The sequence below is a fragment of the Rosa rugosa genome, chromosome 7, assembly GCF_958449725.1.
Source record: "Rosa rugosa chromosome 7, drRosRugo1.1, whole genome shotgun sequence".
NCBI lineage: Eukaryota > Viridiplantae > Streptophyta > Magnoliopsida > Rosales > Rosaceae > Rosa > Rosa rugosa.
The window spans coordinates 32,726,748-32,797,249 of record NC_084826.1 but is presented as its reverse complement, the minus strand read 5'-3'; the positions used below and the strand labels follow the sequence as shown (position 1 = coordinate 32,797,249).

Genomic DNA, 70,502 nt, shown 5'->3' with positions numbered 1-70,502 from the left:
TTGTTAAGCTTTTCATCCAAAAGATCATAAGTACTTACCTCACTTACCCTCTGCGTTGAATTACCAAGGCCTTCATATTGTTGAGCATTTATAGCACGGTTGGTAATCAATTTCATTCCCTCTGATGGTGTTTTTTCTACAAAAGCCCCACCACTAGAAGCATCTAGCATTTGTCTATCCAACTGGGTGAGTCCTTCATAGAAGAATTGGAGGAGATTCTCGTTCTTGAAGATATGTTGTGGACATTGTGATAACAAGGCCTTGAACCTCTCATAATAAGCTGGATAAGTCTCATGCACATCTTGAGTAATTCCTGTGATTTTCTTCCTAAGCATGATCACACGTGAAGTGGGAAAATACTTTTCCAAAAATGCTTTCCTTAATCCTGTCCAAGATGTAATATGTCCTTCAGGCAGCTCATATAACCAATCCTTAGCACGCTCTTCCAGAGAAAATGGAAATGTCTTTAACTTGAAAATTTCTTCATCAACCTCTTGGGGCGTCATACTTGAGCAAACAAAAAGAAATTCCTTCAAGTGCTTGTTAGGATCTCCAACGTTGAGGCCATGGAAAATGGGCAGTGCTTGGAGTAATCCAGATTTCATTTCAAAATGAGCAGACTTCCCATTTTCAGCAGCAGGGTACACAATTACATTAGGGAGCCCACCAGGTACATTGGAGGACACAAGGTCCTTAATAGACTGAGTTCCTTCAGCCATTTGATTTTCCTGGAATTCAAAGAATAAGTTAGTCAAATAGAATTAAAGAAAAAACACAAGTATAAGGTTTAACTATACATGTCACACGAAATTTACAAGTATTTTGTAGGGTATAACTTTACAATTTTTACAAATGCATTTTTCTCTTCTTCCAATGTTTAATAAAAACAAAAATTCGATTATAAATCCAAAATCAAGGTTGGAACGTGCGGCCCAAGTATAGTCGCCTAGACACAAACTTCCCTTCAAATCCTTTGGGCAACCTTACTGAAATGGCTAGGTGGGGGAGGACGAACACAAGAGGTAGAATTCATTTTGGCTTGGGCTACTCCCACATAGTGGTTTACGCCCAATTGTATGCACTTCTGAATTCAAAACCCATTATGGACGTTGTCCCCTTTCTAGACACCATTTCACATAGGCTATACTTACTTAGATAAGAAAAGTCATAAGTGTGAAGACAATTCAACAAGTGTTAATAAAGGCCGCCCTCAACCTTAAGGGACCTGAACTAGGTGCCCTTAAAGGGTTTAGGCCAACATTAACAAAAGAGACTTCACCTATTTCCAAAATTAATTTCAAACTTATAATAAAATTCTTATTTCTACCAAATATCATCATAAACGAAAAACACAAAACAAATTAAATTTTTTTTTTCACATATATATACACAATATTGACGCAACAAATGCAAAAAGACTTTTCAATCCCCGGCAACGGCACCAAAAATTGATGAGCTCGAAATGAGTTCTCAAAATTAACCCTGTTGTCAATTGTTAGTATATAGCAAATAGGGATCGTTCTGTCCGGGGATTGAGGGTGCTCCTGTCATTTAAGCATCAAAGAAATAATATTAATATATTTACACAATATTTACGAAAATAAACAAGGAATAAGGGGGATTTCGAAAGTTGTTTTTATTTCTAAACTAATTATCTAACTAACTAATTACAATGACCAATCAACCAAGAATCAATATAAGATGGACGGATGAAAATGTATGATGCAATTAACAACCTTTAACACAAGTCCAAGGATACAAATCATAACTTTCGAATCAAACACATACTTGAACAAAATCAATCAAGAACAAACCATGAACGCATGCATAAGTCCTTTTTACTTTCCTTAGTTAAATTAACAAGATGAATGCACCATAGTTAACCCTATTAAACATGTTATGCTAATGAGTGACCAATCCAATAACAAACACATTCAACGCATTAAACACTTAGAAAGTTTGATTGATTTAAGAAAAACACACAAGTTAGAACGCTAATCGAGCATGCAATTCTCTTTGTTGATTTACCTAAGTGATTTTAGGTTTTCCACTTTAATTAACAAGACCTAGGACGCTAGCATCTTATTATGAATTCAATCATGCAACTCGAAACCTAAGTTGGTCAACAAAGACATCAAAACATGAAAGATGGGATTGAAGAACAAAACCAACAAACATTCAAGAACATATAAAGAATTCGAAAACTATAAATCTGAAAATCCTAAAACTAAATCATGCTTCAAGGTTATTGGAAATTAATCATCAACACATATACTTTAATCTAACATGAAATCGCATCATCCAAGAAAACCAAAAACAAAGAACGCTTAAGAATCTGATTTTTAAGTGACAAAGTAATAAAACCGAAAACAAAGTTCTAAGGTTCATGGTTACACTTTTAAGGGAGCTTCAAGAACACAAGAAGATCTTCAAAGGTGGTGGTCGGCAAGGATGATCACGGCAAGGATGGAGGATGGAGGAAGAACTTGCTTCACGGCTTCAAAACCTTAAACACTTGGAGAGGCCGAAACTTTGGGAGAGTAAAGGGGAGGTATTGCGATTTTGATTCAGGGTTTCATGATATCTTTCACGACAATTTATCCCCTCCTTTATATAGTGCACGGCCTAGGGTTTACTTCCCTAAGAAATCTCTCTTGTGTGACATCATTCAACCAATGAGAAAATTCCATTTGAATTAGAGAACAAGTCACCTTCTCTTTGGCCGAATTCTCAATGTATCTAGTCTCTATTTCGACTTCCTTGTATATAGAATCATCTTTCAATTCTTCTTCCTCTATTTTCTCTCCAAGAATTCCAAAGTAATCGAAATAATCCCTACTTGGACTCTTGCCGAAATCTTCATGAATCTTCTATTAATTTTCGGCAAAAACCAATAATAATTGATTTAGGGTTCTCCCAAAATGTCAAGAAGGATCTAGAAACTCATGTGCAAGTCACATGCTTCAATCTTTGGGTCAGGCTTCTTAATTGGACAACTTCAAAGCCCATTCCTTTGTTGCCGAAATTCCTTGTGCATTCTAGAACATTCTTGAACTATCTTGAGTCATCTTGAAGCCACAACATCTCCTAGCACCACCAGGACTCCTAGTGTCATCAGGTTTCCTAGTCCAACTAGGACTCTGTCATTTCTCATTTCCGAACACCATTTTTCCAAGCTCACTCCTAGTTGCATTAGGATTCCTACTTCAATTAGGATTTCCTGTTTTGGATTAGGAAAGTTTCAATTTCTCCATTTCTTTCCCATTTCTGCGCTTCATTTCCTCATTGCCTTCATTTCTTTCATTTTCAACTCTCCTTAGCTCATTTCTTGCGTATGAAGCTCATTTCTACCTAAATACAACAAACTAAGTTAGAAATGATATTGTTAAGAGAATAACTACGTAAAATGTAGGGAAAATGATATTAAAAACATAGAAAATATTACTCCGATCACCGGCGATCAGTGACCGGAGTCTGGCGAAGTCTCCTATGATTTCTCTCTCTTCCATTTTCCCTATGTATAGCAAAGGAGTGAGGGCTAAAATAGTTTCACAAATAAATTGGGTATTAAGGAAGTTCTTATAGGTAAGTCAAAAAAAAAAAATAAGTGAGAGGTGTAAGGGGAAAAAAATCCCTAGAATTATTAATACTGATTAGCAAATATATGAAATTCTTTAGGGTCAAATGTTTAACACAGATTTCCATGTAAGGGTCATCATTTCGCCCTAGGGCCTTAAGCCCAAGGTTTCCCCAAATTTCCATGTAGGGGTCATCATTTGGCCCTTGGGCCTTAAGCCCATTTCATGCCTGCTCAACCCTTGCATTGGAGGGGGGTCGGCCCAGCCTTTTCTCAAATAGAGTAGGGTATAGGCAATGCAAATGAAGCCCAGCCTAGTTCTCCGGCCTGGTCATTTGAGCCCTTAAGGGTCAAGCCTAGTCTGGCCCTTTTAGCCCGCTAAACCGAGCCATAATAGTTTTCTATTTTTTCCATGTTTATCTTTTTTTTTTATCCATAAATAAGGGGAGTGTTCAAGTAAATCCAGAATGTGTGTCTAGCCCGAACTCTAGGTTACTTGACCTAGTGGGAATAGGGTTAGAATTAGAGATAATATCGGAGAATCTTGGAGATATCCAATCAATGTAATATTATTACATTTCCTTGTACAACTCTGATTCTATGCCTTATAATCCTCTATATAAAGATGTCCTTATTATCAATTAAAGCATGACTAAATTCTCTCCCAATTCAGTTTTCCTAAAACACGTTATCAGCACGAAGCCCTAACCCTGAAATCCTAAAAACCAAAACCCAAAAACTCTAGCCACTGTCGACGCCTCTGTTGCCCGTAGCCCGTGCTAGCCTCGCCACCACCCTTGCACCCTCTCTGCCCTCGAGCATCAAGCACCCCTCCTCAGTCCCTCAACCCTCAGCAGCAGCTCTGCACGCAATCTGCTTCGGCATATGCGGCAACCAGGATTGAAGCAGCCTCTGCAATCCCGTAACCAGGATTGAAGTTCGACTGCACATAACCAGGATTAAAGCAGCCTCTGAAATCCTGTAACCAAGATTGAAGTTCGACTGCACATAACCAGGATTAAAGCAGCCTCTGAAATCCTGTAACCAAGATTGAAGTTCGACTGCACGTAACCAAGATTGAAGTTCGACTGCACGTAACTAGGATTGAAGCAGCTTCTGCAATCCCGTAAGTCCGTAACCAAGATTGAAGTTCAACTGCACGTAACCAGGATTGAAGTAGCCTCTGAAATCCCGTAACCATGATTAAAGTTCGACTGCACGAAACCAGGATTAAAGTTCGACTGCATGTAACAAGGATTGAAGCAGCTTCTGCAATCCCGTAACCAAGATTGAAGTTCGACTGCATGTAATCATAATTGAAGCAACCTCTGCAATCCTGACCAAGGAACGAAAGCACACTACAATCCTGCAAGTCCGTCTGCCTGTACATAACTAGGACTGAAGCTCGTCTCCAATCCTACAACAAGGATCAAAGGCACTCTACAACCCTAAGAGGTATGTTTTACTAAAAGTTTCCGTTTTTGAGTTTTTTCGATTTCTCTTCTTTTTCTCGGGGACTTGCAACCTCTTTTCTTCTACCCCCCCCCCCCTCTCTCTTCTCTCTTCTTCATAGGGGAAACCAAAATCCGAACTGTGGGGGTTCGTGCTCACTCCAAGCTCCAGTGTCCTCCAAACTTAGAGTTTGTTGAGAAGTTATGATCAACCACAAACACATCATTGTTTCGATCTAATCCAATACCTCTTGGAAGCAACTAAGCTCAGAAATCCCTAATTTCTTTGAAGCGATTACGCTCGAAAATTCATAATTTCTTGGGAGCGACTACTCTCATAAATTTTATATGTTTTTCGTGGTAGTCTTTTACGCTCCGAAACTAAGCCTAATTTCTTGTTCACTTTTAGGATGAGTAACCTGAACAAACTGGACTTCGCTCCATTGGGAACAACTAGCTCTGGATATCACAAGTGGGTTCGTGATATTCGCTAGCATCTCAAGGCCTATGGAATCCTGGATACGATTCTCGAGCCTAGCGAGGACGTGCTAACTGTTGAGCAAGCTCAAGCTTTGGAAGCAAATAGAGTAGCCTTGGAGGAAAATAAGGAGAAAGTCATCATCCTAATGACTCGTCATATGGATGATTCGCTCCAGTATGAGTATATGAACGAAGAAAACCCCAGAAGGTTGTGGGTCTCACTCGAAGAAAGATTTGGCAACGTTCATGACTCCCTGCTTCCTGACCTAGAAGTGAGATGGCATAGCCTCTGCTTCTGTGATTTCAAGTCAGTTCTCGACTATAACTCGGAAGCACTTCGCATTAAATCGTTAATGGAATTTTGTGGTAAAGAGATCACAGATGCGATGTTGATTGAGAAGACTCTCTCTACCTTCCCTGTCTCTGCTTTGATGGTTGCAAAGAACTATCTAATCGATGTTATTGCAAGATGAATCACAAGGTTTCATGAGCGCATTGGAGCTATGAATGTGGCTAAAAAGAATGACAACATCCTTGTGAAGAACTATAATTCGAGATCTGTGGGAACATAGCATATTCTGGAGGCCAATTATAGTGGCGCCCCTAAGAGAGGGCGCAATGAGCGAAACCCTAAACCTAGGGACAGTTCTGGACGTTTTGGTGATTTTGTGGACTGATTCAACCAACTTGCGGACGTTTAAATATTTTATGATGTTGGTTGACAAGCAAACATGTTGGTCACGTGGTATGTCATTATCCACCTGTAAATGATGCTTATCCTACACTCTTAGCGCCTATCATATGACAACGGGCTCACTCCCTGGATCATCCTATTCAATCAATTGGAGTTGACAATGCTAGAGAGTTTACATCAAAGACTTTTAATGGTTATTGCAATGAGATTGATGTTGGACATCATATTCCCATGTACACACCCAAATGGTCTTGTGGAAACGACTATGATGATAGTTTGGACATTGGTAATGCTCACCAATCTCCTTATACCCGCTTGGGGTGATGCAATATCGCATGCAGCTATGCTAACTTGTCTACGACCCACCGCTACTCAATCTACCTCTGCGTTACAACTAGTGACTGGGTACCAGTATCGTACTTACACATATTTGAGTGTTTCATTTATGTGCCAACTGCGCCGCCACAGCGCACTATGATGGGTCCTTATAGACGAATGGGCAACTAAGTTGAATTTGAGACTCCAACAATCGTCCGCCACTTAATGCCCTTGCTAGACGATCTCTTTACCGCTAGATTTGCGGATTGTCACTTTGATGAGACTGTCTTCTGTCATTAGGGGGAGATAAGAACACGAATAATCAGCAGGAACGACAGGAATTGTCGTGGTCTATCCCTACTATGTCTCATCTCGATCCCCGCTAAAGTGATGAGATCACACATATCTGCTGCAAACATGCCTGCAAGGTTGGACGTCCCTACGAGAGGACGTAGCGCCACCCTACACGAAGGTAGGAATTACGCCAACTCCATAGAGAGTGGCACTCATGCGTTTTAGGCCATGGCCCCAGCTAGATGAGTGGGAGGCCCGTAAGTTCGAAGGATACTTTGGTACAACCCAATCCTTGGATCATCAACACTCAAAATCCGTCTCATGAGAATATTCTGGATTATGGTTATCGTTGGGGGACGCCTCAACGTTAGAACCTATTCCTGAGAATATAGAGCTCTTTGAAAATTACACTAGTGTACATGAGACATGAGATAGAAACTCCATCATGATTGATGATGTATTTGCACATTTCACAGCGCATGAGTTTGTTGAGTCAGATGATATCGAACCATGCTCCGTTGATGAATGAATACCAACGTAGAGAGATTTGGCCTAAAGAAAAAGATGCGATCCAGGTTAAGTTGGATTCTTTAACGAAGAGGAAGGTTTTTGGGCCAATGATGCCAACACCTCCTAACATAAAACCTATTGACTAATGGGTCTTCGTTAGAAAGTGAGATGAGAAAAAAGATATGGTAATCTCGCCTTAAGGTGCAAGGCTTCTCACAAAACGCCTTGGAATTGACTACGATAAGACATATTCTCTTATAATGGATATCATTGAACTCCACTACCTTGTCAGTTTAGTAGTTTCCAAATAACTGAACATGCAGCTTACAAATGTGGTCACTACGTATCTCTGTGGGGATCTAGATACGGAATATACATGAATGTTCATGGTGAACTTCATTTACCAAAGTCAAGTGGCTCTAGACCACGAAGCGCGTTTGCAATGAGGTTGAAACGCTCACTAAAGTGACTACTTGATTGGGAAGGGATATGTAAATGCCCGCGCATTTCCATAACAAGTTCCAGATTCTATCGCGGTTCATGTTGGACATGATCTTCATTGGAAGCCCTTACAGAGTTAAGGTAAACTGCTGAACACTTGAAATCCGAGTTTGACATGAAAGATCTTGGGAGAACACGATTATGTCTTGGTTTGGAACTTGAGCTTCGTGTTGATCGATGCTTAGGCATTTTGACAAGGTCAAGCCTACAAGCATCCTCATGATCGTCCGTAGTCTTGATCCTCAAAAGGATCCACTTTGTCCGAAGGATGATGACGAAGATGTGCTAGAGGCAAAGGTGCTATGCTAGAGTGCAATAGGCGCATTATTGTACTTAGTTCAATGCACAAGATTGGATATCTCATTTGCAGTGAACTTGTTAACTAGGTATAGCTCTGCGCCAACGCGACGCCATTAGATTGGTGTAAAAGATATCTTGCAGTACTTGAGATATACGATTGATATGGGCTTGTTCTATCCCTATAGAGAAACGATGGATTCAGATCCATCACACACCAGGAATGCCGCCAACACTAGCCTGTGTCCTCTATCCCTATCCCAAAAAAAAACATGTGTTTTGGAAGGTTTTGCTGATGTTAGGTATCTTTTAACCCACACAAATGTCATTCCCAAACTGGTTATGTGTTCACCATGGGTAAAGACTGTGATATCTTGGAGGTCTACAGGACAGACCCAAGTCGCTACTTCTTCGAACCATGCTGAGATTATTGCTCTTCACGAAGCAATTTGTGAATGTAAATGGATTGGATCCATAATTACGCATGTTCGAAGTAATTGTGGTTTGAAGTCTACCACAGATGAGTCTACGAGCAATTATGAGGATAATGTTGCTTGCTTTGGACAAATGAAGCGAGGCTACATCAAAAGCGATGACACCAAGCATAATCAGCGACAACAGACTCTCCTTAAGATCAAAGTGGACTAGGTTCAATCTGAGGACAGTGTGGCAGACTTGCTCACTAAGTCATTGCCTAAATTCCACTTTCGGGAAACATGTTGGTAGCATCATTTGTGGAAGTCGTCCGAACTCCCATGACCGTTGTCATCAGGGGGAGATGTCTACATGTATGATCTCGAAACGTGAAGGGTGTGTTATGCTCTTTTTCCCCTTCAACCGAGGTTATTTTTGTCCCACAGGGTTTTTGTTACTCAGCAAAGTTTTTAATGAGGCAATGAGAGGAGCACCATGTTTGGGCGACACAAGAGGGAGTGTTCAAGTGAATCCAGAATATATGTTTGGCTCAAACTCTAGGTTACTTGACCTAGTGGTAATAGGGTTAGAATTAGAGATAATATCGGAGAATCTTGGAGATATCCAATCAATGTAATATTACGGGGGGTGTAATGTATATGGAATTAGTGCAACTTTTTAAGAAATCTATGGAATTTAAAAATCCGGGTGTATTCAATATAGACTTTCAGCAGTCCATGAAAGTCCTGGGGTATTCAATTAGGATTTTAAAGACTTTATGAATTCCATCAAAATGTTGGGGTATTCAATTAGGACTTTTAAAAATGAATAAAAGTTCAGAGGTATTCAAAATTTCATTCATACTTATGGAATTAAAAAATCAAGGATAATCATGGACTTTATAGTGTTAACTATACATACCAAATTCCAATAATTTTCTAGCCACCAGACTAAATATTTTAAAAAGTCTATCAAAGATTTTTTTTATTTTTTTATTTTTTTTAAATCTATCAAAGTTTTCTCTTTGCGCACAAAGAGGTTGGTTATCTATCATCTCTCTTTCTTGTTTCTTCTTATCTTTTCTCTAATCTTTCATGATATCAATATTTTTTGATACCCAACATGTTCATTGTAGTTGTTGAATGTGATTTTTTTTTTTGTTCAATTGTGATACTTGGAACTCTAATAGCAATAAAAAATGATTTATGAAACCCTAGGACCCAAATATTGTGGTCTACCCCTAAAATCTTGAATAGTGTTGCTATGAAATACTGGGTTTTGTCTTATTAATTATTCTCATCGTTTTGAATTTATATCATGCTTCAAGGAAAGCTTGAACAATTGAATTTCGATTGATTGATTATAGATCAAGACATTGATCAATATTTTTATGATATATGTTAATAGGTAAAAACAAAATTGATGAGAACAATTAACCATAAACATCAAGTGATCTATATTATATCTTTAAGTTGATTGGGAGATTAAAAATGAGAACAAACTAGCTAGACAGAGTAATAATCATTCATTTCAGTCAAGTTCTACTAGAAGATACTTGACCATTGAAGAGACAACGAGTAATTATCTTGTTTTGCATTTGGACTGCATTGGTTCTGTTTTTTGTTTTTATTTACTAGAAAATCTATAAAAGTCATTCATAATAAAGTATATATATTTTCAAGAAACAATAAAAAGTCTGTTGCTAAAATCAATGGTTTTAAGAAATCCATAGCAGTCTATCAACTTTTTAAAGAGTCTATGGACTTTTCAAAAAGTCTGTCATTTAAAAAAAGGGTCCTTGACCAAAAGCACCAAAATAAGCCAAAATTATCCCACTTACCCCAGCAACAGATTTTTATTCCCCACTACCCAATTTAACTTAAAAAGACAATTTTACCCTCAGCCAAATTAATAAATTATACCATATGCCATCGAGCTCTCTCTCCTCTCTGATCTGACTCTCCCCTCTCTCTCTCTCCACCCTCTCTGATCTGACTCTCTCTCTCTCTCTTTCTCTCTTTCTCCCAGCCGGCGATGGTCGTGTAGCCCAGAAGCCGACGCTCGTGCAGCCGGCGGCCTGTTTGTGCAGCCCAGAAGACGGCGGCGAGTTCGTGCAGCTGGCGCCTCTCTCTCGCTGAGTTACTCCAAGGTCAGACTCGAGCCTCTCTTCTTTTTCTTCTCTTTCTCTTTGCTCAGATCTTCATTTTCATTTTGCGTTTTCGATTTGATACTTTTTCTCTCACCTGGTACTGTTCGTTTTCCGATCTGATACTTTTTCTCTCTCTTTGTCCAAGTTTCAATGTTTATGCCCAGCTTCTCATAATTAAGCGAATAAAATAGTCTACTCAGACAACGGAGCTCCAACATCAATAATATGACTTGTGGCAAATGTTTGCATGCAGTAGCAAGTGCTTGGAATTTAGATTCTTATATTGTTGATTTGGTTTAGTGCGCTTTGATCTTTGTGTAATAGAATTAATGTAATGCAAAAAGTCCAATCATGTTTCTAGCTTTCCATGTAAAGTTTTGTTGTTAAGCTCATCTTTGTAGCATTTGTAAAACAACAAGTGCCAAACCTCATCTCTGTTTGTTTGTTTTTTTTTTTTTTGGTAAAATGGGGCAGAAGGCTTAGAAGGAATGAAAAAAGAAAAAAAAAAGTTTTATCGAAGGGCAATAGTCGTCTATTGGGGGCAATACAGGTCTGTTAAAGGTCTATTGGGGGGCAATAGACGTTTTGAATTGATGTAATATTCTCATTTTTTTTCTTTAATCAAAGTTTTATTTGTCTAAATCTAGGAAGATTAGTTCTTATTCTGGCGACTGAAAGTTCTATTGGGGGGCAATAGACGTCTATTGGGGGGCAATACATGGCTGATAGTCGTCTATTAGCCCCCAATAGACGTCTATTGGGGGGCAATACATGGCTGATAGTCGTCTATTGGCCCCCAATAGACGTCTATTGGGGGGCAATACATGGCTGATAGTCGTCTATTGGCCCCCAATAGACGTCTATTAGGGGGCAATAGACGTCTATTGCCCCTCTATTAGGGGGCAATAGATGTCTATTGGGGGCAAAAAAACTTTCCGATGAGATTTTCAACAAATTCCGGTGGGCGGCAGCCGGTGACCGGATTCCGGTGAAAGTTGGCCGGAATCCGGCGAAAGTTGGCCGGATTCCGGCGGCCGGTGACCGGATTCCGGCGGCCGGTGACCGGGCTCCGGCGAAGTTTCCTATAGTTTCTCTCTCTTCTATTTTCTCTCTCTCTCTCTCTCTCTCTCTCTCTCTCTCTCTAAGTAAATAAGGGGTGAGGGGTAAAATGGTATTAAAAAAAAATTAAAAACAAAAAAAAAATCTTAATGGGGTATTAGGGAATACTCCCTTAGAGTGTATTGGGTAAGAGAGAATTAAAAAAACTCAATGGGGTTAGTGGGAAAAAAATCCCTAGAAATGGGGTAAATGGACAAAAACCCTTAAAAAAAAGTCTGCACAAATCCAAATACAATACACCCCCCCTACATTTCTTTGTACAACTCTGATTCTATGCCTTGTAATCCTCTATATAAAGAGGTCTCTATTATCATTGAAAGCACAACTCAATTCTCTCCCAATTTCAGTTTTCCTAAAACACTTATCTCTTTCTTGTAATTGATTTAGTAATTTTCATTTTACTTAAGGGAAAATTTCACAAACAGTACACCAAGTAAAGGTCACTAATAATTTTTATACATAAAGTTTCAAACCAATCATTTCGGTACACGAAATCTGAAACTCGACTCACTATCAGTACACGACGTCAATGACGCCGTTAATTTGACACCAAAATGTCTATTATGCCCTCAATTCTATTTTTTTTTAATAATTTTTTTTCTGTTCTTTTTTTTTCCTTCGTTTTTATCTCTTTCTTCTTCCTTCTTCCTTCTTCCTTCTTCCGGCTCCACGAAACCCACCTCTGTTTTCACTAGGCTAGTCTCTTCAATTTCAGAATCCCTCTTCATCTTTCTCTTTCTAGACTTTGAACTTGAGATGGAAGTTTTATCAGCACTGCCCCCACCAAAAAGCTGTTCTAAGCTTTGAGAGAGAAAGGAGAGGTAGAAACCCTGAGCTGAGAGACATAAAGGGGAAAGTGTGATCGAAAACGAATGGTGGCACAGACCCCGGAAGCTTACTGGTTTTGCTTCCCATAGCAACACCAGATCTGAGCTCCGACCGCGCAGCTCTCTCCACTCCGCCATCGGCGGCCGGACCCTCCTCTGGGATGTAACCCGCCTCAGCCCATGTTCCTGTGCTGGAATCAACGCCCGCGATACTCTTCAATTTGGGGTTACTTGTAGAGGAACTTGTTCTCCGACGAAATCCCAGAGTTTCTGTACAGGTTGCATGATTTGGTCCGGCTCAACTTGGCCTCCACCAACTTTTTCGGCTCGATCTCACCGTTGTTCAAAAAATCTCACTCGGATAAGGACACTGTACCTCGAAAACAATAAGCTTTCGGGGTCTGTTCTGGTGTTGCACCTCCCCAACTCCAGCAGTTCAACATGTCGAACAATTTGCTAAATGTGGTTGTTTCTTTCAATTTAGGTTCTGGTGGTTTTTTTGTTTGTTTGTTGCTGTTTAGATCTAGCGTTATTTGGCACTGATTTGGGGTTGTGATTTTCTGATTGGTTTGGGTTTTATGCATCTTTCGGAGTTCGAATTGAGCCGGATACTTTGCACATCAATCGATTTTTTGTGATTCTTTACTGCTGGTTATGGACGATTTGTTTGGGTAAGTGTATTTTTTTGGGGTTAATTAGATAGGCTTTCATAAGTGTAGTTAGATCTGCGAATTTGGGGGATCTAAGATTGAGTGATATGTAGTTTTTTTACTTTTGATTCTGGTCATGGGTATGCATTCTCGATCCAACGAGAAGATGCTGGAGGGTGCTTCTGGATAATAGTGGATCTTATTGAAGAGAAATGGAATTGCTTGAATTGATTGTTGTAATTGATTACTATGTATCCTGCTCTTCTCTTGCACTCTCGCTGCTCCGTCTTCTGTAGAGGTTCCAGTTGTGGTCGCCGTTTGCTTCTTCGACCTTCATTCATCAATCAAGATGGTTCTTCAAAATGATATCGATTTGCTTCATCCACCAGCTGATCTGGAGAAAAGGAAGCACAAGCTCAAGCGGTTTGTGCAGACCCCAAATTCTTTCTTCATGGATGTCAAATGCCAAGGATGTTTCAATATAACTACTGTGTTCAGTCACTCGCAAACCGTTGTGGTGTGTGGGAACTGCCAGACAGTGTTGTGCCAGCCTACTGGTGGGCGTGCCAGGCTCACTGAGGGTTGTTCCTTCAGGAGGAAAGGGGACTGATTCTCCAGCTTAATACACTTTTCGGTCTTGTTCATTTATGCAGAAGAGTGCTTTTGAGCCTTGATTCAATGATGAAAGAAAAGAAATGGGTGAATGTTATTGTGTTACTATCTAGAATTGCTTTTTGATATTTAATTTTGTTAAAATGGCTTAAATGAACTAATCCAAGCTATTTCATTTTTCTTCACTTATAACCAGACGAAGATAAACAGAGGAGAGAGAGCAGGAGGAGGAGGAGGAAAAAGAAAAAAGAAAAATAAAAAGAGAAAAAAAAAATTTTTAAAAGAATTGAGGGCATAATAGACATTTTGGTGTCAAATTAACGGTGTCATTGACGTCGTGTACTGATAGTGGGTCGAGTTTCAGATTTCGTGTACCGAAATGATTAGTTTGAAATTTTATGTATAAAAATTATTAGTGGCCTTTACTTGATGTATTGTTTGCAAAATTTTCCCTTTACTTAATTTTAGAGATTTGGAGAGATAATTAATTGAATAGCTAATATTTATAAATGTTATCAAGGTAATTTCAAAAATATATACATATACAAATTAAAAAAAAAAAATAGAAATGTGTCTTGGATTACCCACCCATGCAATCATTGAGTCACATTTTGAAAAAAGAAAAAGTTAAACAAAGTAAGGCCCTTTTAGACCCTATTCGGAAGGCCCAACCCTAAATTTTGTTGACTTTGACTAGACCCAGCGCCACCCGACCCTAAGCTTTAAAATTTAGGGTAGGGCCGGCTATGGCTCGGCCCATGATGACCCCTAATTCCATGCCTCTAAAGATCTAAGGGATCTTAGTTTTCTGGGTTTTTCTGAATTCCATGCATCTCTCCTATGTCTTTCTACGTTTCCCTCTTTTCTCTGCAACTACACAATGAACCTCCACTACTATGCACCTCGATCCTTAGTCTCGGATATGGTCACTATCTGCTACATTCAGTTTTGCAAATAAATTCCAAGGTAAATAATAGGGTAGAGTTTTGAGGTTTTTTTTTATAAAAAGACTGCTGTATGCATAGATGCTAAAAAAGGAAAGCCAAAAAGGAGGGTGATGATAATGAGAAAATAAAGCAAATCAAATGGAAATTTTGAACCATATTTTGTCGTTCAGTGCCTGCACTAAAACAGCTTTCTATATACCCAACGGGATTGGTCTAGTGGAAGCATGCTAGGCTGCAAGTGGGGCGGAAGCTGCAGAGCTTCTCCCGGTAATAGGAGGTCTCTGATTCGAACCCAAACTTGTGAGAAACATCCCTTGGGGAGGGACCATACCCATGTTGCTCTCAGCCCCAGAGTCGGCCACCATTTTTGTAAAAAAATAAAATATAAAAAATAAAACAACTTCTATATTCCTATAATAAAAAAAAACTTTTGATAATAACCGTCTATTTTATTACAAAAGACCTCGATGTAATATAAACCTTAGTAGAGCCATGAGCCATGAGCAATGACGTACTAGCAAATCAAGACTTTCAACTCGATCGCGTGAAGTAATGTTCAGGGTATCCAACTTCAGCTCTCATTCAGCAATGATGCAAAAGAACTAACTACACCTGAAAAGAATCAAGCATGGCTTTTAGAATCTTCTGAGATGATTGCCACTGCTTGTCATTTGCGCTAACCACAAATAAGACAACAGTGTTTCCCTTAGCTGTGGCCTTTGCAAGATTGTGGGAACCCGTCAGTGCAAATGGAGTCTCCAGCACATAGTTGTAGTACTGCAACACATAATTGCATTTGAATTATAGAGAAACAAAGGAATACATAGCTAGGTAGCTTATATAGATGAAGGAAACAAAGCAACTTGTAACACAGTGGGCACTGATACATACCGTGAGATCGCCTCGTTTTTCAACTTTGGTCTCAAGGAGCTCATCAGGATCATAGGTGTTCCCAGTCACAAAAGGTCCAAGAGAAGCAATCAGCTTCTCAGGGTTGCCAATATCTTCAATAGATGCGTTTGGCTTATTGGTCAGGCGTATCAAAGGTGAAGCCACAACCTGAAGCTTTCCTTGTTTTTCATCTTCAAATTTCACCTCCACCCATGGCTCTGCACATTTTGGCTGGCAGTAATTACCAGATAATATGTTTGCTACACGTGTCTGTTTCCATGTCGGGGGAAGGATGAACTGGTAAGGCTGCACGTTTCCTGCAAATTAAACAACTGAGTTTCGAGTATATATCATCAGTTCAGTATATTACAATATACCTATACCATTCAAAACAACAAAAATTAACTTACAGAAAGAAAATGAATGCTAGATCTCTGCAATGCGAGAAAAATATAGGCAATGCATAACATGTGTAATTTCATTCCTTATGCGACTCGGAAGATAATATGCATGCTGCAAGTTACGGCAGCCAATAATTTTTGACATTTTTCTAGTATTATGCTAATACATAAAATTTCAAGAAAATTTGAAGGTTTGTTTGTGTATATATGTGTAACCGAATTGAACAGTTCAAGTTACCAACCATAACATAGGGATGGAAAATCCTAAACCAGGGGCCACTCCTCATGTAGATTTCTGGTTTCAATAGAAGTAAGCAATTTCTCAAATTATTAAGAGATAACGTTGGATTGTCACCAAAAAAAAAAAAAAAAAGAGGATGTTACTCCTTTACATTCGTATCCTCGTAGGTAAATCCAGATATATGTAATGCGAAGAAAGATCATCACAACTCAAAATCCCCAAATCGATACTAGTAAAGCACTCTATGGAGGCGAAAATGAAAATATGAACAGAGCTTATGTAATTTACCAACAAATTACGCTTATATGGAAAACCAAACATATTCCGACTCCAGCTTTGTTTCTCTGAGTTTAGTTTATATTGAATTCATCCAAGCTATGAAAGTAACGAGTAGGAGGAGGTACCTGCGCGAAGAGCGGGAGTGTCTTTAGCAGAGGCTTGGAAGAGAACGAATGAAGGGTCGGAAGTTGAGGGTGGGAGATAGGAGCCCACAACGACCTCCCTGGCTTCTGAAGGCAGCGCCTCGATTGCAATGGCTGGAACCATACTCAAACCCAACATCAACTCTCTTCTCTTCACCATCATACTCTTCTCCTGAGGGGCTCCTAATGTGGGAAGACAATGCTGTTTTGAACTACACTGACCCGAACACAACTTGTATTTTGAATTGGGGATCATGATCGGAGGTCTCTGAGGAGCACTGGTCGCCATTAATATAAACTCTTAGGATTCAGACTTGTAATTCAGGGTGAGAGAGTGAGACTAACTGGATATATCCAACTCACTCTTATCCGGCCATGTCATATTATGAGACTTGTAATTCAGATAGAGCCACGTCCACGTCTCCCTGAGAGGATTTGCACCTAAAAGGCTAAATGGCTACCATTTGATTTGCCAAACGTCAATTTACCCGACCTAAAATATTTTAGTTCAATCTTACCAAATTAAATGGCAGGGTTTTTACCTTAGTTTTTTTTTTTGAAATAATGGTAATTCCATTGATAATAGTGCATGCCAAGAAGGCCATTACATACTCATCCGCTGACACATAACAATGGCCAGACAAGACTTCGTGGAGGAGCCACAGTAGTACATAGGACCAACTATATTTGAACTTATCGCTCACTGATTCAGAACAAGCCTATTAAACTATGACACATAAACATAGTATATAGACTTATTGCAAACATAGAGAATAGAAGTGTAATTTGCTGGATTACGCCTCCTGGATCCCAAATACAAAATCCTAGAGAGCCCAAGTCCGTTAGCTTAGTCCATACGTGAGGCCCAGACCAATTCCAAGTAGCATCGCACACCCAAAACAATTTAGGCCTTCCCCTAAATTTGGGCCTCCACATTAGTTTGGACACCCAAAACAGATTGGGCACCCAACGAGGTTTGGGCCTCCAACATACTATGGGCACCCAACAAGTACTGGACACCACCTTTTTTCCGTCGCCGGCACATGTGCGCAATGCCGTATCAGCAGCCCTTTGCTTCAGAAACTTGGCCGTCCCATCTGGAAGCTCACCCCAGCGCATCACCGCTCCTGCAAATCTGAGCGCCGCAATCTTCATCGCCCTACTTTGGGCACAGGACCTGAACCACTGCCCTGTTTGATCCCTCTGTGCAACCAACCGTAACCAGCCCGCCTTGACCACCATCTACTCCAGCCATCTCCGCCGATCTTCAGAAACTTTTAGACGGCCTCTGCGTGGTCGGGTCCGACCCCCCTCATTCAAAACTTCCAGCCCTTCTAGCTTGCCCAGGAGAGCCATACTGCCCACCGCCACCAACCAACGCTGGAGGCCGGCCTTCCCTTGAGGTTTCAATGCTCCCAGATTGGAGCGCATAATCATTCGGGTCAAGTCACAACGCTCCTCCTCTACTTCGGGAAGTGGAGAGACAACGCCGTCGGGGGATTGGCACACGAGTCTCGCTCTTGAAGGCCGGCCTTTGCAGCTAATAGGGCAGCGCTCTTCTTCCCCTCTCCAGGCAAGAAAACGTCACCAATTAGAGTTGTGATTGGCGAAAGAAATCGCCATTGAAATCCTTGCCGACGGCGGCTAGGGTTGAGAGAAAACATATATAGATATTTTGATGGGGTTTTTACCTTAGTAAATCGTCGTTTGGTCAAGAAATCAGAAAATATTGGAAAATTTTAATTTGGTTTTGGTTTTTTTTTTTTTGGGTAAACGTTATAAACGGTTCTCGTGATTTGAAATCATGACTGCGTTTGCCCATGTAGTTTAAAAGTATTTAATTTTAGTCATGTGGTTTAATATATCAACTAATCTTAGTCCAACTGATTGGATCAGAAAGTAGGGAGGCCCAACTGATTGGATCATAAAGTGGGGAGGCCCACGTCATGTGATACAGCTTGCATACATATGTGAGTGTATTTTCAAATTTTTAAATCAATGGTCTATATTGATTACATCTTATAATCTGACAGCTATAAATGGCTAGATGACGTCAGCAACGGCAAGTTGTGCTGACGTTAGCAACGACTAGTTATGTTGACGTCATCTAGCCTTTGTGTGTGTGTTATTTATAAATACTAGTATTTCTCCACACATGCTCTGCATGTGTAAATTTTTTTTTTTTTTTTGCAGAAAATAATAAAGAAAACGGTTATTGCAGACATAAGATCATGAAAGAGAAAAGTGGATTGTGGCTTTTTTTTGTTTATTTTTTAATAAAAATATATTTTGTAAATGTCATAATTGTCCTTGTAATTTAATTAACTCTCAAAGTTTTTTAATCTTTTACGGTCATTTCTGTCAAAAATTTTGATTTTGGCTAACAAACTTTCTTCTTTTAATAATAGTACTAGCATTGCCCACCCACTATGTGTGTGGAGAGAAGTTAATGGTAGTAGGGAAGTTTTTCATATAACTACCATGTTTTCTACTTTTTTTTTTTATTTTTTTCTATTTTGCAATTTACTATATTATCCCTATTGATTAATTATATATCAGAGTTTTTTTTATATATAAAGGTTAAATTGGTAAATAATTTCAGTTTTAAAAAGCAAACTCTCTTCTCGTAATAATAACTAGCATGTGCCCATACTCTGTGTGTGGGTATTTTTTTTTTTTTTTGGTAAGGAAGTGGGTAGTTTTTTAACCAAAGCAGTTTTCTACAACAATAACTACTATTTATTTTATTTTAAAGAATTTAATGACATTATTGCCCCTGTTGGTTATTTCAGTTTCTAAAGTTTTTTAATATTAGAGGGTTATATTCGTCAAATTTTTCAGTTTTGGAGAGCAAGCCCTCTTCTCTTTTTTTTTTTTTTTTTTGAACAAAGAAAAGTTTGTATTATTGATTCATACGAGTACAATCGTAAATGATGGCATCCAGAACAAATTCTGGAGCAATTGTGAACCATTCTTCCTGAACATTGAAATCAAATCCATGGCTAGCTAACCTGTGAGCTACATTGTTGGCACTTCTATAGGTGTGTTGAATACCGACAGTAGGCAACTCATGCAACAACTCTTTAATATCCTCTACCAAGATGCCAAGCTGGGAGAGATCCTCCCCTGGTTCACCAATGGCCTTAGTAGCCACCATACAATCACTAAGTACAATGACGTTAGTCAAGGCCAATGCTTGGATTAATTCCAATCCATGCTTAATTGTCAACAACTCAGCATGCAACGCTGAAATCACATGGCTTTTTCTAGAAGCAAACCCAGCTATAAACTCTCCCTTTTCATTTCGAATAACACCACCCACACCATCATAATTTAGAGAAGGAACAAAGGCCCCATCAATGTTCAAGTGCAGCATTCCAGCAAGTGGAGGACGCCAAGATGGCCTGCCTTTCATTTTCACTGAAGAAGGTTGATCAATGGATTTGCTGGCTTGTATGAACTCTTCATACCACCCCAAAGTGTGTGCCACAATTGCAGAAGCAGGTCTAGACAAGTTGTTCCAGAGCTTGTCGTTTCTATTTTTCCATAGGCCCCAAAGAAGCATCATCAGTGTAGCAAAAAGATTGGCAGAAAGATTGGAGGCTTGCTCCAACAACCATTCCTTGAAACTGAAGGAGGGCGTGACCACAGTTTGAAAGGCAAAAGGAGGGGCATTGAGTATAGCCCTTGTTGTTGGGCATTCACAGAAAACATGTCCAATGGACTCAACCTTATGTGCACATAAAAGACACCCCAACTCACCAATGTAACCTTTCCTGCTTAAGCCTTCCCTTGTTGGGAGCAGATTATGACAAGCACGCCAAATACATATGGCAACTTTGCCAGGTACATTAGCTTTCCACAGTGTTTTCCAAAGATGGCTAAAGGGGTCCCCAGTAGATGAGGATGCCAGCACAGAACCCAACACCATATCACGAGCAATCCAGTATGCAGTTTTAGTAGAGAACGTACCTTTCTTATCAAGCTTCCAGGTGAGCCGATCTTTATTACGCCGAAAGCTCAAAGGAATACTCATAATGGCAGCTACAATGTCTTCTGGAAAAATAGCTTGCAACAACCCTAAGTTCCAGGTCTTATTACCATGGTTTATAAGGGAAGTTACTGAAGAAAGACTACAATGAGCAGGTTTATGAATACGATAGCTTGGAATATTAGGAATCCAGTCGTCATGCCAAATGTTGATGTCCACCCCGGAACCAACTTGCCAAAATAATCCAGCCTGGAGCACCGGACGGGCTTCCATATGCTCCTCCAAGAATAAGAAGGAGAGTCTCCCATATCCGCTTCTAGAAAAGAACGATCTGGAAAGTACACTGCTTTATAGAGTTTTGCAATTAACGAGTTTGGTTTCGAAAGCAATCTCCACCCCTGCTTTGCCAACAACGCTAAATTATGTGCATGCAGGTTCTTGAAGCCCATTCCACCTTCACTCTTGGTCAAACACATACGATCCCAAGATCGCCAATGAATTTTCCGATGTTCATCAGTACCACCCCAAAAGAACTGTGCACAGAGTTGATGTAAATCATCACATAGAGCCTTTGGCAGCTTGTAACAATTCATGGCATACGATGGAACAACTTGAGCTACAGCTTTAATAAGAATTTCTTTGCCTGAAGCACTTAAGATCTTTGTACGCCAACTAACTAATTTCTTTGTCAACCTTTCCTTCAAGTAGGCAAAGATAGCAGATTTAGACTTACCAACATGAAGCGGAAGACCAAGATACTTGCCGTGATCCTCAACACATTGCACCCCTAAAATGGAAGCCAAATAGGACTTATCAGCTGGAGGCACATTCTTACTGAAAACCACACTGCTCTTCTCCAAATTGATTTTTTGTCCAGAAGCACGCTCGTAGACATTTAATAAATTCTTGAATTGAAGACATTCTACTTCTGTAGCCTCCCCAAAGAGAAAACTGTCATCAGCGAATAAAAGGTGATGGAGAACTGGTGCTCCCGGACACAAAGACAAGCCTTTCAAAGAGCCATGAGAAATTGCATCTGAAATCATCGCTGAAAAACCTTCAGCACAAAGAATAAACAAGTAGGGAGAGAGGGGGTCTCCCTGCCTGATACCCCTAGAAGGAATGATATAACCCACCGGAGATCCTTGCATTAAAATGGAGTAACTAACTGACTTTATAGAACAAAGAACAACATCGATCCATTTTCTAGTAAAACCCATTCTAGTCAAAATAGCAGTGAGAAAATTCCATTCCAATCTGTCGTAAGCCTTACTGATATCAAGTTTGAGAGAGAAGAAACCTTCACTTTGGCGACGTAACTTATGCATGAAATGTGCAGCTTCTGTGGCAACCAAGGTATTATCCGAGATCAAGCGACCCGGAACATAGGCACTTTGGAGCGGAGAAACTATATCAGGTCAAATAAGTTTAAGCCTATTCGCTAACACTTTTGAAGCAATCTTATAGACTACATTGCATAAAGCAATTGGTCTAAAGTCTGAAGGGGCAGTAGGCTCTTTAATCTTGGGAATCAGTGTCAGATGGGTGAAATTGCTTTGTGCATCTAACTGCCCCGTCAACAAGAAGGTCTTCACTGCTAAGCACACATCGGAATGCACTATATGCCAATATTTCTGAAAAAAGGCAGGAGACATCCCGTCTGGGCCTGGCGATTTTGAAGGGTGCATTTGAAATAATGCCTTCTTGATTTCACCATCTGTATACTCAGCCAGGAGAGACAAATTCATATCCTCTGTTACAGAAGGCCGTATCTTGTCAAGCACTAGGTTGATAGCCTCCACATCACAACCTTCAGACCTGAAAATAGTCTCATAATATCAATGAACATATTGGAAATCAACTCCGGGTTAGTTTGCCAGTTACCCTGTGCATCCATGATGCCTTTGATCCTATTCCGACTACGTCGATTAGATGCCTTCTTGTGAAAAAAAGCAGAATTCCGGTCCCCATCTTTTAGCCAAAGAACTTTAGACCGTTGTCGCCAGTAAGTTTCTTCCATTGAGAGCAGCTCATTGTATCGAAACTATAATACTTTCTGTTGTTCAAACTGCAAGGGATCGAAAGCCTGACGCATCATATTGTTCATCTTATCTTGCAACAACTTCATTTCAGATTGTCGTTGCCTGAAAGTGCCTACATCCCAAGTCCTCAATAACTGACCAGTTGCATTGATCTTCAAACCAATCTGTTTCATCGGATTACCAGTAGAAGGAGTTGCCCAACCTTTTTGAATGATTGAGGGACATTCAACGTGCTGCATCCACATCTCCTCAAACCTGAACCTCCTCTCTCTTGAAACATGGACAACAGGCTCAGAACTAATCTCTATCATTATGGGGTTGTGATCTGATTTGTTAGGGGGAAGAGTTACAACCCTAGTACAAGGGTACATATTAGCCCAGGTATCTGAACAACACGCTCTGTCAAGTCTCTCCTTTGTGAACCTGTTGTACCACGTAAAGCGTGATCCAATGAATCCCATATCGGATAGGTTGCAATCCACCAGCGTCTGCTGGAATCGGGCCATTGGAGCCGCGCCTCTTGGCGGGCCTCCAGACTTGTCATAATTGCTCAGTATCTCATTGTAATCTCCTGCCACCAGCCATGGCAAGGATGTATGAGCAGCCAGAGTACGGATCAAATCCCAAGTCCGCACGCGATCTCCATGAGACGCAAATCCATATATTCCGGTAAACCTCCAGATGTCCGATGAACCCAAAAGCCAAGCCCTCTTCTCTTAATATATATATATATATATATTTAACTATAAATACATATCACCTCAACCTTATTTTTTCACATCTTCCTTCTACTTCCTCATATATATCTCTTTATTCTCAATCTTTTATTTTCTCCCAATCATTAACTCTTATTTATTTTTTCTTTATCGAAGAATGGTTGGTTCGTTGAAAAGAAGTGTGAATTGGGCACTGTTGGAAGATCTAACACTCGCCATTGCTTACGTGAAAGTATCCTAAAATTTTGTCAATGGTACAAGTCAATCGGAAGATGGTCTTTGGACCCAGTCCAACAAAAATTCATGGAGATCCAAGACATAATTTTGGTAGAAAGGACGTGGGAGAGTTCAAATCTCAGAAGTAAAGATATGTTTTTCCTCAAATGAACAAATGGCACTCTTGCATCAAACGTGCCGAGATGATGAACCAAAATGGAGCCAATCTTCAAGTTGAAGTGAGTAACAAATGGCACTCTTCATCTTCTTCATCATCTTCCTCGTCCGTGCGTAATCTTTTCTGCCACTTATCGAACCAATTATAACTCATTGCAAAAGTTTTTTTTTTTTAAGAAAAAGTATGAAGCTGATGAATGTAATTAGAGAGAAGTAGGTTATTTTGGGAGTTATGCTAGTTCAAGCACTCAGTTTATAAAGTTATTTTTGCTGAAGATCACGAGTGCCATATAGACATCATATCCACTTCAAAATTTGATAATCTAATGAAGATGGAACGCGTGTCATTCAAGAATCTTATCCGAAAATTTGATAAGATGCGATCAAGCCAAAAATTGCCTTATATCCATTTCGAAATTTCACAAACGAATCACAACGAAAAACGTGGCCTCGAAATCATATCTGAGAATTTAAAAATATTCCATCAAGATAACATATGCCACACATATAAAATCGAATAAGAAATCTACAACATTGATTGTGAAGCAATACATGGAATTTGAAAAGTACAACTGGAAAAATATTTTTTTATCATAAAAATGATTTCAATTACTATAAATAAGAATTTGATAAAAAAGAAGAACACACACAGAGTGTGTGTGTGTGTGTGTAAAACATATTCAAAATTCAAAATATATTTTAGGACTATAATTTAGCCTTGATGGGTTGGAGACAGTTGATGTCACATCGATGAATATAACACACACACACACACATATATATGTATGTATACTCTCTCTATATATGTGTGTGTGTGTGTGTGTCTGTATATATAATACATATTCAAAATTTTAAAATATATTTTAAGACTATAATTTAGCCTTGATGGGTTGAAGACAGTTGATGTCACCTCGATGAATAGTAAAAAAAATCATGGCTAAAATTTAGCCCCCAGGGCTATTTTTAGCCTTGTGGGTTAAAGATGGCCTTAGTTTTCTAGTATGAAATATGGTAAGATTGACATACTGGATGCCATGTCTTCAACAACCGCCACATGTCGACCTTTCTGGAACCAGATTAAGTTACTTTTCTTTACATCCAAGTTATCAGAATCTTTTCCTCTGGGAAAAAATAAAAATTGTAAATTGTTGTTTGCATATGTAGCTACCTCTGGCAAATTGCTGTTTGCATATGCTATTTTGTTCATATTCCCCTTATCAGTTCCATTGTGGCAATTTCACAATTATTTCTCAAGGTGATAATTGCATACTCTAATTAGTAATATAGGAAACCAATAATTACATCTTGTTTCTTTGCTTGACAAGATTTGAAACCTAGGACATCTAAGATATATTTCCCGTCCTTAACTCCTAAATCTCGTTGAAACTCCATTATTTACCTAATTTGAATTGTAATAATTTACAGATTGTGGATTATATCTTGATATATAATGCGGCAGAAGGAGCAAAATCTAGTCCGAGCGAGAAACCCTTTCTCCTCGTCCTCCCTTTGTAGCCGCAAGGCCGATCTTGCTCTATTCCTCCTTGTTATCAGATCTCTGATCCACTTCCCTGAATTCAGACTAATTCCTCAGTTTGGATTCATTCTTCGCATTCTGTTTTGCCTTCCTTGTTTCCCTCGATTCCCCCAATCCTTTGTTAGGTTTCAATCCGGTTTTCTTGATGTTGTTGGTGGCCATGGCTAGCTGTGGTGCTGCGGGCCAGTGTGTGTCGATGGCGGGGCTCCTCCCGGCGTCTAATCCAGCGACGGTGGTCTCAGTGCTTCAAGACCCTCTCTTTCAAGGAAGCTCTACGGTTTGGCTCATTGATTTGGGTGGCGAGTTTGTGGTTGGCAGCGGAGATGGAAAGACCGACGATGCAGACGGCAGGGTTGCTGGTGGTGGAGTTGTCGCTGGCTTCGGACCTATGGCTGCTGGCGGCTTGGGTCCACGGTGGCTAGGGTTTGTCATGGGCCATGGGCTTTTGGTTGGCTATTGGGCTAGGGAGCTTGATAGTTAGTTTTCTTTAATTTCTTTTTTAGTTTTCTTTTATATTCTTTTCGTTGTACTGTTAATAATGAAACGGAGCTCGGTAGGGGAGGTTTAGGGTCCATATGAGGCATTCTTTTGAGTACTGCCCTTCTCTCTCTCCCTACAGTTAGAGCGTGCTGTGTTTGTCAGTACAGGGTTACGTTTAGGTTCTCATTTTAACGGGGCCACACACGTGATGGGTTCCTTTGTAACTTTGTTGGCCGAAGTAATGAAAGTGTTCACGAAAATAAACCATTTGCGGCAACCAGAGTAGCGGCGGATCGAGTATTACAACCTTGGTGGGGCTTGAACTTTTTAACATATATATATATATATATATATATATATATATATATATATATATATATATATATACAGGGCCCTTCTAGTGAGGGATCCCTTTTTTTATCTTTTCTAGGGATAGGGCATTTGACCAACTTTTCGATCATATTTTCACATCTCAACCGTTCAGTTTTTAGGTCCTAATATGTAAATCATTTCTGCAAATTTTCAGCCAAATTGATTATAATTAAGGCATTCAAAATGACAATTTAAGATTATAAGTATGAACGGTTTAAGTTTGACAGATTTGGTTCGTCCATTGATTTAATCTAGTTTGATATCTTAACGATCACCATATATATATATATATATATATATATATATATATATATATATAGTGGGAGAATCTCGACGGTGAGCGAAATTTTTATTAATTGAAAAAAAAAAAAGATACACCTGGTCAAGTGGGGACGTAATGAGCCCCTCAAATGGATATACAAAATCAAAGAACAAACTCAACAATAAAATTAACATGCAATGCAATATAATACAAGAGCATAAACTAACTAAATCTAACTCTACGAGTACATGAAGCTGCAAACTCTTTAGTCACTGACTCATTGTTGATCGATTCAGCATACTCTTTCTCAATGTGAATGACCATACAATCACCAAGAAACTCATCTTCCATCTTGCTTCTAAGTTTATTCTTAACAATGTTCATAGCTGAAAATACTCTTTCAATGATTGCCGTAGAAACAGGAATAGTCAAAATCAGTCAAATCAATCTATAGAACATAGGAAATTTTTTTGACTTCCTTGTTTGAACCAAGGTGCGGCACAAATTTTCCAAATTCTGGAATTTTGGTCAAGAGTCTTAGTTCGGGTGGGCTTGAGAAAGAGAAAGAGCTTTCCGAAAAAAAAAAACAGAAAAAAAGAAAGGGGTGTATATACCTAGACTTTTTTTTTTTTTTTTTTTTTCCGGCCCAACGTGTTTGATGGGACTTAAGCCCAGCTACCTATCTATCTGAATCCGCCCTTGAACCAGAGGAAGGCAAACAAGAAAATCTCTGTGCAACTCCTTCATCAACTGAATCATATTTAGGTTCATGAACAAGTGATTGTGGTTTAAGGGTAAAAAACGAAATTACCCCAGCACGTGACGCGCACGTGAGGGCCTCACTAACGGTGTTATACATTATGTTATAGTTGGACCAAGATTAGTTGATATATCAAACCACAAGACTAAAATTAGATATTTTTAAACAAAGAGATAAACACAAGTCATGACCCCAAACTAAGAGAACCACTTACCACTTATAACATATACCCAAAAAAAAAAAAAAAAAAAATCATGAATTGCAATTTTAGTAAATAAAAGAATCCAATGTAATTTTTCCAACGGAAAAACCCGGTCATTCTCGTCGTTTAGGCTTAAAACGCGCCAAAAAAGGCATCGAGTAGCAGTCAACTCAACTGTCAATTTCATCTAATAAAAAAAGCAAGAAACGAAGAGAAACAAAAATATCCTGAAACCGGAGTCAGGTAGTGGAATCCACAAAATTAATGGCGGGGGCGAACGGTGGAGGAGTCGACGTGGAGGTTAGCGAAGGCGCGGTCAAACTGATCCAGCGAGAGGACGAGACTCTGTTGGGTGTCGTCAACCGTTTGATTGGTGCCATTTTGTTTCCGGACCCCAGCAGTGGTGCTCCGCTGTTTCACCGGATCAAGACCTCTCTCGCCGAGAATGGTCCGCTCTTTCGGGAAGCTTCTAGAAACACCGGACGCAGCGTTCGTATCTGGACTCGTCAGGGAAGTCCTCTCCGAGCACTCCTCGTCATCTCTGTGAGCTCTTCGATCAACTAGTTTAATTTGCTTCTGCTGGAATTTATTGATCTTCATTTTTAGTTCAGATTTTGTTGCTCTCATGGTTAGATTTCTCTAACATAACAAATCGATCAGATTTTGGATCTCTAATTGTTTCTGGCTTTTCTTGTTTTTCCTCCTTGACTCCTATACACTTTTATGTATGATTGTCCAGTATATGATCCTTGATTCATATTTACTATTATTATGCCAAAAGAGACAAGGGTCACAAGGTGAACAAGTTCCACAGTATTTTTGATAGCTGTATCACCTGATCATAGCTCAATTTGCTTTTAGTTAGTTACATACGGCTGCCGAGCAACTGTGCTTGTTAATGAGACTATCTTCCATTCATGAGAAAATACTGTGGTAAGAGAATCAAGCCAAGCCCTTGGAGAGATATGGAATGAGGGGACACTATCTGTAATCTTTTTATTTAGGTTATACAGACTTTCCCGATTTCATTATCTTTCCACTAGCTTGGGTATGGGCCTCTGGCTTGGAATTTTGGGTTTGAAGGAATCCAAGTGCTCAAAAGGTGGGAGTTGACTGATATACTAGTTACCTTTGAAACACTAGTTTTGGTTCTATATAGGCTGGATGGTACAGTGTGGAAGTTGGTTCATACATGTGTCTTATCTTGTAAGTCACACTCAAAACAGCTATTGGATAACTCTTCTGTTCCTTTTTTTTTGGTTATTCAAGTGCAATATGGAAATGGGTGCTAGATTGGACTATTGCCCCTCTGGTTCAGTTCAGAGGGACAAACTTCTTGGTGCCTATCCCCACATTGGTGTGTGATACGTATAAATGGTGCTTAAACTACAGATCATTTGCTCCTTTGTTGCCCCAAATGTAATGCCCTTATGGCAGAAATTAATTTATGGGGGCTAATTCAGATGGCATGCTTCAGCACATTGCAGGACCGTATTGTGTGAGGTATAAATTCTTAGGAGGAAAGAAGAAAGGAATGGTGTTGGGAGGTTAAGTGCTAAGATGGCAGTTTTGGAGTGGTGTGGATGGAAAGGAATAAGAGATTTTTTGACAGAGCTAGGGGGAAGAGATAGATCACTTGTGTGGGATAGAGTTCACTACTTGGCTTTGCTCTAGGCATGTATTACTCCCGAGTTTAGATAGTTCTTTGTATGCTATATTTATGGATTGGAAGCTGTTCTGCTTTGATTTCATGTCTTTCTATGTTCATTTCAATGTATTCATTAGTGTTTGTTAAAATTGTTAGTTCAATAGTGGACACCTTGCAGGCTTGCACCCTAGTTTGTATTTTCCTCCTTTATGTTAGTAAAAGTTTTTCTTAATTTCAAAAAGTAATAGAAAAATTATAAAAAGTAAAATAAAATAAAAACCCAGAAACTGTGTCCTATATTTCACATGATATTAGAGCTTTATGCCCTAGAGTATCTCTGAAGCATACCTTTTCCCACACAGTCTCAAACTTTCTTCTGAGATTCTCTTCGATTTTCTTAATTGTTTTCTGAGAAATAGTTACCAGACAGTTCAAGTTTCTTCTTTTTCTGAGAAAAGAGAAATTTTTCCTTGGGATTTGATTGACCTAGCTGTTTCTTCTTCAGCTCTTGCTCAAACACTTATCTTCCTCCTTTCCAATATTTGGGATCTCATAAGAGTCAATTCCACATGCTTGTGCCCCTGAAGTATCAAAGCAATTCCATTTTTAAGGCATAAAATGGAATTGCATTGTTTGTGATAAATCAGTGCTGTGTCCCTATTTCATATGGGCGACAATGGAGAGTTTGCTACTCACATCAATCCAAGTTATGAAAGCTGGCGTACTTACGATTAGGCCTGCAGAACAGACATCTATCTTGATGTTGGCAGCAAAAGAGACTTTCTGCCCCATGGCTGAAAAGACGATAGTAGGCCTCATTCTCTTTTGATGTATTAGCAGCTTCAAAAAATTTATTTAATGATTACTTTCCTCAATGGTAGCTTAAAAGAGCAGATACAAATATGTCAACATTAGGGCTTTATTGATTCATCTGCTCCTCTACTAGTATGCCTTAACCACCCCAAGGTCTCCATTTCTCAGAAACCCTGGATATTCTATTTTAGGCTTTTAGATGTCAATGATGGTATTATTTTCACAAGGATATACTGTATTCTGCCAATTAAAGGCCCAGCTCGGTGCAAAATTTGAGTGAAGCACCTTCGTCACTTACACATTTGTTTAGTTAGAAATTGAATACATTCAGCTGGGTAACTGAGCATAAGTTTCCTGCTCAGTTACTGAGCAGGTGAACATTGCTGTCTTCTTCAATCAAGAGCAATGTGCCCAATATTTTCACAAAATAAAGATCAGGAGTTCAGACCTTCACAGATGTCCTGTGAAGCTTCTCTTAAGAAGCATGGTAGTTCATTTTTTATCTGACAGGACATCTTTCATCTAACATTTAGCAGGCCTGGTAGTTGTTATCTGAAGGGTATGCACCACCCAATTGAGGCGCCTTTCATCTGCTGTAAAAGACATCTAGCGTTTTCTGCTGTCTAGTTTCAGCTATTTCTAGGTCGCCGAGTCCTCTGTTCCTGCTACCACAAAGAAAATTGTCATAGGCTATCACTTTGCAAGGAAAAGGTTACATGTGGGGATCTCCTTGTCCAAGATGTATCCTTTCTGAGGTTTACTTTGGTTAGATTCCCCTCCATAAGTTGGGGGATCTGATAGATCACAGAATTCACACCACAGTTGTGACAGATAACCGAAGCTTAATTATATTAGTTGTGTTAGTCTTAGTTCAAGTTGTTAAAGCTTGTTTTCTCTGTTACTTTAGCTTGCATTTAGTTGGATGTTATTCTAGGCCGCAGAGCTTTTGGGTATTTGTTCTTATGGCATTTTATACATCGATATGTCTACTATTCATTGCAATTGTATTATAATTCAGACTCTTTTGTGATATACTTAAGTACCACTAATAATTGTCTTCTTGATACGGTTATTTATAATATGCTTGGATAATTAGTAAATGACAATAAAAAATGCAATCCTTTTGCGACTTCAATTTCCTATTGTTTTTGGATTTTAAAATTAGTTTAATTTGGATCAATCGAACTGTCGAGTTACACTACAACTCAGATAGAGAATTTAGTTAACAATTGAATCTTTTGCTGCAGGTTGGCACAATCACTCTTTTGGCTTTGACAGGATTGCTTGTCTTCATGCTTTTTTTCCTGGCAGCAACTTTCAATGCCATTGTTATCTCGCTTTTATTATCTTTGGCAGCTGCAGGAGGATTCTTGGCCTTCTTCTTTACCTGTATAGCAGCTATATACATTGGAGCACTATCAGTTGCCGTTTTTGTTGTTTCCGTGACAACAATTTCTGCGATTATAGCTGTTCTGATAACTACAGGTACAATGTTATTTTCTCACTAGTACTTATTTAGATCAAATTTTATTTTCTAAAAGTTTGTAGACAGAACCATAGCACCTATCACCCTGTTATAGCGGTTGGTTTCTAAATTTCCATGCAGTTACAATTATCGGGCAAAACTAGAAACACTATTTTAGTTTATTTTATATTTGAAATTTAGAGTCAAAGTTGAGTAACTTGATTGTCTAACGCTTGAGGGGTCCTACGCGTCTCTGTTATTGGTCCAGGTGCCTTTCCCTTTTATCAATTTCAAATGTTTATATCGTGGCGTGGTTACATGTTTAGTGAATCTACTTGTGCAATCAGAAGATATTAACCTTAGTTCGCTTTGATCACTTGATTCTCTGTATGCTATGGTGTTTGTATATAGCTGCAGTTGGTATGAAGCTTTGAGATTAAATCCATGTTCTGCATTATCCTGATAATTGCTGGGTTTTGTTAGATCTATAATTCAACTATAATATGATGCCAGTTCCCATCACACTGAGGCTCTTACTAGATTTTTCTGTTCCCTTACTAGGTTGGATTGGATTCTTTTGGTTCGTGTGGCTGGCAAGTAAGAAAAGTCTTAGCCTTGCTAAGCACTCACTCAGCGTGACTGGTTCGACCATTTCAGCTTACTCTTATGCAAGGCCTGCTCGCCATCCTCAATCTGAAGACAAGGTTTACAGTTCAACTGTAATGTAAGTAACGTAAATAAAGTGTCTGTATGTGGAAGCAGCTGATATATATGCATATGTTATTTCTTGACGGCGTTGGTTACATATGTTTTGAAAGGATGACATATTTGTCCCATACTAGTAAGCATAGTAGGTCTGGTAGGTCTTTCTACATTATTGTATATAGGCTATCCACACTTGTCTGTTTCCTGGTCCATGTAACCTCTATTTGTATCTCTATATACCCTGAGTTGACTGCAGATGTGAAATAGCACTAGCATATGAATATGCTGTATTTACTTCTGTCAAGGAGTTATGTTTTGCTCGCTTTATGTAGCCATCTTGAGCTTCAAGTGATTTTTCTCCAGTCTGAACAAGATTTTTTTTCTTCTTTTATTTTTGGCTTTGGGGGACCTTGAGTTAGTCCTATCAATGATTTGAACGTGTAACTGGTGAGTTAGACCTAGGACCATTTCTTTTCCTCTTTTACTCCTCTTATTGGACGTCAGAGTGGAGCGCTATTGATTGGTCAATTCATGTGTTAATGAGAGCATATTACTAATAGCTCTTGTTTGACCAAGTACAAGCTATCTTCTTCTTGTTGAACACGGACGTGACAGCACTAATAAGTTATTGTTGTCGTTGCGCTTTCTTAACTTCTCCTCGAAGGATTGTGACCTAGAGAGAGATTACTTCAGGTAGAAACCAAAGGGGACTTTCTACCTTCTTTTGTGTTATGCTAATAAGGACTTCTGTCAAACCTTTCCAGACTTCATCCTATCGATATAAAGTGTTTGTAAACATACCAAAGCTTCAAACCAAAGGGGATGTAACGGGTTGGGATAAGGCGAGTCCCTTATTTTTTCTGTTTGGGGTTGCCAAGGCGAGTCCTGTACCTACTCAGGATGGCAAGGTGAATCCGTTTGTATTCTCTGTTTGATATTCAACACTGAGGTTGATGGTCTGTGCGAGTCGAGATGACTGATTGTACCCTTACATAATGCATACAGCCTCTTAATTATAGGGTCAGCTTACTTGATCATAGCAAATAATCTATTAGAATATCATCGTAATATTACAATTTCCTTCCAAAAACAGTCCAAATTTCATCTTCAATTACATCAATTCCTCTGAGTTCTCATGGTATCGACCTTTACAAATCCAAATACCCAAACCAAGACACGTGAACCTTCGAATGTTGTTGACCCAAAAATTTTGCGGCAAAAAAGCAGAAGATCAAAGAAAGAGGAAACATTCACGAAAATTCTTCTATACACGGCGGTGCAAGTCTACATATACCAATTATGCAATTTCAGCCGTCCATATATGGGGTCTGTTATTTATCACTCAAAACCGTCCAATCTCAGTGGTGCGTGTATCTTCACACCGTGTACCGAAGACTCTCCCAAACATCCAGAGGTAAGATTAGTAGCTTCTACAACATAAAAAGAAAAGACCAAGGTGTGGGAGCACTTCAAGAAGATTGACAAACCTATCTTCGAGTTCGTTGATGGAAAGCAAGTTGAGGTTGGTACTAAACTACGAACTCAATGCAATTATTGTTCTATTGGTAATTAAACTGTTTTTGCCAATGTATGTCCCAACCTAGGTTCGAATCTCGAAGCTGTCAAAGTGCCTGGCCACTGTGCTGCAATGCACAGTTGGAGCATTTCACATGCGCTGAAGGGGTTTATCTTGGGCCTAGGAAGCCTTTGGGTTCCCCTTGACAAAGTCAAAAAAAAAAAGAAAAAAAAGAATGAGGTGAGGTCTCATTGTGTTTGCTTAACAACCGATACATGCACATCGGTTCAGGATATAAATTATATGGTATTGACTGCCCATTTTATTGATAGTGGGTGGAAATTGCACAAAATAATACTAAACTTCTTTGGGATTTCTAATCACCAAGGCTTTAACATAGGGAAGTTGTTGGGGGCACGCTTGATTGATTGGGTGATAGATAGTGTTAACCATCTCTATTGAGTATGCAAGTGCCATTAGGAAGAACATGTTAGGTTAGATTAAACCCCCTATTCTAGGAGGCAAGTACTTGTATATTAGGTGTCTAGCCCACATTATAAACCTTATAACGAGACCAGTGTTTAAGATGATGGATAAATCAGTTGTTGTCATAAGGAATCAGCTGAGATATGTAAGGAGTTCTTCAAATAGGTTAGACATTTTTCAAGGTTGAATGAAAAGCTTGAGAGTAAAATAGTGAGGGTTCTAGATGTTCCAACAAGGTGGAACTCCACATATATAATGTTGGATACGTACAACTCTAGGACTAAAAAAATCCTCTGACAAAATGGCAGCGGAGGAGGAGAGTAAGCATCTCAACTACTTTGATGAGGATGAAGATGATGATTTTCAAGCTCAGAGAAGATAGAAAAAGAGTAGAAAAAGGGTAGGGGCACCTATTGATGAGGATTGGGAAAGAGCTGCAATTTTTTTGAGGTTTCTAAAAGTGTTTTATGATGTCACAAAAGAGAATCAGTGCTTCAAACTACCCCACATCACAAAAAGCTTTACATGATATAGTGGTAATTCAGGGTGAGATAGACGAATTGTTCACTGAGTTAAAAATATGCACTAGAAGTGACACTGAGAAAGTCCTGTATGATATAGCAATGAGGATGAGAGACAAGTTCTCTCAGTATTTTGGAAGCATAGAAGACATGAATCAGCTGCTATTGGTTTATTTGGTGTTGGATCCAAGATACAAGCTCAGAAAGTTTCAAAGAGTTAAAAATATGCACTAGAAGTGACACTGAGAAAGTCCTGTATGATATAGAAGTGACACTGAGAAAGTCCTGTATGATATAGCAATGAGGATGAGAGACAAGTTCTCTCAGTATTTTGGAAGCATAGAAGACATGAATCAGCTGCTATTGGTTTATTTGGTGTTGGATCCAAGATACAAGCTCAGAAAGTTTCAAAGAGTTATCCAATGGCTGAAGATGATGTTGATATGGTGAAGAGCAAGTATGGGGAATATGGTGAAAAGCAAGTATGGGGAGGTGAAACAGCTTGTGGTATCCTCTGTATGCATCTTCAAGATATTCTCTAGGATCCAAGAGTTCCAAAAGAGATAAACGTAAAAGTGGAGAGAGCAGCATATACCAAGGCACTAACTCTACTTCAAAGTCCATGTCTGGTGAAATGGTTGACCTGCTTGAAGACTAGGAAAGAGAACTTGAAAACTCAAATCAAGTGGTTGTTGCTCATGAGGTTGATAGATACCTGCTGAACCCAATTGAGAATCCTCCCAAAGGAACTAAATCCAAGATCTTGATGTGGTGGAAGATGAATGGGATGAAGTACCCTAACTTTGCTGCAGTTGCCAAGGATGTGTTGGCTATACAAGTTTCCACAATGGAAAGTGAGTCTTGCTTTAGGAGTTCTCTAAATTTCAAAACAGTTGAGGCATTAATCTGATTTCAGAATTGGCTTAAATTTGAGAGCATTTACACCATTCTATATGTTCCTATTATTGAGGATGACATGGAATTCTATGAACAAGTGGAGCAAGGTATATTAATTAGTCATTTTGTATTTTTGCCAATATTATTTTTATACCTTGTGGATTGTAAAGTTTTAAAGTTTATTAACTTGTTTTATCTTAACCACTGCAAGTGGCCTAGTGGTTCTTGCCTAATTGGGTGTGCTCCCCAACCTAGGTTCGAATCCCGAAGCTGTCAAAGTGGCCAGGCACTGTGCTGCAATGCACAGTTGGAGCATTTCACATGCGCCGAAGGGGTTTATCTTGGGCCTAGGAAGCCTTTGGGTTCCCCTTGACAAAGTCAAAAAAAAAAAAAAAAACTTGTTTTATCTTAATTTATGTAAATTAATGTTATTTTTACTTATTTTTGCAGAACAAGCAGTAGAAGACGTAGCTACAAGTGAATAACCATGTACCTCAAAATCTTTTAAGGTTACAAAAGTATCAAAGGCAGTTGATGCTGCAAAAGCAGGAAAAGAATGATTCTTATTGATGGTTAGATTTTATAATTTTGTAGTCTTATTTTCATTTTGAATTTGTTCACTTCACTTTGTTGTTGTTTCTGATGTGTTATCAAATCGACTACTTGCGATGCAAATTCAATGAATGAAAGTTGCAATGTGGAGCCTTGGAGAGTTAGAATTTTGTCATTCACACCATTGCTTATAAATTGAAGTATTTCATTCACTATTTTACTTCATTGCTCATTGTTTTATTGTCAGTGTTATTGGTTATTTGGTTTTTCAAAATTGTGAACTTCATATCATATTATTATTAGTTTACTCACTTTATGATTTCCTTGGAGTCCTGAACAATTTGGGATTTGTAACTCATTTGTGAACTGTGCAACTGCTAAGAGTGTGAATTTGTGAAGTTGTGAAGTTGCTAGTAAAATGAAGTAATAAGTTATATTGCTAGTTTGCTGACTTTTCTACAAAAATGCAAAGCCTGTAACTTTTTGTAATTTATGACATTATGCTGTTATGAATAATTGATTTACTCATTATGTCTTTGGGTTTTTGTGGTAAATGAAAGATGAATTGCTTTAGGAATGAAAAATAAGCATATGCATTGCATGTATTGATGTCTATGATGCATGGATACTTCAGAAATCGCACTATGCTGTATCGTATCTGTATCGGATATAGATACGCCATAAGTGTGTATTGGATACCTTTCTAGCATATCCGTTGACTACGGAGTGAGGTTGACTATATGGATACGTCTGGAATACGCGTAGATCTCTTTTGAATATGTTTTTTTTTTGGGGGGGGGGGGGGGGGTGGTAATTTTGATATTTTGGTATCAAATGAAACCTAAAAATAGCAGTAGCCGCATCTTCTCTCTTCACATTCGCTCTCTAATTCCTCTACTTCGTGAACGAACAAACCAGCAGCTGAAGCTCTGTATTAAAGGATTAAAGGCTACAAAGATTCAAATAGATCGAAATGAAATCTATAGTTGACATTATTTTCGATGTTTGATTTGTCTGTAGTAAAGTTCTCAAGAAAGAAGTGGGATTGATAGACTTTTGCTTTTGTATTTACTATGCTTGTTTTGCAATGCCTTTTCTTCCGTTTTCAGAAAAGATATTCTTTCACAGTGTGTGTTTATTAACCCATATATATATAATTTTAATTGACGTATCCTAAACGTATCGCATCTTTTTTTTTTTTTAAAGAAAACATATCCACGTATCAAATCGTATGGTATCCCGTGCCCGTGTTTGTGCATCATAGATTGATGTACATGACTTTGTTTTCTCAGATCTAATTACATAGATTACAAAAAGTGCCCAAATTAACCAAACCAACCCGAATCAACATGTTCATGTTACGTTTCGGTCCTAGTAATTTTTGGGACCAACCTGACCCCAACCCAGCCTACTATGGTTGTACATAGGAAAATTGCGGTCGAGTTGGATAGGACTCTTGAAGAGATGCTGAAGAAACTTGAGGAAATTCGAAATTTAGGTAAAAACAAGCTTAAATGGAGCAATATGATTAACACTACACATAGTACTATGGCTAACCGAATTTTTCACCAACAAAACTCAGACGACGAAAGTTTAGCGCAAGCAATAGTATTCACTAGCATACATGCCCGCGCGTTGCTGCGGGTTTTGGAACGGACTGTGCAAGTTTTGAAAGATAGAAAATTTAGTTCATATATATAAAACAGCTGCTGTTAAAACAGCTTCTCAAAAATATATGGATTCCTGCTCCATATGAGGAGCTTGTTATTACCATTAATATAGATGTTCTGGTAATGTTCAAATATATATTACAAATGCTGTTAAAACAGCTTCTCCAAAATACAGTGATCTACTTATAGGCTAACCTAGTGATTATATCAAAAGTGACATCAGTTGCTGAGAGGTTGTTAGTCTAGTGATGATTAGCTGTGGAGGTTGTCCAAAAAGTTGATGCCTCCATTTCTATTTACACAAAACAGTGACATGGTATTTCAGTCCATTTTTTCTTTGTTCATAGTGTCTGGATGATGTTGGTGATTCAGTGCTTCCTTCCCTGTTATTGTGAAAGTAAGAAGTTATAGAAGAAGTCAAAGAAGTGATAGGTAAACAAATGAAAATGACGTGCATGTAGTTGTTACCTGCGGGGTTTTGTCTGGATTGGTAGCAAATAGTTGTCTTCTTCCTTTATCGACGGATCTTTTTTTGTCATACGTATATAAAGATTCAATATGCGCTTCAGTGACATATTCGAATATTACCGTTCGACAACTAATTATGTTTTTCATTGATTCTTGGTCTTTAACTTTGAAGTTTCAAGCTATGAGTGGAAATTGAGAGTTGAACCCTAAGTTCAGTTTTCAACAATTTCATACCCTGGAATTAGCAGCACTTTAATGCTAGACATGTACGTGTCAATTAGCAGCACTTTTTTCAACAACTAATTTGCACCGAGAAATATGTAACAATCCATCGGATACATCCTTGAATATTAATAAAATAACACGTATTGATAAGTAATATCAAAATAATAGGTAACCAATTAACCGGGCGATTCCACTTTTCATAACTCTTTCACAAAATGAATAAAAGATATTTATTTTGACAAAAGTAGAAAATCAGTAACACAAACCAAAAGAGAAGACACAATTCTCACTAAAAAGGTAGCAGCAAATAAAAACATGTATATATATGTTTTAAAAAATATTGAAAGAAATCTGTAACTCATAGAAGTAAAAATATAAGCTGATGAATAAACAAACACAGCTTACACTCTGTTTCACCAAGTTTAGTTTTTAGATGAGCATCACTTTCAGTCTTTCTATAGTTTTTAGATATCCAAAATACTGGATTTATAAGTATTTATGACCACTCTATTAACAGACCTCTCGGTTTGAGACAGATGAAAGTAGACTTATGACTTTGAACAAAAAGCTTTAGGTAAACTTACTTTGCTTATTCAACTTATCAATTTGCTCCTTCAAGATCTCAGGATCCTTCTTCAAAATCCCCACCTCCCTCAGTCCAACACATTTTGAGACATAATTTTTAAAAATCATAACAAATAACACATATGTGTACATACGCAGAACCAATAACAATGAGCAAGGCACTGTCCTAACCCACTTACCCTTCAAATAAACTAAAAAGCACAATATCCAGGTTATGTATTCACTCCCTTTAGCCTACACTATTCCTGCAAATAGGACAGGTATAAACACATAGCAAAAGGTTGGAACATAAATAAGCATACAAAATAAAAAGAGAAAGAGATAACAATTATGACACACTATACCTGGAGAGAAAAACAACCGCATCAAGCAAACAAAGAACAAAAGTCCAAAAATTAGAGGAAAAAACAATACTGCCACCTCCCATTCCCGTCCATTCAAATCCCTAGCAAATGCAGACAATATCATGTTACTACAATGAAAACAAAAAACTGAAAGATATATCACAAACGCTCAGAGAAAAAAAAAAAAACACAATAAACCAACAGATCAGATTAAATACCTTCCACCTCTTTTCTTTCAACCAAGGAACAGCCCCTCTCCTTTCCCTCTCCTTCTTTCAAGCAAGTAAGAGCTCCTCTCCTCTCTGTTTGACAAACAACAAAACCCTAAAACAAAAACAGATTTGATCAAGTCCCAAAACAATCCCAAACAATAAACCCTAAACCAAAACTACCAATCCTAATCAATAATAGACCCATATCAATTTTCCAACAAAAAAAAAAATAAACAAAATAAAAAAATCTCACCCAAGATCGTATACTCTGTAAAGCATCCAACAAAACCTACACAATAAACGATTACCCCACAAATCTACCACATCATTCACAAACCAAATCATATAATACAATCATTCATAAGCAAGTTAGAGGAATCCAACATGCAGAATCGAAGCCAATATGCAGAATCAATAACTTACCCACCTCCTAGTCTTTACCTCCAGATCATAGTTATTCATAACTATAGGTATAAAAAGATGAAAATCAGGTTTTACATGTAGTTTTAGGCACTCTTTTCTACATAAAAGAGTATAAAACCAATTGCTTTGGGCTTTAGGCACTATAGGTATAAAAAGATGAAAATCCGATCACAAAAATCCAAAGCAATTTCAATAGATTTGAAAGCAAAGCAATTCGAAAACCCAAAGCCACAAAAATGATGCAACCAAGCATCAAACCACAAAACCCAGAAGAAAAACACAAATTAAAACCAAAAAAGCTAGATACCTCAGATCAATACCCAATTACCCAATCTGACAATCGCAAACTCCTGCATCACCGAAACCCCAAATCAGTGACATGCAAAGAACAAACAAACCATAAATCGAAAGAAAAATAACATAATGAAGACATGCAGAACCTATTCTCTGCAATTATCTCCCTCTCTTTTACTCTATCAACAACAGAAACAGCTCACCTTAAACAACTTCTGATAACCCGCTTTGGAGTCGAGTCTCCTTCGGTGAAGTACCACTAAGCAACAGTCTCACTAATCACATACACACGCTATTTCACAACCGTAGACTCCTGCATCACCAAAACCTCAAATCAGTTATATGCAAGCAGCAAACAAAGCCTAAATCGAAGGAAAACAAACAGGATCAGGACATGCAGAACCTATTCTCTACAATTCTCTCCCTCTCTTTCACTCTATCAACAACAGAGAGCTCAGGCAAGAACAAAGAGAGAGAAACAGTATCGCGTCCGTCAGCTGAGCACGTTTTATACCAACGTCAAACAGCAAACCGCAATTAAGCCAACAAACAAAGGGTAAAATCGTCAATTTACTATGCTGGCGCGGCTCGAGCCGGTACTGTTCATAAGCCGATGAATAGTTAACTGAGAATTAGAAGATTATAAATGTGATATAAAGAAGAAATTAACGCAAATGATTATAATTTTAAGTGCTTTAATCTCAATTATACACAGTCCACAGTCCACAGGACCAAAATGGGCTGAATTTGCAAACCGAGGATCCAAGTATAATTTTGTCTAAAAACAGGGACCAACAGTTAAAATCGCGTCTTTTCTATAAATATCTTGAAGCTCCACTCTCTCTCACTCAATTGTCCAAAACCCTAGAAAGGGTCTCTCTCTCCAAAACCCTAACTCGCTCGAGACCCCAAATCTCCATGCCATGTACCTCTACAGTCTCACTCTCCAGCGCGCGACTGGCATAGTCTGCGCCATCAACGGCAACTTCTCCGGCGGAAAGCACCAGGAAATCGTCGTCGCCAGAGGCAAAGTGCTCGACCTTATTCGCCCCGACGACAACGGTAAGATCCAGACTCTTCTCTCCGTTGAAATTTTCGGCGCCGTTAGGTCTTTAGCTCAGTTTAGGCTCACTGGCTCTCAGAAAGACTATATTGTAGTCGGCTCCGATTCGGGCCGGATTGTTATTCTAGAGTACAACAAGGAGAAGAATGTGTTTGATAAGATCCACCAGGAGACTTTTGGCAAATCTGGGTGTAGGAGGATAGTTCCGGGTCAGTACTTGGCTATTGACCCCAAAGGGAGGGCTGTTATGGTTGGAGCCTGTGAAAAGCAGAAACTAGTTTATGTTTTGAATAGGGATACATCTGCTAGGTTGACCATATCGTCGCCGCTGGAGGCTCATAAGTCTCATACGATAGTGTATTCGATTTGTGGGGTGGACTGTGGGTTTGATAATCCTATTTTTGCTGCCATTGAGTTGGATTATTCGGAGGTGGATCAGGATTCGAGTGGGAATGCGGAGAAGGAGGCCCAGAAGCATTTGACTTTCTATGAGCTAGATTTGGGGCTTAACCATGTCTCCAGAAAGTGGTCGGACCAGGTTGATAATGGTGCCAATTTGCTGGTTACTGTTCCTGGAGGTGGGGATGGGCCGAGTGGTGTGCTGGTCTGTGCAGAAAACTTTGTGATTTATAAGAACCAGGGACAAGCGGATGTTAGGGCTGTGATCCCGAGGCGTGCAGATTTGCCTGCTGAGCGCGGGGTTCTTATAGTTTCGGCAGCGACTCACAAGCAGAAGTCCATGTTCTTCTTTCTTTTGCAGACTGAGTATGGAGATATATTCAAGGTCACTTTGGAGCATAACAATGATCTTGTGTCAGAATTGAAGATCAAATACTTTGATACAATTCCAGTTACAACTTCAATCTGTGTGTTGAAATCAGGGTTTTTGTTTGCTGCTTCAGAGTTTGGGAATCACTCCTTGTACCAATTCCAGGCAATAGGTGACGATCCTGATGTGGAGTCTTCCTCGGCTTCTTTGATGGAAACTGAAGAGGGTTTCCAGCCTCTGTTTTTCCAGCCTAGAAAACTGAAGAACCTTGTTAGGATTGATCAGGTTGAGAGCTTGATGCCCATAATGGATATGAAGGTCTCAAATCTCTTTGAAGAAGAAACACCTCAGATATTTACGCTTTGTGGACGGGGTCCGCGTTCATCCCTCAGGATACTAAGACCTGGTTTGGCTATCAGTGAGATGGCTGTGTCGGAGCTTCCTGGAGTGCCTAGTGCAGTCTGGACAGTGAAAAAGAATGTGACTGATGAGTTTGATGCATACATTGTGGTGTCATTCGCAAATGCTACTCTTGTGCTTTCAATTGGTGAGACAGTCGAAGAAGTTAGTGATAGTGGCTTTCTTGATACTACCCCATCACTTGCAGTGTCTTTGATAGGTGATGATTCTCTTATGCAAGTTCACCCAAATGGCATTAGGCATATTAGGGAAGACGGACGTATCAATGAATGGAGAACTCCTGGAAAGAGAACTATTGTTAAGGTTGGCTCCAATAGACTTCAGGTTGTTATTGCTCTCAGTGGAGGAGAACTTATATACTTTGAGGTTGATATGACTGGTCAATTGATGGAGGTTGAGAAGCATGAAATGTCTGGAGATGTGGCTTGTCTGGACATTGCCCCAGTACCTGAAGGGAGACAGAGATCTCGTTTCCTTGCAGTTGGTTCATATGACAACACAATTCGTATATTATCATTGGATCCTGATGACTGTATGCAGATTCTGAGTGTTCAAAGTGTTTCTTCAATTCCAGAATCTCTCCTGTTTCTTGAGGTTCAGGCATCAATTGGTGGTGAGGATGGTGCTGATCATCCTGCTAACCTTTTCCTTAATGCCGGTTTGCGAACTGGGATTTTGTTCAGAACAGTGGTGGATATGGTGACAGGTCAGCTTTCTGATTCCCGTTCTCGATTCTTAGGACTAAGAGCTCCAAAGCTATTTTCTATTAATATAAGAGGCAAGCATGCCATGCTTTGTTTGTCAAGTCGCCCCTGGCTTGGTTATATTCATCAAGGACATTTCCTGTTAACACCCCTATCGTATGAGACTCTTGAATATGCGGCCTCATTTTCATCTGATCAATGTGCGGAAGGTGTAGTCGCTGTTGCTGGCAGTGCTTTGAGGGTTTTTACTATTGAAAGACTGGGAGAAACATTTAATGAAACTGTTATTCCTCTGAGGTACACCCCTAGAAAGTTTGTGGTTCAAGTGAAACGAAAGCTTTTGGTAATTATTGAAAGTGATCAAGGAGCGTTCACCGCAGAAGAGCGTGAAGCTGCAAAAAAGGAGTGCTTTGAGGCTGCAGAACTAGGTGAAAATGGAAATGGTAATGTTGAGCAGATGGAAAATGGTGATACTGAGGATGACCCCCTCTCTGATGAGCATTATGGCTATCCTAAGGCAGAGTCTGACAAATGGGTTTCTTGCATTCGAGTTCTTGACCCAAAGACAGCAACTACAACCTGTTTGCTGGAGCTTCTTGATAACGAGGCCGCATTCAGTGTATGTACGGTGAATTTTCATGATAAGGAGTATGGTACGCTTTTGGCTGTGGGTACTGCTAAGGGACTTCAATTTTGGCCCAAGAAAAGTATAACTGCAGGATATATTCACATATATCGATTTCTAGACGATGGAAAGTCCCTTGAACTTTTGCACAAGACACAAGTGGATGGTGTTCCTCTTGCTTTATGTCAGTTTCAAGGAAGGTTACTCGCAGGGATAGGACCAGTGCTCAGACTATATGATTTGGGGAAGAAAAGACTGCTTAGGAAATGTGAAAATAAGCTGTTTCCCAACAATATCGTATCCATTCAAACGTATCGTGATCGAATTTACGTAGGTGACATTCAAGAGGTATGTCTTCCTTCTTTCTCAATTATCAGATCTAGAATTTCATCTTGTTGTTTGCATGTGTCTTCCTATTGCGGTTCCTTTCCTCCAGCATTTTGTTTCTAGATACATGTTGGTCAGAATCCCCATATTACCTTTGTGTCGTATTTTCTTGCATATTGGTTAGCTAAATTTCCACATTGTTCAACCTTTACTAACATAGCCTTGAATAAGTATATAGATGCTTAAAAATTTATAGGTAAGACATTCTTGTGGAATAGTTCAATAGCTGGAAATTTTGGTGCAAGTTCTCATACAAATTAGAATTAAATATTGTACTGTGTCGAATATACATATTATGTGAAGAGACATAGTTGCATGTGTTGCCTCCAGATTAGCTTTAATCTCTAATGTTTGTTGATATCGCTATATCAGCTTTTTCCATACTGGATATTAGCTTCTTTTATTGGCAGCTTTTCTGTCTGAAGTACATTTCTTATTCTTCTTGCTTGCCGTTCTGGCCTACTGTTGTTTACTAACTATGTTTTCTGTGGTGTTAATTTATTTTGCAGTCATTCCACTACTGCAAGTATAGGCGGGATGAGAATCAGCTGTATATATTTGCTGATGATTGTGTTCCAAGATGGCTTACAGCATCATTCCATATAGATTTTGACACCATGGCAGGTGCGGACAAGTTTGGAAATGTGTATTTTGTGCGGTTACCACAGGATGTTTCAGATGAGATAGAAGAAGACCCAACAGGTGGGAGGATAAAATGGGAGCAGGGGAAGTTGAATGGCGCTCCCAACAAAGTAGAGGAGATAGTGCAGTTTCATGTTGGTGATGTGGTCAGCTGCTTGCAGAAGGCATCTCTCATTCCAGGTGGTGGTGAGTGCATCATTTATGGGACAGTGATGGGTAGTTTGGGTGCATTGCTTGCTTTCACCTCCCGTGATGATGTTGACTTCTTTTCTCACCTGGAGATGTATATGAGGCAAGAACATCCCCCCTTGTGTGGAAGAGATCACATGGCTTACAGATCAGCTTATTTCCCGGTTAAGGTAATTCAGCTGCTGTTTATTTCTACATTACCTTGATGTGTCTGGAGTTACTTTGAATATGAGTATTTCAAATGTCTTATTTTACATGGATTTATGTTCTAATTTTAATTTGCTAATGACTAATTTTGCAGGATGTTATTGATGGGGATCTATGTGAGCAGTACCCAACATTGCCTATGGATCTGCAGAGGAAAATTGCAGATGAGTTGGACAGAACTCCTGGAGAGATACTGAAGAAACTTGAGGAAATTCGAAATAAGATCATTTAAGAAAGACAAGATCAAAGGTAGCCTCCTGATATTTGTCATACCTTGTGGATTAGCATCCGTCCCTGAAGTAATATCATTGTATTAGTCAAATGGATTCTTGATACTAACGAGAACTTTCATATGTTCAGCTTCACAAGGTTAATTTTGCATGGATTGTTGCTGATCATCGTAGTTACAAGACACAGGACAAGAATGATGGTGGTTGTCTTTTCCTCGTTTTGAAGAGCTGGGTAAACAGTTTCTGATATAATAATATTGAGACATTGGCAAATGAATGAATGTTCAGATTAACCAGAAGAAGTAATATGCATCTTTGCACCTTGTAGACCCCATTTTCCGTTGTTGTAATTATTTGTATTAGATTTTGTTTTTGTTTCTTGTGCCTTCTGTTTTTAACAATTACCTTAGTCTGACGATTCTACTTTTCTCTAAATGGTTTAAGAGATAAATCTGAATTCACTGAAAGTCCATTTGCAATGTCTTTGATTATGATGGTCAAAGGATATGTTGTAGGGTGAGATTGTTGAAATGGGTTTATTTGTCTCGTTATATTCCACCATTGAAAGGTACTGGATATATTTTATTTGTTTAGGGGTTGAAAGTGCTGAATCGACTCAATTGAGTGTCAACTGAAACTCACTATGCGGTATCGATTAAGTTTTACAAGGGGGTTGTGTGGAATTTTAGATTATATGAAATCTTCTTGCCAGTGTGAAGCAACAGGGCTTTCATCATTTGTGTAATGAATTATACAGTTTGTTTTTGAAATTTCTCTTAAATACAAGTAATTCCCAGCAATACAAGGAAACGGAAAAGCAAATCCCATTAACCAATATAATATCACTTCCGAGTTATTTTGTTGCTCGCTATCTGTTTTTTTTTTTCGTTAAGCATACTGAAATACAAATTTATTACAATTTAAACAGAGTAAAGAAGCCCAATGTCACCTACAAAATTCCCAACAAAATAAAATAAAAGATGATGCACTGAAAATAAATTAAATTGTTACATTAGCAGCTAATTATTAAGAAGACAAGTAAGAAGACAGCAGCTAGCACCTCTTGGCATGCCATAGGGGTGCTGTTTTGATCAATGAGCAATGCTGGCTTGGCTCCCTCCTCAATTTGACTGATCATCTTGAGTTGGCATTTGGTATCGGCAGAGAGGACATAGGTGGCTGAACTCCAGCCACTGCACAATGCAATGTACATGATAATGATGTCCGCAGGGCAACCGAGTAATCGGTTCTTGTTGATAATCTACAAAAGCTGCAAAATCCTCCAAACAAATAGAACACGAGGGTGAATGTGTGATAATAGTAATATCAACTGTCACTTGCTCCAAACCATCAATTGATGATTTAATCGCAGGAATCATTCCACCTACACCTCCGCCTCTAACTCCAACAGCACCTCCAACATCTCCACCTACACCTCTAACATCTCCAACACCTCCACCTCGAACAGCACCTCCAACATCTCCATCTCCAGCTCGAACAGCACCTCCAACATCTCCAACTACACCTCCAACATCTCCAACTACACCTCCAACATCTCCATCTCCACCTCCAACACCTCCACCTCCACCTCCACCTCCACCTCCACCTCCACCTCCACCTCCACCACCTACACGTAGACCTAAAACTACAACACCTCCAACTCCAACTCCACCTCCACCTCCACCTCCAATACCTCCAACATCTCCAACATCTCCACCGCCTCCGCCTGCGCCCGCGCCCTCCCCGTCCCCGAGGTAAGTGGTTTCGCAAACACCCACATCAATATGGTGGGCAGAGACGGCCGCCTCAACCACCTGAGACAATGTTTGAAAAATAGCCGGCAGTAAATCATGAGGGGCACCCATGCTTGTAAGAGTTTCAGATATTTTTCGTGTAAACCCGTTTTCATTCCATGATGATGATGATAAATACCGCTTCATATCTGAAAAACTGATCCCATAACGTCTTACAGCTACTTGATGACATTCTTCATAAGAACTGCTGTTAAATTGGCTGGCTGTTGCCTTGAACAACTTTAGTCTGATGAGAAGCATGTCCCCCCCCCAAGCCTCGGTTTCTTTGCAACACTTGAAGGTCATAAGAACGCATCTCTTCCATATCTTCAACGGAGCGATGATCTGATCTGATGTGATATCTTTGCGGCTAAAGAAGAACGAGGGTTCCGTACTTAAATCGTTCACCAACCCTAAGTTTCTAATTCAACGAGGAGTCCCCTTTCTCTCACGGATAAGGATTCCGAAACCAAACTAGATCTTTGTTGCTCGCTATCTATTACTGCAAACTCTTAGCAGGTTTCTTCTTCTTGTTTGTCACTCTCCCTCTTTTAACTCCAACCAACCATGAATTTGCCATGGAACATCTAATCTAACAATTGATTTATTTCGGTAAGGGAAAAAAATGGCAACAGTACCTGACATTTGGCCTATTAGTAACTTTGGTACGTCAACTTCAAAAATAATCACTTTGGTACCTGAAGTTCGGATCCCGACCCAACATTGGTACTTGCCTTTATGACGTTAATCAACTGACATATAATAAAGGGTAAATGGGTAATTTGAGTCTCTGATGTTATTTGTTTTTTCCTCCCTCCACTCTCTGGTCCAAATCTAATCTGGGCACCCATCTCATTCTTCGCCAAAACAGAATTTGACTTGGGTGAGATGTGGAAGTAGAAGAAGGGGACAGAGAGGAGTAAGAAGAGGCGGCAGAGGAGGCAGAAGAAGGCGGATTCGGCGGCGAGGGAAGGGGAAAAGAGAGGTGGGTTTTGAGGGGCGGGTTGGAGTTTGTAAAGGGTCGGAGATTTGACTAGAGAGGAGTGAGTTTGGGTCAGAAGGGGCCGCTTGTAGGGTATGGTCTGAGGAATTGGAGCGTCATTTAGAGATGGGTAGTGAGCGAAATGAGAGAATTGGTGGGTTTAGGAGGGAAAGATGAAGAGTGCGACAACGTTAGGGCGGAGATTATGAGGTTGAAATCTGAAAAAAGGTCGATGCTTTCTTTTCTGATCTGAGCTTCTGATTTCTTCTGATGCATTACGTATGTAAAACAGACCCAACACCTAAAGCCGAACAAGGACGAAGAAGAAGATCTTAATGCAGTCCAAACTTAAACTAGTTGGGTACCTAACAACACACTCTCTCATCTGTTAGTATAGACTTTATTGTATATTGGCATTCCTAATACAAAACCAGTGTACTGATCATTAGAGTGAAGAACTAGTCGAATGAAAAGAAAAACTCAATGCACTTAATGCTTCAGCTGACTCCTCAAGATACTTCACAGGTAATTGCATATGCATATCATACGTTTTGTGTCTTTATGCATACTGGGGTTGATGCATGTGTTGCAATCCCAGTTAGGTCAGAATATGTGAGTTGGTCTGTGTTCGATTTCTTTAGTTCGGAGATCTTTTGTGCATTATTGTTGTCAGTCATTATGTTGTAAAAGGATATTTATTCTACATGATTTGATCAGTTAAGTTTGTCCTTTTTTATTAGGGATAAAATCATGATTACTTATAGAATATCTTTTTAGGAAATGTCCCTTCCTTATAAGGAGTCAATTAGGTTTCGGTGTCTTTATTATCCAAGGTTTTAGGGGGAGTCTGCATATTATAAACAACAAGAAAATGCATTAATTTTGTATGCCTTTGGCGTGAAAAAGATTGTGTGCATTCATCGTGGTTTAGAAAAAGGCTTCATTCGTCTTAGAAAAACTATGTGCTTCAAATCGTTTTAGTGATCTACTTGTTCCATGTTGAAGTAGATTGTTGTGTCGAACACTTTTTCATTCATCAATCATATATTGCATATCAGGTACTCTCGAGCTCAGTTGGAGTTGTTGATTTGCAAAGAAGATTGAAAGTCGAGGTCAGTACGTGTCAATCCTACTAGTGAGAGCAATTCATCAGTGGAGAAGATTTACGAAGACATGATCATACAGCCTTCTAGAATGAGTTTAGTAAGTAAAGCAGAGGTTAGTGCTATTGGTTGTTTGTAAGAGAACTCTTATATTTTCATTACGTGAATTGGTTTTCGCTAGGGCTTTAGAAAGTTAAGGCCCCACAGTTGTTTTCCTCATTTTGAGGTTTTTACTGCGTAAACAATTTTGGTGTCTCTTGATTGCTGTGTGATTGTATTCACCTTTCTTTTTTGCACTTTATCTACACTGCTATATTCAGGGATTCATATCTATGTTTCAATCCTTTAACGTTTCATGTTGGGGTTTTTTCTTTTAAATTAAAGAAAAGTTGTAATTTCTATAGGAAAAGCCTATTCAACCCCCCTCCTTCTTCTAGGCTTTTTAGTTTCATCCCAGTACTTTCATCATCCCAAGTCTAGATCTTGGAATTTTCCTTTGGCTAGTAAAGTCCATACTGAAAATACAAGGACAGAAAGTGTTTTCTGGAAAATGGGGATTGCAAGGCACGTATCAATCCTTACTGGGCAGAAACCAAAAATAACAAACAGAACACCAGATTTTTGGTTACGCAGTGAAAACCTCAAATATGAGATTAAAAACACTGCGGGGCTCTTACTCTTGAGAACCCAAAATAAGAATTAGCTTATGATGAAGGATATGTTCTTTACAAACTTGAATAGCACTAGCTCGGCTACAATGATTAGACAAACACTAATAAGAAGTTTGTCTTTAGTCTTGAACTCCTTCTTCACTTGAACGATCACCAAATATCGCTCTTCTTTCTTCACAGCCTCTCTACTGATCTCAAGAGAATCTATGCATATGAGAAAGACGACCAAGAACACTTAAGCAAGGAACAAGTGTGTTTGACTCTTATGACCAAAACTCATATTCAACAAGCAAGACTCCAACTAATTCTTGCTTACATGGTCCTCTCTATGGCTGTATGTTTTTTCAATATATGAATAGATGTCGTGCAAAACACAATCAAACATATTTCTACCCTAATTCCACTTCTACAAGGAAACAATCTTTTGTGTTAAAGATAATAATCAAATAAGGACACCAAATCCTAACATACTTAGGAAATCAATAACAAAATTTGACACACAGAAAAATATCTTTAAATAAAGGATTAAATTCTGCTTATTACCCTGTACTTTCAGAGGTTCGTCAGTTCACTCCCTATACTTCTAATTTAATCAGAAAAGTCCTCGCACTCTTCAATTTCATCAAATTGATCCATTTCCTCATCTTTCCGTCAATTTCCACTGTTGAGGTGCTAACGTGTCCGGACGCCGTCTGATCTGTCAGATTTGTGGGACCTTTCCACATGTAAAATTCCCAAATTGCCCATAGACTATGAGAGTGAAAATGGGGTTCATCATGATTGCTACCAACTTCCATATCACTCTCACTAAAACCAAACCCACGGACCAAACACGGTTGCTTGGCCAGCAATTGCTGCTTCAACACCATCTTCCTCAGCGATTCGTCGCTGTGTTTCTTAACCACCGCCTTCCCATCCTCCACCCAGGTCAGGGTCTATGACGACATGAGGCTGCAGGGGTTATTACTCCGCGCGACATGTCGTAGATCGGGATGCTGCACCGTCGTCCACTCCATCGGAGATTTCTTTCACCTGCAAATCCAGCACCCGAGATCCTAGTCGTGATCGTGAATCGTTGACTGTGGAGAAAAGAATTGGATCAGAAAAAGGAGCGGAAGGATTTAGATCTTGATTGAATTTGAATAGAAGAAAATTGGAGTTACCTGAAGAGAAGTGAATTGTTGATCGTCGCTCAACTCTTCGGCTCTCTCTCGACCATGCGGAGGACGTCGTCGTTGGAGTTGACGCGTGGGCGGCACAGGAGCTCGATCCGGAGCTACTCTTTTACAAGTTCCCATGGAAACCAAAACAGATCAGCAACTTCACATTTTCTTCCTTCTATACATGGCTCATGGCCACAATTTACCCCTCATAGACATAGCCAGACTATTCGATTCACATGGTTCCAAATTCACCATTATAACCATCCCTCTCAATGCACCATTTATCTCCAAATTAATCCAATCAAGCAAAATTTTGGGTTTAGAAATTGACCTTCTTGTCATTAAATTTCCATCTATTGAAGTTGGGTTGCCTGAAGGAATTGAAAGTGCTAACTTGGCTACAACCCAAGAGATGAAGGAAAAGCTCTACAAAGCCAGCACTCTGCTTGCACCTCAGGTACAGCAGATTTTAGAACAATATCATCCTCACTGCCTTGTTGCAGACTGTTTATGTCATTGGGCTACAAATCTTGCTACCAAATTTGGGATTCCATGGCTCATCTTTCATGGAATTGGTTTTTTCACCTTGTGTGCTTCAATGAGTGTGATATACTCTACCATCCTCCCTTCATTCATCTGATTCAAGAAGAAGATGAAGATGAAGATAGCGTGAGGAAGAAGAAGAGATTGAGTGAATGGACGAGAATACCCCTTAAAGTTTGCCACCTGGCAAACGCCGTAACGGACAATAGTGTTCTAGGTACTAATGTTGGATTGACATTCAAACTTCAGGTACCAAAGTGATATTTTTTGAAGTTGAGGTACCAAAGTAACTAATGGGCTAAATATCAGGTACTACAATTCACAGAATTCTAATCAATAATTATACAATTTTTTTAATTTTAATTTTTTTTTTCATGGATCATTTTTCCTCACTTGATCCTGACGTTCAATGAGGCCAAGACTATTCTTTTCCTAATTTTTATTTTTATTTTTTATCTTCCACCTTAAACAAATTAAGCAGCCTGACTCTTTTTTTTTTTTTTTTTAGGTTCGTGTCTATTTTTTCAAATCATACTAAATCCATTTGCGCGTACTATCTTATAATTAATTGGTTTGTTACATAGTCAACCCATACTTGTTTAGCCATCCTTCTGCTAGAGTCGCCAAAGACCGAAGTCGTTTTTTTTTTTTTTTGCAAATCCTCGCACGTTCTACGCCAGCCTGACGTTTGGGCCGGCCTTTGGCCTCTCCGAAATTGTGGTTTGCTGCCAGACGAGTGTTTCAGTGCTAAGGCTCGATAGGGAGCGCTGTGCTCAAATGATTGGAGGGATTGATCGACATTAGATGACAGTGCGAATTCTGGTAGTTGACAGCGGTGGCGGGGCCTTGGAATGGTGGAGGCTGTGCTGCTGTGCGGAAGAAGGATGACTGAGTCTGCGTTGGACCACTCCTATTCGTCTTTGGGCTTGGGCTCTCCTTGTGGGGCTTCTATGGACTGTTATTGTTTTAGTTGGGTTTTACTTCTTATTTCCAATAATTCCCTACATCTTTGGAGAAAGCTATGCACTTTTGTGCACCCACTATGAGTTTTTATTTTTAGGCTTGTCATTTACAATGTTGTCTTCATAGTTTATAGGCTTGCTTTTTTAAGTGAGCACTGAATGTTCAATGAGTGGTACTATCTTATATGCCAACAGAAATTTGACGTTATGTTTGGCTGTAAAAAAAAATATAATTACTGTCAATTACTTTAAGGCCTCGTTTGAATCTAGGAAAGTAAGCATCGAGAAAAGAAAATTTCTTATCAATATGTGAAAGCATTTGTGAAAGCATTCAAATTTGTGTGAATGGTTTACCATTTGATAGACCTACTACTTATCAATCTGTGATATAATCTGGATTTGATATATCCCAATGATGAAAATTTTAGTAATCTAGTAGAGGAGATTAGAGGAGATAGTGCAGTTTCATGTTGGTGATGTGGTCAGCTGCTTGCAGAAGCATCTCTCATTCCAGGTGGTGGGGAGTTTTATGGGACAGTGATGATGGGTAGTTTGGGTGCATTGCTTGCTTTCATCACCCGTGATGATATTGATTTCTTTGCTCGCCTGGAGATGTATATGAGGCAAGAACATCCCCCCTTGTGTGGAAGAGATCACATGGCTTACAGATCAGCTTATTTTCCAGTTAAGGTAATTTAGTTGCTGTTTACTTCTACATTACCTTGACGTGTCTGGAGTTACTTTGACTTTTTGAGTATTTCAAATGTCCTATTTTACATGGATTTATGTTCTAATTTTAATTTGCTATGATTTATTTTGCAGGATGTTATTAATGGTGATCTATTTGAGCAGTATCTAACATTGCCCATGGATCTACAGAGGAAAATTGCAGATGAGTTGGACAGAATTTATAATCTGGATTAGATATATCCCAATGATGAAAGTTTTAGTAATCTGAGACACATGCATGAAATTACAATTGAAAGATTGGTGCTCCCTCTTTTGTTGGGATTGAGGAACCATTTTTGATTGTGTTTGTGCTGTCTAGGCCGAAATCAGGCATTCTGAGGGATTTGTTTTTTCTTCCTTTTTTCTCTGTTGCTGCCATTTTAGCCTTCATACCTGTATTTCCAGATATGTTGATCCTGACCCAAGAATTAAATGGTGAAAATACATCAGAGAGCTGATTGTTACATAGTAAGTAACAATTGTGTCAAGGCTACCAATTGATCCCTTTAAAATAAGGCTATATGACCTGAGAATTTGCTATTACAAAGATACAAAGTTTCTAATGCAGTGAGCTCAAAATGAGTAGGCGGGAATACCGCTGAGATTGTTGCCTTTTGATTTCATGTTCTGCAAGTTTAAACTGCAGGGGTATCAAATCATTTAGACCATTCCATACTGATGAGATTGTTGCCTTGTAAGTACATGTTCTGCTAGTATGAAACTGCACTTGGAATTAAACTATATATTCAAACCATTCCATACTACTGATTGTTGCCTTGTAAGTTCATGTTCTGCAAGTTTAAACTGTAGTTGGTGTTGGTGTTAAACCATTCAAACGATTCCATACTACTGAGATTGTTGCTTTGTAGGTTCATGCTGATAAGTTCTAAAGTTGCATCTTGGTTTGCTATGGACTGTGGTTGCTAGTTGCTACTTGTCGCCATCTAAGGTATAGGTCTGTCAGTCATGTTTGTGACGGAATGCTGCCGGAGCTGGTGCCTTGGTTTCTTTTTGAACAAGATTCCTTGCCATTAAGTGCATTGGTGGTCCTTATTCATTAGAGCCCTTCAAAGATACAAGACCTGCTTCTAACTAAACTATCCTGAGTGAGCAACTGATTTCCACCGTATATTTTGCTAGTTTTTCACCTATAGATGACCTGATCTATTTGCAGGCACAATCCCTATCCATGACCACTAGGACGTTACCATACCCAATATTGGATCCGTCCTGCTAACACCTATTCAGATACATAAGGTTGATGCTGGCGTACTGAGAAGCACACTAGAGGTTTTATTGACATAAACGAAATCATTCCAACTCTTTGTTTCCTTTAGGCCTTGTTCATCCTCTGCGCATTACTGCTTTAACATACTTTACCCAAATGGAGGAAGATTCCAATCTACATTGACCACAACTCCATGTATTAGAAACCTATTGGCCCCCTCATCGAAACGTTTTACCCATAAGTTAAAGTTAAAGCTTAAAATCAAAAACAGGAAGGCCATAAAGTGGCCATGAGAGATGCCCCTCCATCAGAACCAATGGAGGCAGGTGGGTTGTCATAAGCTTTCTTTAGGGATAAAATTTGACCAACGAGGAGCAATATTTGCAAAAAAGATGTTAGGCTACATGGCAGTCCCATGAAAAAAACGGCAATCCCACCAAGTAAAAAGATAGGGCTAAATACTAGTTAGTACCCTGTGGTTTAGGTCCAAAATCAATTCAGTCCCTGGACTTCTAATTTCATCAAAAACACCCCTGCAATTTCAATTTTGATCTAATAGGTCCAATTCGTTAATATTCTGTTATGGATTCAAGTTATAGTTAGATTATTTGTTGAAAAACTATTTATTTTTAATAGTATGACTCACTCCTAAATTGACTATGCAGACCACCTCGACACCATATCATAAAACATAGGCCATAGATGAGCCACATTAACAAGTTAAATAACTCAATTGTCGGAAAACTAACAAATTGGACCTATTAGATCAAAATTGAAAGTGCAGGGGTGTTTTTGATGAAATTGGAAGTTCAGGGACTGAATTGATTTTGGACCTAAACCACAGGGTAGTAATTTGTATTTAGCCCAAAAAGATACAAGGACGAAAATGGCTCACGTCAACTGCTTTTAGTTTAAACCCTTAGAAGCACTTGCAAAGTAGGGGTGAGACATCTCTCAACTGACATTAACGACATGAACTCTGAAAACAAATTACAATTTACTGCTCAAGGCCTAAATCAAGTACTTGATTGAGCCCAGACTTATATAGGTTCAAACCTAGCAACATGTTAATTTATGTTACGTAAGCGCTGAAACACAAATTGACTGCCACAACCTGGTAGACAGTAACTTCATTCACTAGGCAAAATGAGCACCAGAAGCAAAGCATCATGCACACACCATGCATGTGCAAAAAGATGAAGGTTAACAGAATAATCTAAAGATCAGGGTAGGAATTCTGGGGTGATACTACTGACTCTTAAATCTAGTACTAATAGTGTTGACAATATTGTAAATGACACAACACATCTGGGCCACTCATACAGAATTGGACTGCATAGACTTTTCTTTTTTTCTTTGTGTAAATTATCTAGCTAATATAACTGGTCAAGGACACAGACTAATCATGGCCTAACCACATCAGGATTGAAAAACCATGGACTGCAATAAGATCATGACATATACAAATACACACCTGCATATGATCCATATCAAAAGCAAAGCCAGCAACATTTGCATAACATCAAACATGTTGATTCCATTTCACAAACTAAAGTACCATCTTGCAAATTCAATATCAAGCGAACATTCAATTAAAATACAAAACAAGATCCATTTACCATATCACTACTACCAAATGCAAACTTGAATTAAGTAAACTTGCAGTTCCTGAAACCACAAGCATAAAGCTTCCATTACCTTAAAACCTCCTTCCCTGTGGACCACGTCCATATCCTTGGCTAGGAACCACAACCTGCGGCTCAGCTTCAGATACCCCAGGAATTTCAGACATGCCAAGAGAAGAAAGCATGTCCAGGGTCTCCTTATCAACCTTGATGTCATCAATCCTGATAGCAGACTCTTCAGGTACAAAGTCCATGCGACGCTCACGCTCTTCTTCCTGCAGTTTGAGTGAGATACCCCTAACAGGACCCTTTTGAATGCGCTTCATCAGGTGAGTGGAGAAGCCAGCAATCTTGTTCCTGAGCCTTTTTGAGGGTATGATGGCAACCTCTTCCAAGATCTTCTTGTTAGTGTGGAAGTCCAAGGTCATCTTAGAGTAGTACCTCTCAATCACCAGGCGTGAGGACTTCTTCACTGTCTTGGTGCGAACACGACCCATTTTGAATCCTTAACCTCCCTTACAATAACAAGAAAATACCAATCAATTTCAAGCTAAAACATTGCTCAACTGATGTAACCAACTGAACCTTAGCCTTCTAACTAAGAGGCTGAAGATAGCGAAACTAAGAAACAACAAATAAGGTCATGCGGCGGTTTCAAACTAAGCAGCAACCAGATTAGAGTGTTTAGCATATGAAATTTATTCTAAAACATTTGTTACAAAACTACCAGAACACAATCCATTCTCTCTTCCGGTGACGATTTTGAAGAATGACAACAGATAATGGAATAGCTCTTACAATATTCTACAATGGCAATGAAAAGAACGACAGGAAGTAAGAAAACTCTGAAAAATGACTTACTGTTGGGAACGTCGAGGGTGAAGAAGAAGCAGAGGAGGAGGCGGCAGCTGAATAGGTGAGAGTGTGCCTACTAGGGTTTCTTTTCTTATGTAGGCGCACGCTTTACTTCTGCATGGGTTACGGGCTGTGCACCCGACCCGATACCCTTTTTCTTTGTTTCTTAAAAGACAGCGTAAATACTTTCGGATTCCATCCTCGTGTTTTTTAGGATAACACCTCTCCATTGCCATTGTAGCGTACCGTGGACTTGCCTGCATCCAATATTATTAGAAAATTACTTATAAGTGTCACTTTGAGACTTTAATTAGTCATAAAGTCACCTAATTTTTCTTATACACATAAGGTCACTTGTATCTTCAAATGATTTCATCCAAGATGATTTTGCCCCTCCACCTATCAATCCCTCCCCTCCTTCTCCCTCTCCCTCTCCATCCCTCCCTCAAATAAGAGTATTGAAACTCAAAAAGCGGTGAGGGAGAGCAATTTTTGGCCCATGGCCTCGCTGATATTAAAATTCAATAATTAAGAATGAAATTCTGGAACCTTCCTCTTTCCTTTCAATAATTAAGTACGTAATGTGCACTTTAATTGTATGTACCTATGGTATATGTAGTTTTCTTTATTGATAAGGAAATAGAGTTTTCAGTAATGTAATGAAATTTATTATATCTGAAAAGCTACTACTTATAACTGTATATGGTAATTATTGGTAAGTTATAATATCAACATTTTAAAGGTCATGGGTTGTGGGGTGGGCTAAGGGTTTTTTTTTTTTTTTTCATAAAAAAAGAAGAAAGAAATTGTACCTAGTAGTAGGCTTGGGCATAAGTCAGGGCGGGTCGGTTTGAGGCCCAAACCGACTCCGACCCGATTCCATCGGTTTGGCCCATTTTCAGACCGACAACCGAAAGTTCTTGGGCTAGGCCGAATTTCCGGTTCGGCCTGGTTCGGTTGTGGACTGCACCGATTCAGTCTTGGCCCATTTTACGCAAGTGTACAACTGCTTTTCAGCTTTTGTATCTAGCCCATTTTTCTGGACCATTTTCAAGGCCCATTATTCATCAAAGATTTTACGTGATAAATTCTAAGCATTTTCAACAATTCTAAGCAATCAAACATCCAAACAAGAAACAATTTAAACTTCAAAAGATCAACAGATACAAGTCCATCAGTCCATCACCACTACTTAGTTACATTCCAAACTCCAAAGTCCCAAACTTGAAACATAACAAAGTTCGATTCCATCATCACTACTTAAGTACTTAGTTTCTAAGTTACATGCCAAAGTCCCATCAACAAGTGTCTTTTTAAGCAAATAAAATATAAAACAAAAGGAGAGTGCAGCTCCTAAACTTCACCCATCATTGATGACTCCATGCCATGTCTCCCACTCTCCATTAGAGATTTTCAGCAGGAAGGTCATCTACAGCACATGATACCCCTGAATCTACAAGATTTCCCAAATCGGACAGTCATAATTCAACATTTGAATGAACTTCATGTCAACATACAAAATCAAGAAATCAAAGAAATTAAAAGTTACACAAACTAACATAAAAATGTACTTGCTTCCATCTTTTCCAATTCAGAGTACTGCTCCATTTCATCCCTAGTAGGCTCTTTGAACAACGGCTTACTGGTAGCCCTCAACCAGTCATTTGAAGAAACAAGGGCCTCGACCATTTTAGGGGTCAAACTTGACCTAAATGGATCCACAATCTGCTTTCCAAGATTGAATGCGCTTTCGGAAGCTATTGTTGATGCAGGTACAGCCAAAACATCTCTCACAATCTGCGACAGAATTGGAAATCTTGCAGCATTTTCTTTCCACTATTCTAACAGCTGAAAGCTTTGATTTGCAGGGTCTTCGGATGGCTCCAGCAGGTATTTATCAACCTCATTCTTGATCTCGACAACATCCTTTTGTTGCCTAAGCTTCATGAACTCAATCATGCTTGCTGCATGGCTGTCCTCTTCCACAGTACTTGCATTTGCAGCGTCAAACCTAGGCTGAGTTGAAGAGAACAATGCTTGTGCTGCCTCCAGATCATTTTCTGCATACTCAACGAAGAGCTGCAAAAACATGCTCTTCACTTCATTCACCATCACAGTCACCATGGAAATGTCTTGCTGCAGTTTTGGAAAAAAAATAGTCCACGTACAACAGCTTGTACCTAAAAACAAAAAATTGAAAATCAAAATTGCAGCAATGTTCCAGAATGTGCAGAAAACAGAAATTAAGGTGCAGCTTTTTAATACCAAGCAGAAGTACCTTGGATCCAAAACAACAGCTACCAAAAGTATCTTGTTCAACTCCTCAAGCCTCCCCCAATATTTGTCAAACTTTTTCTTCATTGAATTCCCGATGCTCACCATCAATGCATCATCACCTTGTCAAAACAGAAATCATGCACTGTTACATTTAGAAAAAAAAGAAAACTGACAAGTAAAAAAAAAACAGAATTTGTGCAATGATATTTACCTTTAGTACACTTGTCCAACTCTCCAATGATGGTGCACATCCAAAGCAATGGTTGGTTTGCAGTCACAACTTGTGTCCCACTAGACGTAAGTGTTGCCTCGTAAAATATCTTCAAGAACTTGACCTGCCTCGCAGCTTTCTCCCAATCAAGACCAATTGGAGGTCCAGCTCTCTTCTTCCCAGCAACCCTCTCATTGAAATAGGATTCAAACTGTGAATCCTCATCCTCCATCCTAAGAAAAGCTTTCCGATACTTGATTGCTATGTCTGGCATGAAATAAGTCGAGTTCCATCTAGTGCACACATCTAAAGGCACTATCCCCTCCCTTATGGTCAATTTTTTCTTGGGCAGCACACTTTCGAAACTTCTCTAGCCTAGCTGGACTTGACCTAATGTACTTTACGCAGTTTCTAATCCCCTCAATTGAAGAATCAGGCTCATCCATCCCATCCTTAACTATTAAGTTAAGGATGTGGCAGCAGCACCTCAAATGTAGAAACTGCCCACTCAAGACCAACTCTTTCCAATTTCCGATCTTTTCTCTCATGTAATCTAAAGCCACTTGATTAGGAGAAGCATTATCCACCACAATACTGAAAATTTTCTCTATTCCCCACCCAATTAAACAAGTCTCCACTAGCTGCCCTATTGTTTTGCCCCTATGGTTTGGTATCACACAGAAATTAAGGATTCTTTTGTGCAGAACCCATTCATCATCAATGAAGTGGGCTGTGAGAACCATATAGTTGATATTTTGGACCGAAGTCCAAGTATCAGTGGTTAAGGACACTCTTTGACCATAAGTGGCTAAAATATTTTTGATCCTAGTCTTCTCCGACAGATGCAGATCTCATATGTCACGCCCCTGATTTTTAAAACAAATAAAAATCGATATATAATCCCATAATTATACAAGCGTGATGATTCAGCCATCAATACAAATACCTGGAAAACATTTTCCCTTTAAACCAAGTACATATTGATGCCCTGAAAACCCACCCTGTCAATATTGACCCGCTCCACAGAGTCATATATTACAAATGCTTACGAATTAAATTGTCAACAACAAAATAAAACGTAAATGCTCCTCAGAGCTAACTACACAACAGAAGTCTTTATCAACGGTAAAGTCACAAAAATGGCTTCCTACCATACAGCTGCAAATGCGCTACCTCAGCATCAACCACGATTATCCTGACCTGCAGGATTAACCCCTACACAGTTTGAATGGTGCACCGGGTTGCCACACAACAAACCCGGTAAGCTTTTGCAAGCTCGTATGAGTAACTCAAAACACACACACACAACTTGCCCTACGAGGAAACCCATCAACTCGTAAAAAGGAACGCACACCCTGTTTTCCCAAAACAACACGTTTCTTTTCCTAAAATATTACAACACAATCACCCCGTGACAAAAATCATATGAATTGAAACTCTGACAATTCAATATGCATTTCCCCAAAATCACAACAAAAGTCACACCGTGACAAAATCATATAAATTGAAACTCTGACAATTTAAATATGATACACAAGTCCTCCCCGGACAATTGAAAGAAAAAATCCCTGAAAACTTCCTTTTAAAAACACGTACTCATGAGCATCGAATAGCTCCCCGCTATCCCCCATGATGTAAAATCACAACAAAAGTCACACCGTGACAAAATCATATAAATTGAAACTCTAAAAATTTAAATATGATACACAAGTCTTCCCCAGACAATTAAAAGAAAGAATCCCCGAAACTCCCTTTTAAAAACACGTACTCATGAGCATCGAATAGCTCCCCGCTATCCCCTATGATGTAAAATGGCAACAGACTAGAGCTCTAACTGATCGTATCCACAAACCCGGCCAAAGGCGTGAAGTCCCGATATATTTGCCTGAGGTCACTACCAGCAACCCCGAATCCTCAGACCTCCCCGGTCGTCAGATCAAAACATTTCAAAGCGGTCACTCAGGACCAAAAGTTACTCGACTCTCAAAAGGAGATGTCACCCCGTGACCTCCGATCATCAGACCTCCCCGGTCGTCAAATCAAAACATTAAGCAAGTCGCTCTGGACCCAAAATGTTAAATCAAATCAAAAGGAGAAATCACCACTTGTGACTCTCAGATCTTCCGACCCCCGGTCGTTAGATCAAAACATTAAGCAACTCACACAAAATCTTGACACTTTCCAAACAATAGAAATTCCTAATTCCTAAAACAATGTTTCCCGAAAAGTCAAGCCCCAAACAATAGAATGAAACCCATCAATCCCTATTGCTTAATTCATCCACCAACCCATAAGAAAATACATATTTCACGTAAATATATATATACATGGACATTCACTCAGGAATACCACTAATACCAACTATAGTTTGCAGTTAACTAAATAACTCTCAAAACAATAAAGGTAACTTCGTTCATAAATGAACATTGTGAGATACTCACCTCGAAATTCCCGCTGCGTCTTCACACCACTAGACTACTTACTAAAATGCCCTCTGTCAATCATCTAAGGAAGTACAGCCTTGATTCAGTCAACGAATCACAATTAAATAAAGTTCGAATCCCCAAATCGAACTAAAATCCCCAAAGTGGCGCCAATCAAGGCGAAACCACATGCGAGACCTCCCAAAGTCTCCGGAATACTTCCACGATCGATGTGACAAAACCACAAGTCGATCGGACGCTCAAATCCTCAAGGATCAAATCATCAAACGGTCCGAAACCGTAAAAACCCTAACATGCTCATACGATCTCCAAAAATTACGTATTGTATATCAAAATGCTCGTATCGACGAGTAGATCGATCGACGAGTAGATCGAACTCAGGAACAGAAACTATCCCTGAGGTGGCCGGAAACCACCGGAAAACACCATCACAGTGGCGGCACCGCCGCCGGCCCAAAGTCAGAATTTGACAAAACTCTCAACACCAAAGTTCTCCTTCCTAACTCCAATTACAACTTTCATAACTACATCAAAGTCCAATTATAAACGAATCGATCGAATTTTACCTTAGAACAAATCAGCTCGATTGAAACCCTAAAATTTCAAATCCAAAATTCGACCTCCACACTTTGAATCGATGCAAGCCACCTTGTGGAAAGCATCCACGTCCTCCCAGCTCCAAAAGCCCTCAAGAATCACCAGCAAAGGTGGCCGGAATCTCCAGTTCTGACGAAGGCGATTTCGTCCCCGACGTGGCTTCTTCTTGGCCTTGCAGCGTCCACCACAGCTCGAATCATGAAGAATCACTTCCGCACACGTGTAGAGGAGGTTGAGGCGAAGAAAGCCCACTTGGAATCGCGTTCGATGGTGGCGTAGGAGGAAGAACGAAGCCGGCGAAATAGAGAGCTGCGCGCGGGCTCGGGACAGAGGAGAGAGAAATTATTTCCGAAAATGGAAAATCTGACTTTTCTGATATTTTTCCGGAAAAATCTCATATATACCAAAATGGAAACTTTTTCCGACAGCTTAAACTTCTTCATACGAACTCCGATTTCCAGGTTCCACATATCCACAAACTCGTATCGACGCACTCTACGACTTTCGTGAAGGAAGTTTTCAGAGATACCCAACGAATAAAAAGTCAACCCTTGCGCCCCCCCCCCCCCCCTAAAATGTCGCTTCCTGAATAATTATTTGCCCGAAACACTTCCGCTCCATCCACGAGCCACGAAATCGTCCGATAATCACTAATTTAAATTCCTGAAAATCCTTGAAAAATAAATACGAATTTCCGGGGCATCACACCATTTATCCCTAGCAATTGTCCTGCGGGACAATAGCTTAAACTGTTGCTGCACACTCTTCATGAAATCAATGAATCCCTGCCCCTCAACAAAGCTAAAGGGCAGTTCATCCCTAATTACCATCCTAGCACAAGCTACCCTAGCAACATCCGGATCAAAAACCCTTGCAACTAGCTTCCCCCCATTATCTACCGAATCAAAAACTAGGTTTTTCTATTTTTTTTTTACAGGTATATAAAGGGGACACTTCTTACACTGATAAAGCATGTGAATTCTCATCGAACTCGTGCCATTTGACTTTGTGTGGCAGTAGTATGTCTGCGGATAGTAGTTTCATTTTGCTCTCGGCTTCACCAACTTTGAACCGTCAGGATTGAGCAACTGCGTGAAATGCTCCCATGCCACGCTCTTGTTCTTCCTCTTTGTAGCAGACTGAACTAGAGGCTCTAGAGCAGGGGTGGCAGCAGTAGAAGGTGGAACCGTGGCACTGGATGCAGAGGTTGCAGCATTGGTTCCAATGCTGCTTCCAGTGATCTCAGTCCCGGCTCCTTGATTTGGAATCGATGAATCATCCATCAGCTATCCTGCATCATGAACCCAAAATATTATCAATTTCAAAAAGAATAAATAAACTACAGTCAGTTTATCAATAACCACATATTATCAACCCAACATATTATCTCACCATCAGTTTCTCATATCTCAATTACCATAAAACCCTTCTGAAACCCAGAGTCTTAAACCCACATCACAAATCAGTGAGATCAGCATATCACAGTTTACCGCAGAATCACAAAACCACATATCATCAACCAAACAAGTATCATAGTTTATCACCCAATCGCAGATCATAAAACCGTTTAACAAAAGCCCTAATTCAAAATTTTAAAACACAGATTACAAACCCACAAACAGTGAAACTTCAAACCCTAATCCCAAAACGGCAACATATTAACAATCAAACTATGAACACACACACACACAATACTGACAATAGTGTTCGAGATCCCTACATCAGAAAATCAAGACACAAAATCAAAAAATTTAAATGAAAAGAGAGGGGCCGACCTGATCTGGAAGAGAGGGAGAGTGAACGGCGAGAGCGAGAGGTTTTGGGCTTTTAGAGAAGAAGAGGTGATCGATGTTGAATAAGTTGATCGTTGGAATGAGAGCGGCGGAGAGTGAGTATTTGAGAAGTGCTTAGGAAATGAGAGAGACTGAGAGAGAGAGAGAGGCGGAAATGAGGTCGCTCGATTAGGTGTCTAGGGTTTTCTAAGGTCGAGTGATCTGGTGTGGTGTAGTCTACTCAGCCCTTGTGTTCCACCAGTCATCTGAAGACATGTATAAAAAAAATATATATAAATAATTAAAATATATTTATTCAAATATCGGTTCGGTCCGGTTCAAACCGGTCGGTCCAAGATTCAAAACTGAGCCCGACCCGGTTCACACTCGGTTCGGTCAACTTTCGGTCACAAAGTCATCAATTCGGTTACCGAACAGGAAAACCAGCTCGGTTCAGTCGGTTTTCAGCCTCAATTCGGTTTTTGTCCACCCCTACCTAGTAGATTAGAGTTTTCCAAACGGCTTCAATGTTTTGCACTGCCAAAGGCTTTTATACTATTTGGGTTACTCCTGGATTCATGTTGAATAGTGCCCTGATTTTTGCTTTAAGTGCTGTGCTTTCTTGTTTGAATAGTAAAATCCAACATGTTGTCCCAACCTGTAGATAGCACATATTGAATCTGATGTAGAATTTCTATCTAAAACTGATGTAAAATTTGTCTGAGACGGGAGATTGCATCAAGTCTTTCTGCTCAAGTTAAAAAGTCTGATGTCGAGGAAATTACAAGCTTCTATCAGCAATATTTTGATCATTATGTTAAAGTTGTTCAAGAGGAGCAAGTAGACAGGTATGGATATCATCATCCTTTTGCATTTCCCCTAACTGATTTTCCTGTTACATTTATAAATAATAAATATTAGAGCTCATAGCATTTGGGTATTGTTTCTCAACTAGTACATTTATTCCAAATTCTCAACAGGGTTGAAGTGAGTAAAGCCTATAATACACTTAACCATCTTTTTAAAGAACTTTGCAGGGTTTATAGGTCAAAGAAAGGTGAGGAAGTTGCTCCTGACGTTAGTTTCAATCTTCAAACCTTCTAAAGATGAAGGGGTGTTCTATGTGATTGTGAATTACTATGGGTTAAAGGCATCACCCTCAGATTTTCTATTTGATGATGTATTAGAAAAATTTGTATTTGGGATTGTACATACAATTGAAAAAAAAAAAGTGCTTCTTTTATTTCCTTTGATTTCTCTCATCATAGTATAAATTGCTATTGTTGGACTTGGTGATAGTAGTTGAATATAAACAACTTTGGTATTACTATTGTCCAGGCATGTATTATGTGTGAAATCTTAGTACATTGCGAATTGAATATCAATAGCATGTCATAAATGTTTTGAAAAAGCTAACAACAAAAGCTACTAATTGTGTTTGAAAGTGCTACTAGCATAATTTTGAAAAACTACTATCACTGTCAAACAAACCCACTACATTTTTGTTAGATACTCTGTGTTCATGTTAAAACTAGAAACTAGTAATCCAGTTGATAGAGTTTTCGATTCATGTGTTTTCATTCACACATGTCTACTGATCTATGTCATATCTTTGTTCTTCAAAACAAAAGTTCATTTTTTGCTGCAGTTAGTAGCTCTCTATAAATGTTGCAGTGACTTTTCAACACAGTGATAGTAGCTTTCTATGCCTATGTTAGTATTTTTTTGAGTTGATGTCAGTAGCTTTTCTATTTTCATTTTGATTGATTTTAAGTCAGTAGCTCTCCATAACTATTATAATGGTTTTTCAAGACAGTGATAATAGCTTGCTCTACCCAAGCTAGTATCTTTTCAAGCTTATTTCAGTAGCTTTTTTGTTTTCATTTTGATTGATTGTTGTGTTATGCCAATAGCTTATCAAATTGGAAAATCAAGATTTTGTATGAAATTTAGTTTTCTTTTTGTTGTGATTTCGTATCTCTTGCATTTATTGTTTGAGATTTGTGTCACACTATTAAGATGAACAATCAGCTAGCTTTGTTACAATCAGTATCTATGTCAGTAGCTTTTTATTACTGATCAAGTAGCTTTGTACATGTGTCTTAATAGCTTTCTAAATCTATGTCGGTAGCTTTTAGATTGCTTGTTTTTAATTATCTAGTTGATAAAGAGTGCCAATTATGATGCAGTAGCATGCTGCTGTTTTTAGTTTGCAATTCAAATACTGATATTTTGTAGTATCTTTACTCTTATAGAATTCTTCCCCTTTGCATTTGCAGTAGTAGATTCTGAAAATCATGTGAATTGGACAGTGAAGCCTTTATTGACCAAGAGATCATCTGGCCAACCAAGAAATGTTGAAATGAAGTTAGATGTTGAAGGTGGCAAAAGTATCTCTATGGTTAGCGTAGTGTGGTAGAGCTTGACAACAAGAAACATCAATTAATGGTGACCATTTGAAAAATGATAGTAGCATTACAACATTAACAGTAACTTTCTACAACTATTGTAATAGATATTCACAACTATGGTAGTAGCTTTTTACATAGTTATATCATTGAACCCTGCATACTTTATGTATCATTGAATTTGTTTTCTTTTCACGATTGTAGTAGCATTTTCATTTAGTTGTATCTTTTACATTTCCATAGCTTTCTTAGTCTTTAATTAGGAGTAGCTTTTATTCTGCTTGGTAGTAGCTTTTGTTATGCTTGGTTATTGCTTTTGGCGTTGATTAGAGTAACTTTTGGTGATGGTGAGAGTAGCTTTTGTTACTGGTGAGAGTAACTTTTTGGTGTTGGTGACATAGCATTTGCTGCTGTTGAGAGTAGCTTTTAGTGTTGATGACAATAACTTTTGTTTTGGGGATAATAGCTTTTGTTTTAGCCTTTTAGGCAGCGTAGCATTTGTTGGTAACAGTAGCTTTTGTTGCTGGTGATAGTAGCTTTTGTGACCTCGCCGAAGGTCGCCGGAAATGTCACAAAAGTACATTTTGTTGCTAGTGACAATAGGTTTTGGTGTTAATGACAGTAGTTTTTGTGGTCGCCAAAGACCTCGAGTTCACCGGAGGTCGTTGGAGACCCCGCCAGAGTTGGTCGGAAACCTCGCAAGAGAGGAGAGAGAGAATGATTGTTGACTTTTTACTCTAGTTGGATTTACGTAAATACGTTGGTTTTATATCCAAAATTTAATACAATTTTTAATCTAGTGGCCTTATGAGAGAAAACAATAGTTGGTGGCCCTATGACTAAAAAAAAATTCAAAAATGTCCTTATATGTAATTGGTGTCATTCTTTATAACTATCATATATCTCTCGAGTCTCAGTCAATCTTTACAATTATCATTTCTCTTCTCTCTCTCTCTCCCTCTCCCCCCAATTTCTCTCTTCTTCTCCAGACGTCATCCAATTTCTTTCTCAACTCTTCAAGATATAAAAGTTCACACCATTTGTTTGCAATTGAATTAGACCAATTTCAATCCCTTTAACTAATTTTTTACTTCTCTTTCAGACCAATTCCTACAAATTCCAAATCAGAATAAACCTCGTTGTCAATGCAAAGGCGCTGCAACTCCTGGCCACCAAGATATGTACCTCTTAGCGGAAGAAGATGAAGAGTCTGTTACTCAAGACCGCAACAGCTCCTACAAAACCACCAAGATGACCGTCTTGTGGGCTTGGGTTAATTGGTATAGGTTAAACCGATTTGAAAAAACAAAACCGAACTCAACATTAGTTAAAACGATAGTCAGTTATGAGAATATATAAACAAATCTGGACCAGGCAAAAAAACCTCCCCGATGGCACCGAGTCCAGCCCTAGGTACAATGGAGGCCACATAATTCAGCGGAAGAAAAAGAGTTCATAAAACATGGTGAAAAATACTAAATAGAAACTCTAAAAATTATAGCTTTTCTCCAACAAGTATAAAAAAGCTAGAATAATTTGACAAAGTAAAACAACAACCTAATCTCTCTCTCCTAAAACTAAAAACTAAACTAGAGAGCAAGAGGCTTCCTCTATGATCAAGAATTAATGGATCACCACTAAAAAAACCCTAAAGGGAGCTACTCAGAAAGAAACAAGAGTCGTTTCATTTTTCTTTTTTTTCCTTTTACTACATGCTCTATGTAATTAATAGGCATTCAATGAGTGCTGAGTACATAAGATTATTTCACCAACCTTCACACTTACTTTCTCATGTAGACAAATTCTTCTTGGAAGGCAATGCCTAAACCTTTCTGCTTGTTTGTTCAAGAAAAGAAAAGATTTTGATGCTTACGATCTTATATGTTCTTTTATTTTATTTGCTACTTACCGTAATCAATTGCTAATATCTACCGGGCGTAGAACCCCAAAACCCAGGTTCGAATTCCGTCAACGTTGATTGGAGTTTAAATTCTAATCTATTCTTGATGGCCAGGGGAAGAAAACATATTGACATGACCCTCCGTGCACGGGTTAGTCTCTGAGTCTACAAGCCTTCCAGGATACCGTTTTATCTAGATCAAAAAAAAAAAAAAATCCTCGTATCTACCGGTAGCGAATTTATTAACCTCTTTTACACTATCTTTCTTGCTTGATTGTGTTCAAGTTTTCTCTAATTTCTCTCATTTTTTGCGGATAATATCATTAGGTTGGAAAAATGGGTTCTGTTTTATTTTCGATTTTACACTCCTGTTGACTTGGATACACATTTACGCAAGCGTACGTATCGTTGTCAAGATAGGGAAGTATTAAGCCCAAAGTTTATCGTACCACGGGGATTAGTGGCTAACCCACAATCCTTGGGTAGTCGGAACTAAAGTCACAAGCAAATAAAGAAAAGTAAAATAAATAAAAAGGCTAATCTAAGGCACCAAGCCTTAGCAATGCTCGGCTTTGGTTTTCACCAAAGCCTAATCAAAACTAAAAGCCTAGTGATGGCTATTTACAATGAGGTAGAAATTGTCATTAAACATTGTGATTTAATTTTCTAAAAAGACTAAGTCAAAAACTAAATTAACAACAACAATTAAAAACAAAGAAAATAAAAATAAAAGAGAGATAGGTTTGGGTACTAGGGATCACTCTCTAGCAATTTCTGTCACGCCCCGGATTTTGAATGATAAATTCAAATCCGAAACCTGAATAATTACAATTACAAAAAAACCAAATCTCGAAACTTCGAGTTCATTATTACAATTCACTCTCACAATATATTATAAAGCTCAAATGAGCATAACACACCTCACAACTTACAATTGTTGTAAAACTCTAACAATTGCTCTAACCGCACGATCACCGTCCTGGTTCTCCTGTCCTGTAGGATTACCCGCTACACAATTTGAATAGTGTACCGGGAGTTGCAACAACACAAAACCCGGTAAGCTTTTTACAGCCAGTATGAGTAAACAAGAAAGAACTGTTGATTTATTAGATTTCAAGACTACCACAAACCCACGTTACTTTCTCACTCTCATATATATATATAGACACTTATGAGTTACTCTCAATTTAGCTCATAAGATCACTGACTCTCATATATATATGTAGACACTTATGAGTTACTCTCAATTTAGCTCATAAGATCCCTCACTCTCATATATATATATAGACACTTATGAGTTACTCTCAAATTCGCTCATAAGATTTCCCAACATTTGGTAGACAGACTCATATATATATATAGACCCTTATGAGTTACTCTCAATTTCCCTCATAAGGTTACCATATATATATTGACACTTATGAGTTACTCTCAATTTCACTCATAAGGTCACTCCACATTTGGCAGACAGACTAGAGCTCTAACTGAACGTAACCACTCGTCCGGCCACAGACGTGATTACGATTTAATACTATTAATAACCACCAGCCCGGTACGAGAGCGTGATTCACTAATAGATGCCATGGTCACCTCGTGACCTAGTGATCTCCACAGATCACAACAATTTAT

At 39.0% G+C, this 70,502-nt stretch overlaps 6 protein-coding genes, 2 long non-coding RNA genes and 1 pseudogene across 13 annotated transcripts; 5 read left to right on the top strand and 4 right to left on the bottom strand.

Annotated features, from left to right (window-relative positions):
• Positions 1 to 10,334: 10,334 nt before the first annotated feature.
• On the top strand, positions 10,335 to 11,116 carry LOC133721885 (uncharacterized). The gene is made up of 2 exons (XR_009852375.1): positions 10,335 to 10,685; positions 10,831 to 11,116. It is a non-coding gene; the product is annotated as an uncharacterized LOC133721885 (long non-coding RNA).
• Positions 11,117 to 13,551: 2,435 nt separating this feature from the next.
• LOC133721884 (small ribosomal subunit protein eS27y-like) lies at positions 13,552 to 14,043 on the top strand. Its single transcript, XM_062148651.1, has one exon. It carries the CDS (start codon positions 13,631 to 13,633, stop codon positions 13,889 to 13,891), a length of 261 nt encoding a protein of 86 aa, XP_062004635.1. The 5' UTR covers positions 13,552 to 13,630; the 3' UTR covers positions 13,892 to 14,043.
• A 918-nt stretch (positions 14,044 to 14,961) lies between these two features.
• Positions 14,962 to 17,195, bottom strand: LOC133721636 (psbP domain-containing protein 6, chloroplastic). The gene is made up of 3 exons (XM_062148301.1): positions 16,778 to 17,195; positions 15,732 to 16,048; positions 14,962 to 15,617 (listed from the first exon to the last, which is right to left on the bottom strand). The coding sequence occupies exons 1-3, from the start codon at positions 17,082 to 17,084 to the stop codon at positions 15,447 to 15,449; spliced, it is 795 nt and encodes a 264-aa protein (XP_062004285.1). The 5' UTR covers positions 17,085 to 17,195; the 3' UTR covers positions 14,962 to 15,446.
• A 10,541-nt stretch (positions 17,196 to 27,736) lies between these two features.
• Positions 27,737 to 32,508, top strand: LOC133721565 (uncharacterized). The gene is made up of 3 exons (XM_062148216.1): positions 27,737 to 28,093; positions 31,259 to 31,496; positions 32,038 to 32,508. Exons 1-3 carry the CDS (start codon positions 27,815 to 27,817, stop codon positions 32,202 to 32,204), a joined length of 684 nt encoding a protein of 227 aa, XP_062004200.1. The 5' UTR covers positions 27,737 to 27,814; the 3' UTR covers positions 32,205 to 32,508.
• A 5,319-nt stretch (positions 32,509 to 37,827) lies between these two features.
• On the bottom strand, positions 37,828 to 40,874 carry LOC133723849 (uncharacterized). Of its 6 annotated transcripts, none has more exons than XR_009853307.1 (7): positions 40,778 to 40,874; positions 40,578 to 40,687; positions 40,388 to 40,430; positions 39,911 to 39,946; positions 39,664 to 39,769; positions 39,446 to 39,546; positions 37,828 to 39,346 (listed from the first exon to the last, which is right to left on the bottom strand). It is a non-coding gene; the product is annotated as an uncharacterized LOC133723849 (long non-coding RNA). The 6 variants fall into 6 exon arrangements; XR_009853304.1 differs by lacking the exon at positions 39,911 to 39,946 and having other exon boundaries at positions 37,828 to 38,206; positions 38,292 to 39,346; XR_009853306.1 differs by lacking the exon at positions 39,911 to 39,946 and having other exon boundaries at positions 37,828 to 38,633; positions 39,101 to 39,346.
• A 345-nt stretch (positions 40,875 to 41,219) lies between these two features.
• On the top strand, positions 41,220 to 46,077 carry LOC133719980 (spliceosome-associated protein 130 A). Its single transcript, XM_062146178.1, has 4 exons — positions 41,220 to 44,303; positions 44,852 to 45,343; positions 45,475 to 45,629; positions 45,741 to 46,077. Exons 1-3 carry the CDS (start codon positions 41,298 to 41,300, stop codon positions 45,610 to 45,612), a joined length of 3,636 nt encoding a protein of 1,211 aa, XP_062002162.1. The 5' UTR covers positions 41,220 to 41,297; the 3' UTR covers positions 45,613 to 45,629; positions 45,741 to 46,077.
• A 468-nt stretch (positions 46,078 to 46,545) lies between these two features.
• Positions 46,546 to 47,984, bottom strand: LOC133721981 (uncharacterized). The gene is made up of 2 exons (XM_062148763.1): positions 47,082 to 47,984; positions 46,546 to 47,045 (listed from the first exon to the last, which is right to left on the bottom strand). The coding sequence occupies exons 1-2, from the start codon at positions 47,707 to 47,709 to the stop codon at positions 46,732 to 46,734; spliced, it is 942 nt and encodes a 313-aa protein (XP_062004747.1). The 5' UTR covers positions 47,710 to 47,984; the 3' UTR covers positions 46,546 to 46,731.
• A 3,519-nt stretch (positions 47,985 to 51,503) lies between these two features.
• On the top strand, positions 51,504 to 53,961 carry LOC133723192 (spliceosome-associated protein 130 A-like; annotated as a pseudogene).
• Positions 53,962 to 56,295: 2,334 nt separating this feature from the next.
• LOC133723510 (small ribosomal subunit protein eS17-like) lies at positions 56,296 to 57,428 on the bottom strand. Its single transcript, XM_062150356.1, has 2 exons — positions 57,271 to 57,428; positions 56,296 to 56,924 (listed from the first exon to the last, which is right to left on the bottom strand). Exon 2 carries the CDS (start codon positions 56,904 to 56,906, stop codon positions 56,484 to 56,486), a length of 423 nt encoding a protein of 140 aa, XP_062006340.1. The 5' UTR covers positions 56,907 to 56,924; positions 57,271 to 57,428; the 3' UTR covers positions 56,296 to 56,483.
• Between the last annotated feature and the right edge of the window lie 13,074 nt (positions 57,429 to 70,502).

Bases quoted from the DNA above. Each gene is read 5' to 3' on its own strand.
- LOC133719980 (XM_062146178.1), top strand. From the start codon at position 41,298: ATGTACCTCTACAGTCTCACTCTCCAGCGCGCGACTGGCATAGTCTGC. The intron at 44,304-44,851 runs GTATGTCTTCCT...TTTATTTTGCAG, and splicing joins ACGTAGGTGACATTCAAGAG to TCATTCCACTACTGCAAGTA. The intron at 45,344-45,474 runs GTAATTCAGCTG...CTAATTTTGCAG, and splicing joins CAGCTTATTTCCCGGTTAAG to GATGTTATTGATGGGGATCT.
- LOC133721884 (XM_062148651.1), top strand. From the start codon at position 13,631: ATGGTTCTTCAAAATGATATCGATTTGCTTCATCCACCAGCTGATCTG.
- LOC133721636 (XM_062148301.1), bottom strand. From the start codon at position 17,084: ATGGCGACCAGTGCTCCTCAGAGACCTCCGATCATGATCCCCAATTCA. The intron at 16,049-16,777 runs GTACCTCCTCCT...TTTAATTTGCAG, and splicing joins CACTCCCGCTCTTCGCGCAG to GAAACGTGCAGCCTTACCAG. The intron at 15,618-15,731 runs GTATGTATCAGT...TATGTGTTGCAG, and splicing joins AAAAACGAGGCGATCTCACG to TACTACAACTATGTGCTGGA.
- LOC133721981 (XM_062148763.1), bottom strand. From the start codon at position 47,709: ATGACCTTCAAGTGTTGCAAAGAAACCGAGGCTTGGGGGGGGGACATG. The intron at 47,046-47,081 runs GTGCTGTTCGAG...GAGATGTTAGAG, and splicing joins TGGAGATGGAGATGTTGGAG to GTGTAGGTGGAGATGTTGGA.
- LOC133723510 (XM_062150356.1), bottom strand. From the start codon at position 56,906: ATGGGTCGTGTTCGCACCAAGACAGTGAAGAAGTCCTCACGCCTGGTG.
- LOC133721565 (XM_062148216.1), top strand. From the start codon at position 27,815: ATGGCGGGGGCGAACGGTGGAGGAGTCGACGTGGAGGTTAGCGAAGGC. The intron at 28,094-31,258 runs GTGAGCTCTTCG...CTTTTGCTGCAG, and splicing joins GAGCACTCCTCGTCATCTCT to GTTGGCACAATCACTCTTTT. The intron at 31,497-32,037 runs GTACAATGTTAT...TTCCCTTACTAG, and splicing joins AGCTGTTCTGATAACTACAG to GTTGGATTGGATTCTTTTGG.